Source organism: Pholis gunnellus (genome assembly GCF_910591455.1).
Source record: "Pholis gunnellus genome assembly, chromosome: 2".
Lineage (NCBI taxonomy): Eukaryota > Metazoa > Chordata > Actinopteri > Perciformes > Pholidae > Pholis > Pholis gunnellus.
This window is the reverse complement of record NC_136536.1, coordinates 15,888,668-15,960,756: the sequence shown is the minus strand read 5'-3', so window position 1 is coordinate 15,960,756 and position 72,089 is coordinate 15,888,668. Positions and strand designations below refer to the sequence as shown.

The 72,089-nt window shown below is 41.3% G+C and overlaps 1 protein-coding gene across 4 annotated transcripts; it reads right to left on the bottom strand.

The window, feature by feature from the left end:
- Positions 1-18,858: 18,858 nt before the first annotated feature.
- Positions 18,859-68,240, bottom strand: chl1a (cell adhesion molecule L1-like a). 4 transcript variants are annotated; one of them, XM_079179249.1, is made up of 26 exons: positions 67,934-68,240; positions 49,500-49,670; positions 48,841-48,949; positions 48,561-48,739; positions 48,295-48,417; positions 46,752-46,922; positions 46,504-46,542; positions 46,218-46,329; positions 45,934-46,115; positions 45,693-45,827; positions 44,720-44,860; positions 43,663-43,774; positions 42,951-43,114; positions 42,492-42,657; positions 41,788-41,912; positions 41,474-41,578; positions 39,253-39,450; positions 38,762-38,832; positions 38,440-38,662; positions 37,421-37,536; positions 36,043-36,247; positions 34,977-35,099; positions 33,030-33,215; positions 25,840-26,019; positions 24,546-24,612; positions 18,859-20,975 (listed from the first exon to the last, which is right to left on the bottom strand). In XM_079179249.1, exons 2-26 carry the CDS (start codon positions 49,579-49,581, stop codon positions 20,762-20,764), a joined length of 3,528 nt encoding a protein of 1,175 aa, XP_079035375.1. In that variant the 5' UTR covers positions 49,582-49,670; positions 67,934-68,240; the 3' UTR covers positions 18,859-20,761. The 4 variants fall into 4 exon arrangements, with proteins under 4 accessions (XP_079035375.1, XP_079035377.1, XP_079035376.1 ...); XM_079179251.1 differs by having other exon boundaries at positions 25,888-26,019; XM_079179250.1 differs by lacking the exon at positions 67,934-68,240 and adding an exon at positions 51,901-52,021.
- Between the last annotated feature and the right edge of the window lie 3,849 nt (positions 68,241-72,089).

Below are 72,089 nucleotides of genomic sequence, written 5' to 3'. Positions count from 1 at the left end.
TACTCTCTGACAAAAAAGAAACACCCCACCTGGTGTGACATTTGCACAAGAACATAAAACAACAACATATAAGGCATGAATTAAGAGCATAAATTCTGGGGTGAACACAGCTTTCTTTCCCATCATGCAACTTAGGGTCAGACATGAGGACACAAAACAACTCTAAGCCTTAATTGTCTGACGTCCCTAATTTGAAAATGTCACAACTTTATTGCGCACAAAACATTTCTGTCAGCCAAAGGGGACATGGCATAATTAGAAAATATGTTCAAGCTCAGGAAAACATGATTGAGCTAAGATGCCTCTCGAGGTTTTCAGCTTCACTTGTTTTCCAAGACACAGTCGGGGAATAATGTCTTTTAAGCAGAAGTTAAGTTTGGGGGTAGCTCATCTGGTTTATTTAGTTTTTTTTTCGCCTTTTAAAAACATAACAAAGTTTAACACCATAGAGGATTCATCTTAGCTTAAAGTGAGACAAGTTGTGGTTTTCTTGGTAACAGACATTGACATGCCAATTAGGTCAGCTTCGCTGCATGGTCAACCAAATGGGCCCCAACTGTTCCTATTACAACAGATTGATTTCTGTTTTGGCTGAAAAGAAAGACCAATTGAGTTTAATAGTTTGTTGTTGTTGTTGTTGTTTTTCAGACACCAAAGGCAGTAATCCATGTCATATATTAGCCACTGGCCATCAATTCTCTCATTTCTATATGCGATATAGAGTAAAAGATAATATTTAGTCTAATTGCATTCAAATAGCCTAATGCAGATGTCAAGTGATGCCAATATGTTTGGGAAAAAAGTCTCTTTTTATGAATATAATGTGAACTATATATTCATCACGTTTAAAGTGTCTATAGTGTCTATATCTTGAACGCCTGCCAGTTAATGATGCATTATCAACAAAGAAATATTCAAATTAAGTGTCACAATTTTAACAATTTAGTTTGGTCACTGTGCAACTTGGTGAATCTCCATGATCTCCTAACTTTCAAATACAAGTTGAACGCTTGAATAGCCGCGTTGCAGTGGAAGGGATTATTAAAAGGCTCGCTGTCTTTCAGGTAGAAATGCCTGCCTCTGCACTGAGACAAGCCAGCGGGGGTTTTGACAGTTTGGATTACAACGGGTTGGTGTAGTCCATGCAGAGAGGTGGTATTATTACAACAACCAATGTTAGAGCCACATCCGCCTACTGACTGTCAAGTCAGGGTGACAAACTCCAGACAGCAGAATTCTGAGTTTTAACTTTGTGTAAACAAGTAGTTTGCTGAAGGAAAGCAGCTACACAACTTTCTATATATATATAAGTAACTTCAATTTTCCCAGAGCTTTTTAAATCAAGTGACGAGTTTGAGACTCAATTATGTCTTTACTTAATTAATTCAAAAGTAAATAATATGAGAAGTTTGCAATACATTTTTGTAATTGTTAGCCATTATTTCTGTACAGAACCATCTAATTTATGTTTGTGTATAAATGCTGCTTCTAATTTGGTCAGAAAATCTTTTAACTACTGTCCCACAAACCTGAATGTCGTGGGTCTATTCTCACCCCATGCTGTGACCCGACGTAGAGCTACAGTATGTAGATCTCCGTTGCCTCCACATCGTGTCATCGCCATCTGTTTTTACATCTGGAACCACATTTCCCCATAGAAAAGCTGTCGAACATTAACCCGCCTATAGTTAGCAGGGCTAATATCAACTGGTGTTGACATTCCCTTCTCTCATTACACCGTTATCACAACCTCGCAACCTTTGAATTAATTAATTGCTGCAAGTCAATTAGCTTCCTCCGCAAACGCACCCTGCCTGTCAAAACACCCTTCAAAACCTCCGAGCTCCAAAGAGTTTAAAATAATTACTCAGGGGGTTGATCTTGGAAACTTGAATTTGTTGCGCATTGTTAGTTTTGCTCACCGTGTGTGGGGCTCGCAGCAAATGAGGGGGGGGGGGGGGAGCATTTACTCTTCGCTACGCCTTTATCTTTTTTAATGAAATACTTTTTTCATGATTTCAACAGAATTTAGAAATCACTATGTTCACAGTTGATTTTTTTTGCATCACCATGCAGGATGCATATAAAATGCAGTCTCTTGTTTTTGATAGGAGCACATGGGTTTGAAGAAAGGCCCTGCTGTGAACTCAAAGCTTCACCTGCAGTAAAGTTTCACTCAGGTGTCCAGCTGTGTCCTCGGGCGCTCGTATTAAAGAAGGTGCACAGCAATTACCCAATTTCTCTGCCGCTAATAAAAGATTCAGGAGGTTGTATTTCAAGCAGACCGTGCTTCGTGCTGCCTGTATTCAATAGCTTCAAAAGCACTCGTTGAAAAGGTTTCTAGTGAGAAACGGCATCATTTATAAATATAACTGTGTCAAGGACATGTTTCCTTTGTGGTCGACTTTTTTTCACACTGTTTTTCATCCCATATGTGAACATAATCACACGCCCCAACTGGGCCACTTGTGAAAGTCAGCATTATGAGGTGACTTCTGCGCTTTGCATTTATACCCATTGGATTTGGAGAGTCGTGTATCGACCTTGTAAGTAATTAGCGACGAGTTGAAAAAAAATCTCTTTGCTGCTTCAAAATACAACAGCCGAGAAGCCTGCAGTGACAGGGGTGAGAAAAAAAAAAAGGCAGGAGCACAACTGTGAAAAATAAACCCACACAGAGAGGTGAAACTCAAATAATAAAGTCCCAAACCGAATATAGTTTCTCCAGGATCTTTCAGGGACACTGAATGACTGCTTTGGGTTTCAGGTCATGCTTGCAATGGATTTTTCTGGCTGTTACAGTCACTGAGAACATGCCTCAACTGCCAAGAGCTGGATGAGAAATGGAGCTGTTTCAGCTACAACAGCATAAAACAACTATTTATTATATCACCACTGGTTTCACAGCTGGATTTATGATTCTTTTAACCTGTCTCACCAAAAGGCAGCGCTGTCTGAAACCCAGACATTGTAAAAACACATTATACTCTGTCGGATTCTCTGAAGTTGGGGACGGGCAGAGATAAAGAAGTATATACATTGTAACAATCTTTAGCAGTCTGCCATGGTACCTATATTACTGAATAATCTATTGGTAGTGTAACTTGAATGTGTTCATTATCCATTTTATACACAGCAAAATATGCATATTAGTTTATCTTAATGTCAGTAATCATTTTTGAGCTGCATGGCTATATTATGACTATATTATGACTTTCTCTAACAACTCTTGTGCTTTTTCTCTTTCAGTGGCAGAATGTAACCAAGTACATGTACTCAAGTACTGTACCTAAATACAAAATGTATTTACACTACATGTTCATATTTACTTGCTTTAGCTGCTGGTTACTTTATAAAATTAAGATAAAGTCATATGAAGAGGTTATAAAATATGATGCTTTATAAACTACCCAACCGAAACTCAAACAATTAGTTAATTAATCTATTAGTCGCTTGACAGAAAATGAATTTTTCATGTAAAAATGCCAAATATTGAACTGTTCCACCTTCTCAAATGTGAGGGTTTGTGAATGAGCATTTCTCACTATTTACAAGTTTTACAAACCAAATAATATGACAATAGATTAATAAAGAAATAGTATGCAGATGCAGATTATTTGTTTATAACAGTTACCGTTTTTCTGCATTGAGTACTTTTAATACGTGCATTTTCCTAATTATCTTTACAGACTCCTTTCAGAGCAGGACATGCATTTGTAAAGTACTATGTTGACATTATGGTAGTAGTACTTTTATTTAAGTAAAGGATGTGAAAACGTCCTCCACTGGTCACTTTTTTATCAGGTTTTGCAAATCATGATATAAATATGATATAAGATATATACTATGTACATATCACATTTGTCTGTGTAGAATTATGAAGCAACATCCTATACTTTTGATACTTAGGTGCTCCTAATTTATTTATTTCTCTACTGCACTGTTATTCCCCTTAATTGACTCTGAGGCAACTTATTACTGCAGTGTAACTGCATTATAACTGCATATCTAGTCTATCATTTTTGTCATTTTGTGCTTCATTTGAATTGGTTTTATTTTCAGGTTGGAATGTTGTTCTGATGCATTTCTTCTCTACATGTAAAGCACTTTGAATTGCCTCTAAAGGTGCTCTACAAATAAACTTGCCTTCCCACTGCCTTAGTAGTTTATCACTTATGCTCACCTGGCATCTAGGGTGATCCGATCACAAGTGGACAGCTCTGAGTACAGGTGCGAATGTATCCAAGACGCGTTGGACGCATTGAGATCCGGAACATATGAGAGTGACAGACAGTTAAAGGTATTGATACGCCTTCCAGCGAGAGCTACAATAAATCTTGACCTGCTGTACTTGTCAAAACAGAAGTGCTTATTTTTCTACTGACATGGGCTTTTGCAGAGAATCATAGCCATGAAAGACTTGAAATTCAATTGAAACAAAACTAGATTTTTGTGTGAGCTTTTAGGCCATTTAGACGTGCCATCGCAGGGTGAACACAGGCGTAATTGATCAAATGTATTATGGTCCCATTCTATTTAGTGTGTCACCAGCCCTGGCCCACCCAAATGGAAAAGGGCTATTATTAATGTTATTAATTACACATGTGTTTACCCTGCAATGACATGTCAAAATGGCCGCTGTGAAAAGGGCCTGTTCAATATTTGTATGGTTTAGTGCTTGTCAGAAGTAAGCTTCCTAACTACAGCAGACTCGCCCTTGTGAGTGCATTTCTCGCGCCCCATGCCGCTTTTAATCGAAGACATTGTCATTTGAGATTCATATCCATTCCCTTCCCACACTACCAGGTGCTATCTATATGGCTCCTTTGTATAAACAGCAAATCTTTATCCTGGAATATAGATCAAGACGGGGAGAATGCAAACGCACACTGATGAAAAAAATGGCACAGGAAAAGAGATGGATTTAGACATGAATTTGAATAAGCGTGGAGGGAAACGGCACAGGCTAATAACAGGGATAAATCATATCCTTCTCACAGCTTGGGGCTGCGGCTTGTCGATCCTTCTGTGTCGTTAGTCATCCACTCTCAAAGACCTGACAAAAATACAAACGCATAAATAGAGGAGACGGAACGCTTTGGAATTCTGACCTTGCTTCTCACAAGATCAAATGAACAAAGTGGCTCAGATTTGAAAGTAGACAGAGCAAAGGCGTTTTGCTCATATCTTCATACCAGTTTTGTCTGTTTTCAGTTCTGTTTCTGTTTTCTGTTGTCAGTTTTCATGTTTTGGTTATTTCTGCAGAGCAAAATGGGGTACTCCTAATGAATACAATGTATTCAAGAAAAATATGTTTTTGTCTTATTCATGAGAACTGCTATTTTTGTGAGAGAAAAACAACAAAAGGAGCTTTACCCCCCCCCCCCCCCCCCCCCACACACACACACACACACAAATCCAAAGCAACATTGAAAATAAGAATGTCAGAAAAAAAAAAGTGTGAAGAAAAACCCTTGAGGTTCAGCGATCTAATTACATCATACTGTAGGCTGTCTTCATGCTCCAAAGTCAGATGCTACCTAGGTCAATACTATCCCCTTATTAATTTTGCATGGCCAAGGATTCACAGGTAGCAAATTTCACAGCTTATCATCGCAAAGATTGTGTTTCAAGCAGCAGTTAGCAGGAAACACAATAGCTCTGAAGAGATGCGATCTCCTCTGGGGTAAACAGAGGTTAATAATGATGAAATGCTGTGGCTTTCTTGTGTCTTGGGGTCAGACTTTGTGTTCTCAACGCGGCGAGGATCCGCTAAACAGATTCATAAGCCACATGAAAGCTGAGTGATGTATGCGGGCGTATGGCCAATACTGAGGACTGTGTGCTGATACAGAAAATAAAAATAAAATAGATTTGCTGCAACATCCCGGGATGTTGTTATCTATCAGACCTCTGTGTGATTTGTCACTCTGAAGCTCATGGTGCAGCTATAGCTTGATTCACTGTCAAACACATCTCAGAGTCAAGGCTTCCTTGCTGAGGAGAGCAGAAAACTTCCCAGCGCTGTATATGTCACCGAGATGATATACACACGGCTGGTAATATCAGAGCTAATTAACTTCGGGGCATCCTGCACCATATCAAGATGACATGCTGTAACATTACTGCGATCCTCTTAGATGCCGCTAATAGTCACAACCTAATGAAAGCGCGTGCAGCGGCATCACTTGAGCAGCGGCTATGTATCAGATTTATAGAATATATTTATAAATATCACGCTCTTTTGTGAACAGTACGTGCAACAGTAAAATGAGTAAATGTTCTCTGTGTCTAAAGGCTAAGCAGAACAAATAGTGTTGCATCCTCAATCAGCAAAAAAAAAAAAAGGAAGTAAGACCGTGCTGTCTATGCAACAGCAGGAATTGCAGACACATATGAGCGCGACCTGGAGAGAGTGTTAATTGACACATTTTTTCCCCCGCAGACCTTTAACAATCGTATGTGTCTATGCGTTCCACGCTGGCCAAAAATAAATGTCAAAGCACATTGATTGGAAGTGAGGAGAAGAATGGAGATCAGGCACAAAAGTGGCACAAACTTTTAACAAGCGAGTTTGATAAGATGTAGCTCCAGAATGATGTTTGAGCCATCATGCCTGCAAAACCGCGCAAGACAGACTTTCAGTCACACACACACACTGACATTCACAGTTTCCACAGCAACACATCGTTGATTTTTGTGGCGAAAATATGACTTTTCGGGCGGGGAAGTTACTTTCTACCAGTTAATTTATCATATGTTCTCCTGTGCTCCTGGCTTGGTAACATATTTTCCAATTGTCCAGCCATTTACTGTGTGCATGGATCGAAATCATCATTAAGATTCATATTCAGTGTGACTTGAACTTTCAAACTCCAAAGAAAGTGATGTGATACCACAATTCTGTCGTAACAAAAAGAGAATCACTGAGCATTTAATGCACCACATATCATGAGCATGACTTCTACCTGCTTTATGAGAGCACGCTGCGTTTCCTTTGTGCATCGGCCCAAAGTTGTTATCTCTAAGACGTGTGAATTGCGAGTCATGCACAAACCTAACACGCCAACTAACAAACACAGATCCGGGCTCGCCATATGTTCCTCCTCAGCAACCACTCTTTTGTTTCCACTGCACAAATATATGTATTGTGTGACGATTGCCAGGAAACTGTCAACGTCAGGATTCGACTAAGAATGGATGCTAGATGGTTTGATGCCTTTGGACAGAGCCAAGCAAACTGCCCCCCCCCCCCCCCATTTCCAGTCGTTGTGCTCAGCTAACAAGCCTTTTGCTGTATCGCCTCATGTTAAAAATCACACAGATATGACAAAATGTCAAACTATTTCCCGGAGTTGACAGTCTTCATGTGGTGAAAGCATGTGAAGAATTAAAGTCAACAGGTGCAGTCTGAATTGTCTAGTGTGAGGAAGCCGATATGAGGCGGGGAGAAGAAGAATGACAAAGTGTGATAAATTCTATGCAGTGGTGTTTGATTAAACAAATGAGACGAATAAGACCGCAAACAGACCGCCTGCTCTTTTTCCGAGTCCGCCGTCTCCTCATGAATATCAATGAGGAGGTGGTAGGAGGTTATTTTATAGTTGAAGATTGAATGCGGGGTCTGTCCCTCTGCCTGATAACGCTGCCCTGTTTGTCTTCATGTGGAGATGGAGAGATGTTTACGCTCACAGCTACGGAGCTGGAGCATCACACCCAGCGCCCCGACACAGACGGGAGGCAGAAAGGATGAAGAGAGCGAGAGGAGGACTGAGAAAAGAAGGACAGAAGGCTCGAGTTATATTTGTAAGCAATGCCTGTAGCAGGGGGGGCACATTGACACAAATAAACACGGGCACAAACACACAGCAGACAGCCGAGTGCGCGTTAATGCGAGCCACGGTGCGTGGGGCCATGCCCTCTTGTGACGCCGGCTCAGTGGACACACAGCATGCAGGAGTCATCGTTGGCTGCCATGGATAATTACCATAATGAATGTAAAGGCCTGGACACACAGGCCACTGCAAAAAATAGAACACGATCGTCCACAAGGCAACCATACTGACTGCTGTCCTCTCGAAATAAACACGAGACAAGTCAGGTTTGTGGATATGTGGCAAACAAAGATTCCTTCTCAATGATATATATATATATATATTGTGGATGCTCAAATTTCCAAAACTTGTACCTCCTCTCAAATGCTGAGATATTACCTCTGGGCTCCACAGGACATACCTCCAATTGCGCTGCCAATGCTTTTCAAAGATAAATAATCTCGAAGCTTCACAGATCTTACAGCGTTGTTGAATAATGCATGCCTGAAATTACAGTTGCTCTGATAGCCGCCTCTGTTGTATCAGGGCATCCTCTCTCTTTCGCTCTCTCTCTCTCTCTCTCTCTGCGATTGATCACAACCCATAATTCCCTCTGTCTAAAAAGTGGGATGTCACAGAGAGGACGCCGATAAGAGATTTCTGCTCTGTCACCCTTTGAGTAAAGGTCCCCTCCCGTCTGCGGTCGCACTTGCAAGCGGAAATTGCACACTCCACCAATCCAAGAGTGCAAGGTTTAGAAATAATGCCTTTGGAAAAGCCTGCAAAAACAACTCAGAATAAATACATACTGTTGCTGCGGGGCATTTCCTCTCTATTTAACCAACCTGTTTGCTTTGTTTACTATAGATTGATCAACCGGAGACTTTTCTCCAGGTAATTCCACAACGTCCCGCAGGATATAGTGCACAAACAAACCTATAACTTACCACTGAGGGCAGATTATGAGCAATTCAGAAGAGTGGGAGATTTGGCAGCCAACTTTAGTTGTAGTCTATAATTTAGTGTAAGCAGAACAACTGAAAAAGATTACATTATAGCTTGTAGTATTGATTACTTTATTTTCTCTTTCATCTTTTATTTACACTTCAAAAGTGAAACGTACTTAGTTTGGCTGAATGATAATATTTTACTTTAATCTTTAATAAGATTTCTCCTAATATTATATTTATAATTCATTGCTTCTCTTCCCTTTGATATTAGCAAACAAATATTTCTAACAAATGTTATTTGCAGGAAGTAGTCTTCCACCTAAAAAGCTTTTTACTGTTTAGTACAATCCGATTCAGAAAGCCTTTGTAGTTCTAGTTTCATGAAATCAAATTATTTTCTTTTTTTTAATTATTTGCAGTCTGTCGTTTTGTTTCAATCAGTACATTTGTCACATGAGTTCAGCACTGACAGCTAAACTCTGCTGATATGCATCTACGAAACAAAGCAATGGTCATATTTGGCAAATTCTTTGACCGGTGAGCAGTTAAAATATTGCAGGGAGAAATGTAACAAGATGGAAAGAAAGAGCGACCTCTGACTCCTGAATAATGTGTCAATTACTCAGTGTATAATTGAGAAATTACTGCACTAACAAAATTATTTGTTGTCACTCTATGTGCAGGACTTCCTGGATGCCCCTGTGACGAAAGTAGTGATGAAATTGTAATTGTGTTGAAGGCTCTGGAAAGTTTGCTCTCCGCTCTGTAGAACAGAAACGACAGCACCGCGGTACAGTCAACACATTTCTCTGTGATAGCGTTGGGGTTTTATGACCTGCTGTGTTCATTTCTGATTATACTCCACTCAGTAGCGTGGACGCGTTCCAAAAAACTGTATATGCCGCTGAGCTACCTGCTGTCTGGGGAGAGAGAAACACATGGTCCTTCAATAAAAGATAATAGAAATGACAATAAGATTTACCATCTTCATTCATCTTCTTCATTACCATCCTCAAGATACTGGGAATAAGCAAACCCGCAAGCCTCACCAGCCCACCAGGTCTAGTGGAATACTGGTTATGTAAGGCAGCTGGTAATTCATTACATTTAATAGGATGCTACACTGCAGCTACAACTTATTCAGTCTTTGATAAGAGTTATAAAATCTAGTCCTGATGAGCTCCTCTGTGAGTCTTATACAGCGAAATCTCTGAAGAACTCCCCTGAAAAAGAAGCTCCTGTATAACAAACATTCCTGTTGTACATTAAATCAAATATACGGCATGCTTACACAATAAAACAAAATAGGTACTTCAATATATTTCGCAAACTGGGCTTATTTCTCTGTCTCAGTGTGCGGTGCCGGAGAGAACAATGCCGCCACAGTGGCCCTTTCTCGTTTCCTACAGCACTCAGCAGCAGACGGGAGAAAATTGGTCTCGGAGGGCAAAAGCAGCATTAATGTACTGTAACAAAAAAAAAAAAAGTACAGTGAAGTTTCCTTTCAAAGACACGACCCTGTGGACGTGCTAGTATAGCAACTGACACATAAATGCCAAGCGAGTGCCTTCCTGCTCCTAAAGCTTTTCAGATTAGACAAAGATTACACCAACGAGGTCTGAGAGTTGAGTTCTTTACTGGATCAAGAAGAGACTTAAGGGGGGGTCAATGAGACTGTACCTTATAATTCTTCCTCCATGTAATGGAAAGGTTTGTTTGCCAAGCCTGAGTCATCCAATGCCGAGCCACAAGAACATCATGTTCATTAAGTGTACTGAACTATACACACTCATCAGTCTTCTTTAGGGACGATTTTTGTATGCGTCAATAAACGAAGACAGAGGAGGAAATGATTGACTGACTGCAAATTGCTGTCTCGGGCGTGCAAATATGTCCATCTAGGTACAGCAAATGACATATAGAAAAGAGCGAATTTCACACTCCGCCTTCTATAGAGCAGAATTAGGCTCCATCACAGCTGAATAAGTATGATGGGAAAGGACAGGGAGAGGCTTTCTAGTAATCGTGCATGTCAGGAGAGATTTCTCTCAGGCAGAAAATGTGTAGCGTTAAGAAGAAGGGTGATGTGCGAATAAACGAGGTGGGCAGGGCTTGATGGATTCCACAGGAGGATGACTGACCGCTAATTGAGGAAGAGGCGCCACTGTTGTGTCTCACTACATGTCGCCAAGACAATGGAGGGCAAATTAGGTTTCCTGAAGTCATGCGGGAGATATAAGGTGTGATGGAGTATAATGGAGGCAAATGAAATGAGGTGATTTAGGCTGAAAGATGCGGAGGGCATGGATCCTTAGCGAAGCTTGCAGTCACTGGAGTGTGAAAAGTTATAAGAACTTAGGTATTATGATCCCCGGCAAGTCAAACTCTGTGTCCCTAACTTCTTATCGTGGATTGTAGAGATGTGGAATCTAACATTATAGGCCAAGTTTGACACGGAAGCCAGTTCCATCAAGTTCACGCAATGTCAACAGTGTTGGGTGAGCCGTGAATATGTCATTGAATGTGTGTGTGTGTGTGTGTGTGCTTTGCGTGTGTGCGCGGTGCATATTAAAGTCGAGTCAAGTTTAGTTCTAAAACCCCAAAATGTCTCAGTGGGCGTTATAGGTTCAAACAACAACAGATCCTCACCCACAAAAGGAAAACTCAACAAAAACACACGAGGGAGGAAACATTAGGAAAACTTGGGAAAATAAATGCAAAGACAGAAAGTGTTTTTTGTAAGTTCTACAAATCAGGAGAAATACAACGTTCAATAATCCAACAATAGGATGATAATAGTCCAAAATCATTGTTTGTGCCTTCCAAACCTCTGCAAATATAAACATTGTCTCATCATACATGATAATGTTTGGTTAAACAAAACAGACAATTAAACAGAAATGACAGACAATAAATAAAAAGAGCTGTGGACACACCGAAAGTGAATAGGCTGGCAGTCCACATGTGTTTAGAATTGACAGCAGAACAAAACATCAACAAAGCAGACAACACAGACTGATGGACAGAACAATAAAGACTTCAACTGTGTTTTTACACACCGTGTAGCGCACAGTACATGGTTGACTGTACAGAGGAGTACATTGAGCCAGAATAGTCAGTTTGTTGTTGTACTCACCTGTCTGAACGAGCCGTGTGCACTGCGTAGTCCACCTCCATCTGCTCCAGGTTTAACGTCTCTGCACCTCATACTGCCATTACTGGCATTCTACTGCCATACTGCCACTTAGAGTGCTGGCCAGGTCGCTCATTAAATTCTTTGTTAGTAATTGGAATTTTTTGTTTTATTAAACTTCAACAAGGTACGAAAATGCTAATACTATGACCGCGATAACCACCGTTCTCCAGAGTTTTGATAGCGGATAGTCTTCAATACACACACGTCTACTTCTTAATTGCGCTGCGGGAAGGTAAGAGTACAAGCAGCAAAAAATAACTTTTATTGTGAAAAAGAACAGGAAACGAAATTCGTGGCCAAGCCACATGCATTACTTTTTACTGTCCCCTGGAAACTGTATTTGTGTTTTTGTACTTGCAGCTATGAGTTGTCAAATTCGTAAAGGTGTTAATTTGCTCGTGTTTGTCTATTTGCATGTTTGTTTTTTTATTTGCCACAGGGCCACAATAAAAATGTCTATGAAAACAGGTGAATGGAAACACTTACAGTAGCCCATATAAAGCAAAGAGAGAGACGAGCAGCAGAGAATCACAGGAGTAGAGAAGACACGTTTGCTCTGCAGTAAAAGTTTTTGCTAATTGGTTAATTACAACATACCGATTTGAATGATATACATGATCTATAACTGTAACAGAACATTTTGGCACGGCTCTTGTATCCCCCAGATCCCAAGGGGCTTTGCTGAACAATAAATGATCTCTGAATCTAAACCCAATTACTATAACTGTTGCCAGTCGCTGCCATTTAGTTGAGAGTGCATTTAGTGAGACCATCTTGCAATGGACTCATGCTAGCTGCGACGCCGAATCGGACCAGGGGCTTAAACTGGTGGTGGTGTTGAGAGAAGGGGAGGGGGGCAATGGCCCCTTTCCTACGTCCTACCCCCTTGGACTCGCACCCTTGCTCGGACCATGCCCATCTTCAAACTCAACCTTCGTTTTGATCTCATCTACACACCTGTACATCTTCGTTACTGGTATCTTGCACGTTTGTGACGCTGTCACAGAATCTGTCTGGCAAAGTACTCAAAACTGCTTCAGTTGTTGTGTCCCAAGGACCGTATCTAGCCATGATGAGACACAAACACACGCATGGACTCAGAAGATGAAAACAATAGCAGCCACACACTGTCGCAGCTGGTAATTATCGTCCACATGTCGCAGCAGTGCATCAGCATTTTACAGAGAAATCAACCAAAGACACACGTTTGTCCACGCAATAAAATCCATGCTGTTGTACTGCAGCACAACATTGTTCAGGCTACTGCTACCACTATCAGCTTGAGCTATTAACAGATAAAAGTATTTGAACTGTGCCTTCAGGGGAAATCATGATTATAATAAAGATAGTGATAAAGAAAGACAGTGAGAGATAGAAACCCCCACTAAACGCATAATACCCATCTGCGCTTATTGCTCTAGTGTGTGCGTGTGCTCGTGTGTGTGTGTGTGTGTGTGTGTGTGTTTGAATGCTCAACAGTAATGGCACACAGCATGTGAAAGGATCAAGTATTTTCATGGTGTGGAGCAGGACAAAGCCATTACAGTAATCAGTCTGTGTTGAGTGGAATTGAAAGAACCAGATATGCAGGCTTTCATGTTAGTGTTCCACCAGGATTTAAGAGTTGATTGTGTGATTACGTCTGGCCAAATTATGCCTTTTGCACCAGTTCTACTTGCCATTTTCATCCATTACTCCCTCTCACCCTTTCACAACAAATTGGGATGTAAAAAGGAGAACAAAATTCAGAGAAAACATTAAAACCTCACAAAAGCACATTTGGTATCGCCCATGGCTGTAAAATGTCTGCTTTGCAAACAGTCAGAGAAGGACCGCTCGGGGAGGAAGTAAACAAATCCGATGACAGATAATGACAAAGAAACATTAGGATATGGTCACACTGCAGCTGAAAGTGGTCCAAATCTGACGCTGTTTTTCTCATAATTCAGGCCTCAGAGAGTGACGAGTCTGACGAATGTGGCCAACTTTGCCCGCTCTCGTAGCAATGCAATCTCTCCACTGTCACAGAGTTCAGCACAAGGACAGCGAGGTGTTGGACCACATCATTTATATAGTGTTAACCAGCAGAACTCAAAAACACATCATCGGTGTGTGTTCGAAAGAAGAAATAATTCAGGCCAACGAGAATCCAGCTGTGATTGCAACTTTTTCATTGCCGAATACTAACGTTTACTTTTACTTGTTGTAGTTGAATCAGTTATTTTGACGCTGGGCCGTTGCCAACCATCCCCAATTCTATTGCTTGACAGTTTGTGATGCATTTACTTGTAGCCATGCTAGAGACTTGCTTTAGGGGTGGTAACGTTGGTCGTTCAGAGTTGTCTTATTACTATTGAATTGATTTCCATAAAATTTGGTCCAGATATCCATGGTGCCCAGAGGATGATGGAACCTACTGGCTTTGGTGAGCCCCTGAAAGTTGCTCTTCAGCTTATCAAGGTCAGCACACACAATATGAGATCGAGTAATTTTAGCCCCGTCGGCTTGTTTTTCAAGTTCACTATTTCACTAGACTACATATGACCGACTTAACACTCTAAAATGTGTTGCATCAACATGTTATGCTTCTTAGCATTTCAATGAGTCACAATGTAAAACGTGTTCATACATATGTTTGTGCGGCGTGCGAAGCATATCTGTTGTAAACAGGCATGAAGTTTCACAGCTTGCAGCAGGATTTAGCTGCTAAGAAGGCCCCCGTTAAACACTAAACCTACTCTTAATAGAAACATGTGGAATCAGTGTCGCATACTATGCAGACACACACAGGCGAACATGGCTCTTGCTCAGAAGCTGGCTCTTTGTGTGTGTGTGTGTGTGTGTGTGTAGGTGTGTGTGTGTGTGTAGCAGATGGCAACTGAATTTACACTTGACATGTCCCCAGTTGGAGCTACCAGTATTAATGAAGTTCAGCTGTAACTGTTTTGGACAAAGAGGTGGGTGGTTACACCTGTCTTTCCAATGCGGCTTTTATCAATCAATCTGTGCTCATTAGCCTGATTGCTGCAATTGCGGAGGAAAGCATTTAAAAGATGATGGATGTTCAGGTGAGCGTGTCTGGAGTTAGATCAGTGTTGCAAACTGGTGTGACTGAAATTAAAATGTAACAAAAAATTGTTTTATAGATTCATCTGGAAACCAGCATTTGACAAACACCTGTCATTGGCTCCATCAAAAATAATGATTGTAATAAATCACGACGCTGTAGCTTCTCCAGAGAGACACTAATGTCCTCCAGAATCATACTTTATCATACTTTTATTTACTTCTTCAAGTGGGTTATTGTACTGAAGGGGTCCACTCTGACCCACTTACATCTCTGCATGATCATTTTTCGAAAGCCGAGTAAGGCTTATTAGTTTATTTGGAGACATTTGAAGGCTTCCATGTTGCTGGGCTTTCTGGTGGTCCGGTTCTGTGTTCAAATATTTGACATGTACACTCGGATCAAAAGCCTTAATGCATCTTATGCGGCCCTGTGTGTTATGCAAATGGAGGTGTTTTAATGAAGGCGCAATGAATAATTCAGGAGTTGTGGTCCACGAGAAACGCAACGCAGGAACAAATTCATAGAAAAAGAATTGCTTTGGAAAAATAAAAATTGACATTATGGTGTCTCTCCCCTCTGTTTGATATCCAAGGCTGCTTATCACTTGCTCATTAACAAACATCCGCAAACTGAAATAACCCATTTCATTAGTTTGTGAAGCACAGGAGATGCACTGAGCTTGTGTCCACTTCTCTCTTGCCGCCACCGCCGCCAGCCTTTTGTACTTTAATAAGACTAAAACTGAATATCGGCGTAAGGTTTCAAACTCACTTTGTCTTTTTTGAGGGATTGGTTGTCTGCACAATACCGGAGTCTGATTAATGAGTACAAAGAAAAAGAACAAAAGGAACACAGTCTGCAGCACTTTGTCTTCTGACAATTTTTAAAATAGACCAATTGAAATGCTATTAACAAGGATTTTGATTTACTAAAAATAACATTAAAAACATCGCTGCGGTTGAGCAGGTGCGATGTTCAAACGAAAACAAACAGGAAAGTCATTTTTGATTATGTTCCCCTAGCTGTGTGCAAGTTAAGGGTGCCAATTTCCACACGGCGCTGTCGCAATGACTTCGAGCTGACTTGCGTATTGTGTGTGGATTGTGGTTTGTGCCAAGTTGTTGCTTTGTCAGCCCCGAGCTAAGAAAGGAAGGTGAGAAATATTCACCACCCACACAACACTTACGAGTCTCTTATCTAATCCTCCAGCAATATGAAATCCTTTGCTGGATCAAACTAAGGACATGTTGACCTAAAAGGGCCCAGACTGCGTTCCTTAATGATACGCACACCTGAGTCGTTTCAAATCAGCATTCATCAAACTCCATTTTGTTGATGTGAGCGTCGTCATCGTCTGAATGACAGCAGAACTGTGTGAGCATCATTCTCACCATCTGCGGCCGCTGCCACTCACCTACAGGTAGAGTAATGTAATGCAGACGCAGTGCAACGGAACAGCCCAGTGTCCACTTTGTCCTGTGCAGATGTCTCTAAAGCATCGCCCTGATCTCTGACACAGTCAGGCTGACTTTGTAATCATATTACCGATGCATGTCTCATTAGTTTCTGACATGGCTGAGTGTCCCTGCCTCCTCCTGCTTGCCTCATACCCTCCTCTCTCTCACACAGACACACACATGCACAAACATCCACTCAATTGCTGGCTGGCATTCGAGAGTGTCTGGGCTTGCATCTAAAGCAGTTTACCAGGGAAATAATAGCCCTCTAAAAGGATTCTCTGTATGCAGAATCATCCCATTCCATTTGCATCCTAGTGAGACAAATTCAATTTTAGCAGAAGGTGAATGTAACACCATGTTGAGATGACAAAAGAATGAGCAGGAGCCAGAGGACGACCTGAAATTAGAAGGGAGTTCTTCTGGGTGTTTCTGTGAGGGGGGGGAACTGTTATTTCAGATACTGATGCATTTAGATGTATTCTAGATTAGTTTGAAGTGAATCCAATAGAAAGTTACAGGTTAGGAAGATTTAGTGACAGAGGCTAAAAACGCATTTTATTCTTTTCTAATAGCGGCCTCTTGAATGCGTGTCTCACTCAATGGCTGTCGATTTCTTGTTTGTCCGCCTTGGCTTTCAATAAAAAGGTAAGCCCGGCCATTCATCCCACATCCCCCTTAACAGATGCAGACAAAGAGTGAAGGTCTTTGATGGAATATGCATTATAAAATACCGACACTCCGATTGTGAGTCAAGGTCATAAGCCGTCTTTCTGAGCTGCTTTTCTTCATCTGAAATGTTGCTGAAGCAGGTTTCAATAAGGAGCCCGCAGTCAACTCCACCCACCCTTAACCCCTTTCTCAGGTAAAGTGCTCAAAGCTCATCCTTGAGAGAGGTTGCTTGCGTTGCTCTGAATAGGCCTGACTGACTGTTTGTCCCTTTTAAGAAAGTGGGAGCCATGACACTGGTTTAACGCCTGATGCGGATTTGTCTGTAAATTGCTTTAACGGCATTCCTTCAAAAACCACCAAAGAGAAGTAGGTCTTCCGTAGAAGCATCTCCGGAAACACTTGTCACAGTTCCCCTTTCTGTGAACCCAACGGTGTTCATTATTAATGAGATCTTCATGGCCATCGCGCTACCTTCCCCTCTACTGGGTAGATACAGCGTTAACTCAATATCTAGCTCCCTGACAAAATGCAAATCCTCCCCGTGTGCTACAGTTTTTGTCCTGTCCTTGGGGCGGCGTCATTTGGTTTGAGGTTGATGCCACGCTGAGTGGCTACAGCCTGTTGTTACTGGGCTGAGCTCACAGCTTGTGTCAGTATTCTATTGATTTCCTCCCACCAGGCAATTTCCAGGGTACTTAGCCTAAATATCAGCTCAGATCAAACTGCCTGAAAGCGAGTGATCCGCTTCGAGCTCGATTCTGAGTTTGAGTGTGAGTGTGCAGCAATAACATGAGCAAAACACCACGCAGCAAACATCGAACATGAATCCAAGAAGATGTAAACATCCCGACCTTTGCTTGCTCTAAAACAGGGCTATAATGGTTTTTATGAAAGGGTCACCTGCATGTCCTCCAAATAGATTTAGCAGAGAGAGAAAAAAAGAAGCTGCTTCTGTGACACTCAGGGGAGTTCTGACTGGAGTAATCTTTTGTTGTTGTTTAGAGGTTTTAGCGTTCCATGGAGAAAGCAATTTTAAAACGGATGAGGGCATAATCCCCGACAATACAGGGATTATCTCTTTAAATGACCTTTATCTTGCCATGAGGCATGGAGTGCTTTTCAACTCCACTATCCCAAGTCTGGTTTGATTACGGCTACAATGCCTATTTATAATCACCAGGCTATAGACACACTGTACAGCTGCAAGGAGGCTGTGTATTCAAAATGAAAGATAAGGGCCTCCAAGGTATTTTAGAGATATGCAAGAAGTCAAGTGACCGAAGTGAGAGGATTTGAACAATGGAAAGCTGAAAAAAAAAGCTGTCTTTAATGGTATGTTCGCAGACTGAGGATATTCTGCAACTACGTGCATCTTCCTGCCTTTGAATATGCATGATAAATTAAAATGTTTTCTTTCAGTCAAAGTCGTTCACTTATGGTCTGTTTTGCAATTTTGGGGACAAACAAATACGTTTAATAAGGAAAAAAAAACTCTGAACCTCCTGAGCTTGTTTTTTATTGAAAGGCTCAAAAGTAATGGATCAATCAGAGAGGAAGTTGGGCTGTTTGGCTCCCACCAAATGATGGATGAGACGACTATCTCCCATCTTTGTTAGTTGGGATTTCTGCCTCATCAAAGGTGCTATATTTTACCCTCAGAAATGGAAGGGGAGAGCAAACACTGCATTTGTTTCAGATAATTGGAGCCATGGGACCTGGCACCAATTATCTGAACCAACTAATGGGAAAGAGATTGACTAAAATGTTGACTATATTTCATAGCAGAACTTTCTTCCATGTGACCTTTTTTGTACTCTCTTTATTGTCAACTATTGTTTTCTCATGTTGTTTACTGTGTGGGAGGATCTTCAAAGGAACTCATACAAAATGCAGTTCGGTTAAGTTTCTCGTTTTTTGCATTTCTATCGACCAAATGTCCTCTTTCTAACTATGAAATACAGTCCGCTGTGATTTGACAAAGTTAAATCTAACTGCATCTCTTTGGTTTTCAAGAATCTTCTTTGTTTCTGAAGAGGTCTTTTTGTCTTAAAAGAGCTCAGTGGAGAATCTTAAACATAAAAAATAAGCCTCTAGCCAATGAAACATTTAGGACTTTGTAGCCGGCTCCGCTGCTGTATCTTGTTTTATTACATCTGTTTCAGTAAGATTGTTGAAATCTAAACTTTACTGACATCCTTGATGAATATTTCAGCCGCATGCATTATGCATGTGAGGATTCACTGAATGCATTGCGGAGATACGGGAAAATTGTTTGGGAATTCAGAATGTGTTTGACCTTTGAGAATATTGAGTTTAATTCAGCCATGTTTGTATCATTTCAATATTGCTTTGTGCTTAGTTTGTAAACAAATTTTGCTGAATCATTTTGCAAATAGCTGAGTCCCAAGGAAGGAATTTGTTTTCTTAAAATGTATTCACATTTTATGTTCAGTGGAAGGACATCTCAACTTGAAAGTTAACTTACCATATAAGAGGGCGCTTTTTAAATGACAGAAAAAAAGCAGCAAATAGAAACTGATGGATCAATGCGTGCACGTTTAAAATAAAAACTCGGAAGGAAGTACCAAACCATAATAATTTCCAGATAATAAATAGCAGCTGCCTGATCATTTTAAAGGAATGTGGAGTGAATCATACTTTGCCATCCAGCAGAATAAAGTCACATGATTAAAAAACCCTAACACTCCAAAACAAATAGGAGCATGATGAATTGCTTTCGTTTCAAAACTTCAATGTGGCCTTAAGGTGAAAGCTCACCAGTTGGAGTTTTGAAAAGTCCCTTAGATAAATGTTTTCATGATTCCACTCCAGATATAAATGCAGCACTACACTTGTCAGTTTAACCTCTTGCTCGACAACTTATATATCTTTGCTGAAATTCCCCCAAACCAACCAGGGGCGTAGTTTGGTACTTGAATCTTTTTTTCTCTCTCCCGTTTGATGTAAAAAGCAATACAAAATGTCCAAAATATGTTTGATATAATTATATAAAAGGTATTGACAGCATTTTGAATATAAACAACTTTCACACATTTACATACTAACAAAAGTCAGAAACATATACATAAAGTAGACAGTAATGGACAGTAAAGCACGTATGACTATATGTTGATTCAACTGTGATTGAACACAGGCTAGATACATATGTATTTCTACTCTATGTATAATTTTCGTTCACTGTGTAAAGAAAATACATGTATCGTGACATTTTCAGTGTTTTTTGTATTGTGGGAAATAATTGTTGATCTTCAGCCTTTTGTGAAAGAAGGCAATCAACATACACAGCTGAAGATTGTGGCCTATAAAAGGTACAAAAACACCTTTATTATAATTAATAAAATCTTGAAAAACTCAAATGATACAGGTCATTCTCTTACAGTATGTACAAAGACTTACATGGTTTTCACACCGATGTGTCTGGTGGCAGTGTTCTTTCCTTTCCAGTGCCTGGGCAAAACGTCTGCACATTTGAGTCATTCCCCATATTTGGCTATTCCTGCTATATTTAATCCCAGGGAAGCTGAATTTTAAAAAGTATCTTGAAAATATTTGAAGTCGACCGTTAAGACCGGAGCCTGGCTTTATGCAGTGACTGGTCTGGGTCCACTGGGCTCGCTAACAGAGCCTCCGTGTGTGCGTCCAGAATATTCTCCGATAAATGAACCGTCCTCGTTGAATTCTCCTCCACCGTCGGCGTAGTCAACCATGCTGTCTCTGCTGACGCTGTCCCCCAACGTGTCATCTCCAGTCAGGGAACACAAGCTGCTGCCCTTTAGCGGCTTCTCTTCGCTGTCACTGCCACCAACAACAACAGAGAAGGATGTTCAGGGTCAGTGGTACTGTGCATACGTTCAACACTCATGGCACTAAGAGGCTGACACACACACACAGGCACACAGCATCACGAATAACCGCACATACAGTACACTGTACATCACATACAGATTATTCAATTCTTGGCTGCACTAACACACAAACATACTTCTTGTGGTTATTATACATCACTACGGGAGGTAGACAGGGGAGGATGCAGCGGCTGCACAGCAGGAGAGGGAGCACAAGGGAGGCGGGGAGGGCTTGCTACAATCACTTCACTAATTGCTAATTGCCAAGGCTTCAAGACCAAAGGCAATTTCAAATCTCTTTAGAACCAGCGATGGAAATTGCCAGAGTGCAGTGAGAAAGAAGACGAGTGGGAGTTGTGTGAGAGTGTATGTGTGTGTGTGTGTGTGTGTGTGTGTGTGTGTCGGGGGGAGGTGGGGTGCTGAGATTGAGAAGGGGGAAAAGGGGGTAGAGGTGGGGCATATGCAATCCCAGACAAACAGCCTGTCATTCCTGGTATTCCCAAGGGCCCACACGCAGGCCGAGAAGATTAGATGCCAATTTAAGGCTGGGCGACTGGCCAGCTCGCAGGTGTCTCACGGCGAGACGCAGGGTCACCTCAAAACATTGAGGATATTTTTCCTCCCTGTCCTCTTTTCTAATTCCCTAAACCATCCATGTTTGGTAACACCTCTCTCTCTGTCCTCCGGTTTGGTATTCATAACGCAGAGCGTCTGCGTTCAGAGACGACGCTCTGGTGGCCGGTATATGGTAGTGCCATTTGAGGCATACTGTAGTTGACACCTTTGTCAGATACAACCTCGACATTTTGAGCAGCCTTTTAGAGCAGAGGCATGGCTCGAGCTAAGATTACAAATCGTGTCTCCTTCACAGGGACTTTTAATAACCAATCTTATCTACACTATTTCATGAGGCCGTTTACCATGCAAGCCACATACGGTCCGCATTTCAACCCTTATCAAACCCTCTTTCTCTTGACGACTCTGGAGCGCTGGAGATAAGTGGCTGTTATCTAAGAGCAGTGGAATGCCATGGCCGCCGCAGCCCGCCCACAGTGACTTTGAATAACGTGATAAAATGGGGGCTGAGTGCTTTTGAGCCCCGGCTCTCATTCAGGTAGTTGATCTGGATCCTGCTCAGCCTCAGTCTCAGCTGTGGCTATGAAAAGGCTTTCCTTCAGCCTCACAAACAGGTGAGGGACGGGGGCACATCACCTGGCAGAAGGTAATCAAATTTGTCTTGCCACTGACCCATGCTGACTTCGTTTGAGGGCAGCGGTGAAACATCAGGTGGAAGGAGGATTTTTTTTTCCTCTTTGCACCGGCAGCTGTATTCATTTTAGTTTAAAAGTGTCTGAAGGAAAAGTTCTTCACATCTGCTGCTTTCTCACTAATTGCACATGAAAATGAAGGTGAGAAATAAAAGGTGCAGGGGGTTAAAAACCAAAAAAAAAACTGATAAACTAGCCGTGGAAAGAATTGCATCACACTGCTGGCTCACAGCCAGCTCAAGCTATGACACCTGCTGTTCTTGCAGTGGACAGAGGGGCAAGACAGCAGAGGGCTGTCTCTAAAGAGAAATTGTCTGAAGCATAATTACCACTTGTCAGCTCCCCAGACACGTGGCATACCAGTGGGTGGTCTATTGCCGTCAGAGATTCAATGGGCACAAGAGAGCCCTGAATCCAGCCCCAAAGCCAGGTAAACAACACCACAGTAAGGCTAAGGGCACTCTGGGGGGACAGTAGTCAGAACAGCCTCATGAAACCAACCATGAGAGGCATTCGAAGCTGCAGCCAAACATTTGCATCAACTCACAACTCTTCTGCCTCATGAGACACAACTTGGCATCAGAGCTAAAATCAACAGCACAATATTTATTAATTCTGGACAACGGAATTTCGTAACACAGCAACACAAAATAATCACATCATTATGAACCAACTTCACTGAGAGTTGATGTGTGATCGTGTTGAATCCTCGCCCAGCACCACTTGGCGCTTCCCTGGGTCTTCCATCAGTGTTAAACCTCACAGAAAACAATACTTAAAGTGTGTTTGAAAGCCATCCCAGCATCTGCACAGCAATCATTGGGTCAATGGTATCGACAACCCTCCCCATTCACACAAATAAAGTCATTTGAAGCTATGGGAAAGTAAAAACGTAGTTATTACATCTTTAAGCAATGATAATCTATAAACAGGGCTGTGTAGACGATGCATTGTGTCTTGTTCAACAGAATTATAGTCTTGGCAGGAATCACAAAAATGCAATTGGCAGCATCCACACAGTTGTGAGTAATCATGTTTTGAATAATATGATGACGAGCATAATCAAAGCGGACAGAAGAGGCTATTTTAGGGGATTTCTGTTGGGTGTGCACAAACAAACACGCTATTGTCACGCAGTTGCTGCAGTGCTGTCAAGCAAAATAGGATTCAGTCGATTTCCCTAAACTGTCACCGGAGCAGCTAAACAATGCAAACAATGGAAATTCAACAGCTATTATAAAGTACAACAGCTGACTGCTTTGGGCTTAAAGGCTCTGTTTTTCCACCCATTTGCCATGCTTAGTTTATGCCGGTTTCAATAAGTGCAAGATATTTTGCATCAGGAATGACTGTGCATCTAGAATCAATCTGCGCGTCTGCAGTGAAAGCTTCTGAGAAGTGTGGCCTGCATTGGAGATCTTCCACAGAATCCACACCATACATCCACCTTAAGGTCACAAGGTGAATCAGGGTGAACACCTGGTAAGCAGAGGCACTCTGCCTAATGTGTGTAATATGTTTGACACATGTATACAGCTCAATGTGTTGACTTGCTGTATATATACACACATATATCCATATACATACACATACATATATAAACACATATATTTATAATGTATATATACAAACACATATATACAAATTTTTTTTATTTTATTATACTATATTCATCCCGGAAGGGGAAATTGGTCTCTGCATTTGACCCGTCCCTGTATATAGGGAGCAGTGGGCTGCCCATGACAGGAGCCCGGGGATACGTATATACGTATGTATATATATATACATACACCTATATACATATATACATTTACATATATACATACATCTTACACCTATATATACACCTACTGCCTACTGGACCAAGCTGAATTACACACTCAGATCATAATCTGACAACAAAATAAAAGCACATGATTCGAACTAAAGGGGGGCAAAGCTCAAGTTTTTGTTACCCACTACTTTTAACTACACCGTGTGATTACCTAGCCCATCAAATGATGAGAACAATGGCTTCTTGGCTGATCCTGGTAAAGCTCATGAATGCATGGTTTTCTTTTGGGATGGGAGAGAAAACATTACTGTGACACATGACAAATGAGTTTCTCAGCCAGAAAGTACTTAAGATATGGTTGTTAGATTAATATTGCTCCAACACAATGCATTTCAAGGAGATAAAAAGGAGATACAAAAGATTCCTCAGCACACTTTGGCGCTGCAGCTCTCCCATGCAGAGCAGGAGTACAGCTCACCTGTATTCACAGAAGGTGTCATCATTCTCTAGTTGTGACTCCGCATCAGGGTCCTCCTTCGCTTTCACTGCAGGAGGAGGGACGGGACAGACATTTCAGCAGCATTGTTAAAAAAAACAGCACTTTCATCCATAGATGTGATTACATATTACTTATACTGTTGGGACATAGTATAATTTGTAATGCTTCTAATTCAAATAACTGTAAAGGATTGTGTCTTTAACATTTTCCAAAAGGGAAATAACTCAAACAGTAGCATCCGCCTTTTGTTAGTTTTAATCAAACACAGTGATGTTCTGTCAAACTATTCTTGGAAAGTAGATGTCCAAGAATAAACGATCTGAACTTTTTCACCACTTGAGTATATATGGGAGTGGAATTTAAAAGTCAGAACCAAAAAGCTTTTGAGAACAACTAAATATGACTGTGTAAACATTATATCAAGTCTGCACACTGAAAGCCTTTCTTCTGTTTTTCCGCCCCAAAGTGCTACACAGCAGCTCTTTGTGTAAATATGCTTTAAAAAAAAAACACTAGTTGTTTTCAAGAGAGACAAAAGAGGGGTTTCATGAACAGAGCTGGATGGGGAATCCAAAGGAGCTGATGAAATATTCAGTGCTTCATGTCAAAATCTACTGCAGGCAAAGAGGTGGAGCGGTGGGGAGAAGACGGCAAAGCAGGTTGAGAGGGGAGAAAGTGAGGAGACACTTTGCAGGTACTGTATGTACCATAGTGAGATTGAATTTGGCTCCGATACGCGACAGCACAGAGGTGCAGGGGAAGAGCCAGGAGGTTCTGCACAGGTGAGGGGCGGGGAGGTGTGAAACAAAGCCAGCTGGGTCCCACTCAACTGGCTTGACAAGGGATGTAATCAGAGGAAGCGGGCAGAATTAACAGGGCCACACCAAATATTTCACAATGCAGCAAGCATCTCGTGGACAGTTCATTCGAGATTAATGATATTTGGCAAGGCCGGAGTAGCATGAGTAGTCCAAAATGCATGCATGACGCGCTTCCAAACGGGGTGGGGTGGGGTGGGGGTTGGTGTGGGGGGGATCAGGGTTGAGCACATTATCATTCTTTCAGGAGGTCAACCAAAATGAAATTAAAGTCAAATCAAAGGGTCACCCTGTAAATCTGGTGATATCTAAAGATTTAAGAGAGAAGTTTAGTTGCTTATAATCAAGTCAGACTGATATCTCCTACATGTGCTGTACATTTTGTGAGTTAAATTTTGGTTCACTTCCTGAAGCGAGGCGACCAGGGGGGGACCAGGGGTCAAAGGCTAACTGACCTTTTTCCATGAAGAACATGTCTTGTCGCTGGGTCGGCGGCGGCGTACCTGCATACTTGCCACCTCTGTTTCGCCGCACAAAGCAGGCCATGAGTACGACAAGGGTGAGGAGCGCCACAGCACACATGGTCCCAATGAACCAGCCCTGGGTCGAAAAGTTGCTCCGTTGACCTTCCGCAGCTGCAGACAAAAACAGCAGAGTGACACAGAGCTCAAGAATCTACTTGACTCGGTGGTCTTTTCGAAGACGGTCCCCTCAAGCGCTCCTCACACAAACTTTTATCTTTGACTGAAAACAGAAAAGAAAACACGAGAGGATGTTCTCACGTTTTGACATATTTGACTCACATTCCCTTCAGCTATAACACTCAATCTCTTATGAAAGAATATTAGATAGGAAAAAAAACAAATGCACAGAGAGATGCAAGAAAAATAAATAAGCTCACACATTCACCACATTCAATATCAATTTGTCAATGCTATGCTTGTTTTGTTATGGCAGGCTAGAGCTCGCATCACTAAACTCTATCGACAGCGACGTCGTTTCCTCCTTTCTCACCTTTGACTCGGGTCTGGATAACATCTTCGAAAATGCTAGCATTATCGAGCAGCCGTTTGGCCATGAGGCGCACGGTGTACACCGTCCCAGGTTTGAGCCCATCAATAACGTGGAAACTTCGAGAAGCGTTTACAGCCTCTGATACCAGCCAGTTACCATCACCTACACAGCCAAGCACAAGAAGTGCACAAGCAGCAAGTCTGTATTAGCATTCATGCTACAGAAGATGAAGATAGGAAGCGCTAAGTAATAAATAGCTCTTATGCTATGAAACGTATTTGTTGTACTAAATATAACTTTAAATACAGTGTAACACATTTTGAGGAAATCAATTGAAATGATGGAAGTAGCCATGCAGACGCAAAGGTTTAAAATGTATTTTCAGGTGTTTATATAAAACCTTCCCAGTTGCACCTACACATGATGCCGGCTAACATTCCCATCAATGTTGAGCAAGGCGGGGACAGGAAAAGTAGCTTACGGTTATTCATATAAGCCACATAAAGCTCCGAGTCCTGCTGCTCTTCCCTGGCAGTCCAGCTGATTTTGGCAAAGGTGTCACTCACATAAGAGCTTATGTTCAACAGCGCCGGCACTGATAAAGAGAGAAGAAATAGGAGGAGGAAAATAGGGAGGAAAGGAATACACAGACAAGCACAGAGAAAGGGAGAGAGAAGGCATGAAAAGAGGATTAGCAGAGGCAAATAGGTTCCCCTGCAGCTTGAGAACACTGCAGCTAGCAGAAACCCTTCAAGAAGACAGTTCAAAAGGCAATGCTGGGCCCCAGACCTAATTGAGTGGAGCTCGATTTTGACTCATAAAAGGGTAGATATAGAGATCGTGGGCGGGAGTGACATCCAGTCTTCACTCCATGTGAAGCGAAACTGGCATTTCCTGACGCCTCCCCGCCATGAGCGAAGATCGGAATAAATTGAAACGACTCCATGTCTCGAACCCCATTGTTAGTTGAAAGTTGAAGGTACATCAAGATGAGATCACAGGGGTATCATTGGCTCAACATGTGCGAGTGTGAGCTATATACCTAGAGTAGGATGAGTGGAATTGCTTGGGATAGAGCTGGGAGAAGAGAGAGAGCAGTTGTGGCCTGGAATGAGAGAGAAGCCTCAGAAGTTAGATTTCTGCTGCAATGCTGTCAGGTCTAATACTCTATATTGTGCAACAAGCAGGCTCTATAGACTACACGAAGGCAGGGTTGTTGAAGCAACTGGAAAAACTAGATTAATGGGAGTAACGGCGCAACTTCAGTGCGACTGATAGTAAACGCACCGTTACGGCAGTATAGGGTTTGGGTCTACATAGCAAAGCTGAATTGCAAATTCAAACTACGATTGTCACATTATGACATTTTTCCAAAAGTGTTCGTTAGGAATTAACCAAACTATATCTCTACAACTATAAAGGACAAACCGTTACACCAGCACACCTACAACCTTGTCTATCGCTACCTCTACGTCTATGTTAGCGAGCTGCAGCGGCTGCAGGCAGTGATACATACTGCTCTGAACTGGGGCCACAGCTGGAGTCGGGGACAAATCTTCAGAGGGATAAAAAGAAAATGAAATACAGCAGAAGATTATAGACATATATGGAAAGCCAGCTTTAAGGTTTATAGACCAGGCACAAACACACACAGAGATTCATGTACATACACCCACTCAAATACATGGGCGGTACATCTTCACAAATACAACCACACAGGTGGATGCCTGTCATCTGTGATCTGCTTTTTTTTTGGTGGTGTTTTGGATTTGGTGACTTGTTGAGATCACCAGAGAGCATTGTGGAGGAAAAAGACCATCTTTGTCCTTCCAATTACTTACGACTATTTTGACTATTGCCTAATAATTCTAAACAACAACCATTTAGCTTTTAGTTTTCACATTTGTGATTGTCAGATTCAAAAATCACAGTCTAATCTATTACTTCTATTTTTTAAAACTGCATCGACTGATTTGTTTTTTTCACCACTTGGGTCCAACTAATGTGTCTGTTTGTAGTATACAGTGGGTTTAACTGGAAACAGCTGCCTAGAAAACAGCCTAGGAGTAGAACGGACGTTCCCATACAACGTATCAGGATGGTCAGAGCAGCGGCCATTTTTATGTACACGTTGCCATTGCAGCCCGGCAGGCTAACTTTTATATAAACCTCAGCGTCGTGTGTGTGTGTGTGTGTGTGTGTGTGTGTGTGTGTGTAGTCCCCTCCATACCAAACATCTGAGTGGAGCTCCAGATTCAGGTGATAATTCTCTTATAGTTTCATCACTACGAGCAACACATTGTCAGTTGATACATTATTATAAAATGATTGATTATAGTATATTATTTGAACCCTTTTAGATCACATCTCCGGTCATAGTGTCCCCCTATTTAAAAAGTGAAGTGTTCAGAATTAGGTATCATCTAGCGGTGAGGTCGCAGATTGCAACCAGTTGAAACTTATTTTATTTCTTGCATACTGACTGGCAAACAGTACAATCCGATTCATACATGAGTGGACTATAGTTTAACGTGACAAGAAGAAAAAACTCTTTGGATCTGATACTGAATTACTATTATTATATAATTGTTCCGATGAACTGTGTTGGTCATTACACACTGCTGTGGACTGACAAGGACTATTCTGCTCTGATAGCTGAATCCTGAAGTGACTGCGGTGAAGATGAATCAGCTTTGGATCATTATGTTTCTGAACCTTTTCAAACATGAAGTTCTAACTATTAGCAAATGCATCGGCGATAACAACATGGGTGTTCAAATTCTGTGCCAGGGAGCCAATAATCTTATCTCTGGAGGAGCTAGTTATTTTTGTCTGTCTTAAGAGGTACATTCTTCTCTGTGCTTTTGTCATGTTTGCAGTCCGCTTTAGCTCTGCTGCTTTGTTATCTCATGAGACCTGATGGAGAAAAATAGATTTTTTTTTTCCTCTGTCTGCCACACTCTTCTGCTATGGCTATTAGCTGTTCTCTCTCAGTCTTCCCTGCTCCTCTTTCTCGCTGATGCCTCACCCTATCCTTCTGTGGGATTTTTGTCTGTCACTCACCTCAGCCACTCTCTTTTCATGACAAGCCTTTCAAAACAATGACACATGAACACACATCTGCTGATACCTCTGTGGCTGTTTCCTGTTCTGGTATGGCAGTCTGTTTGTCCAGAACATTTTTTAAGCTACTGTTTATATCAACTAAATGGGGATAAGCATTAGAAAGCTCACTAAAAAGGAGCACTTCATAGCCTAGGCTCACTAACTCAACATGCATTCACCTTTTTTGACTGTCATTCCATTACTCCCCATCAACAACTCTAAATTCCTGGTGCCCCTGCTCCGTGCTATTGGCATCCATAAATCTGCACTGCTGCATTGTGACTAACATGCCCCGAGGACAGCGCTCCGAAGCAGAACCATTTTATCTCCCCACCGAGCCTCTACTCAGCCATATTTACAAACAATGCATCTAATGGTTCTCAGGCTGGACATCCACCTACACGATGGAAAGCCTCTCAGAGGAAATATCAAAGCCAGAGAGGAATTAATAACCTTTATTAAAACAGTCAGAGATAGTGGAAACATATTTTCTCATCCGTTCTTATTTTTTTTTGGGCTTGCCAAGTAATGGAGGGAGGAGTTTGGAAATTCTAGCACTCACTTTCACTGATCATTGTGTAATATGAAGGCTGACGCTGACGCTAACATGTGCCAAATGCAGCTAATAATGTCAATCTATTAGCGAGATTGGCTGAATTAAGTGTTTAATGAAGTGTTAACAAAGAGCTTAACTACAACAGGCAGAATCTGCATATCTTTGTTTTATGTAAGATCCAAATTAAAGCCACCGCGTGTGTAGAATCTGAACATTTTGGACTTTGGCACCCCCTAGTGGCGAAATGCATACGCTGAAAGAAACACAGACGGCAAACTGCACCAATTTACATTGAGAAGGATTGTCATATTTTTCTGAAAACGTTGCAAATAAAAGAAGAATTATATAAATATTCGCTTTACCCAATTAAAGTTATAACAAAGAAAGATTTGCATGTAGTGGCTCAAAACTGACAGCGTAGCTGACTAGAACTTTTTAACGTTCAGAATATGATCAGAGATGCCAAAGCAGAGGTTTCTTTCCTCTGAACTTATCAGCTCATTAATTCACTCAGTGAGACCGCGCCTGTGGGTGAAATGGATGACACCCCGAACAACAACCTGATGAACACTCAAGGTCATTAAAGGATTGTGTGACAGAACATCACCATGATTTATCAACTCTATTAGAGTGCATAAGAGATCATGTAGAGCCACCGACAGGAAATGCAGAGGAGCTGAACTGGAGGTCCATGTTTAATTTATAACAAGCCCATAACTACTTACAATAAAGCTGTATGCATAATCAAAGAAAACAGTGGAGGCTCCACCATATTGTTTACTATGATGGATCCGCTGTTAAAACCCGTCCCAACCTCTGACATTCACTTTCCAGAGTGCACTGCAGACAGTGAGGAATTTACAAAATAGTTAAAAACAATCAAAGCTGGTGTTGTAGCGAAAGATGACAATCCCTGCATTCACTTCTTCAAAAGGCGAACTTTTTGTCCATTTCTGCCAAAAAGCTATTTAAAAGGAATTTCACCCACAAAATGATTTGCATAGTAATTACTCAACGAGTGTTACCTTGAATTCTTAAAGAAGATTTCGTTTTTCTTGCATGCCTCAACGGTCAACGGGGAACCAAACAATGGAGTAAATCCTTGATGATTTGAAGTGATTATGGTCCAGGTTTAACAACCGCTGCAAGTCCGGACAAATAGTAATATACAAAATGGTCAGTTTGTGGGTGAAGTGTTCCTTGAAGTTGGATAATAAATCTTCTATGTGTTGTCTTAATTCAGCTACAATAGTGCTTTGAAGGTTTCTTTAACGGTGTCTAAGATCATGTCATACAATAAGGTTCTCATTAATTACAGGCTTAAACATCCCTCCCAAACGCTATTTGACAACGTTATCTTTAAATCAACAGCTTTCTGAAATCAATCAATATTCTGGAGAAGTTCCAGTTAGACTTTAGGACAAACCAAATGCACCAAATGTCAAATTTGACACAACAAACACTGGCATCATCGTCTTTCTGGTGGCATTTTAAATGTGTTTTGTGCGTCTTTACATCTTGACAGCTTTTCAAGTTGTTCAGGAAGTAATCTTTTTTTTCAATTTTCACAGCTATGCAGATGGCACATGATTATAGATTTCAGAAGAGCCTAATTAACAAACTGCTTTAATCTCACTCGCATGCTGTCTTTCTGCAATCAAAAACTAGATAATGTATATCTACTGCTCAAAAAGAAAGCTCTGCATGGCTAAAGATATGCTCTATCCAAGATTCTTGGATCTCTGGTTCCGTAGATCACATCAGACGTCATACTTTAAGCCTGTGTCTTTGAATCTAACTAACCTTTAAATCGCAGCAACCAGCAGAGTGGCCAAAATAGCATTCTTTCATCTAGTTAGGTTTATGTATAAGCCAACATCTCAGACATTGTGAGAAATACTGCCAGGGTACAGGCACTCCTAAGCTAACAAGATGCCACGAAGCTGATTCATGCTTTCATCTCAAGCAGACCACTGCAACTTTTCCATTGTCTTTTTTAAAAGGGTATTTAGAGGATAGAAGTTTTTCACAATTCTGCTGCTAAACTTCAAAACAAAACTATAAAGAGGAAGCACAGCACTCCAGTTTTAGATGGGCTACACTGGCTCCTGGTATCTTTTAAAAAACGGCCTAAAAGAAAGTCCTTTAGCTTTCATAGAAAGCTCTAAATGGCCCAGGACCAGCCTAAACTGCAGACTCCCTGTTGTTTTATGTGACTTCAGGTTCACTTGAATCCTCCGCCGTGGGTTTGTTAGATCTTCCTAACCGCTGTCATATGAAAACTGGAGATGCACCTTTTTATATGCAAAGCGTGGAAAAGCATTCACAGGGGAATTAGGGACGCAATCACACTGAGCATTTTAAAGCAACAGCTTGAAACATAATTTACCTATTTCACTTAGGTCCCTTAGTGTCTTATATAATAATAATCAAGCCGGATGTTATGCTGTGCTTATTCCATTGTTACATTGTTATCTTACTTTGTGCTTGTTTTTGCTCAGCCATTTTTTTGTTGCTTTGAAAAGCACATTAAGCTTTATTTGTGTGAAGGGCGCAATTTGAATTGCCTATTATTATTATCATTTCAGCTTTGACCAGCTTTTGAAGTGAAAATCCAAAGAGGTAAGAATGTGTAACAACGAACTGATGCAAAAGACCAACATCTTTTTCTACATATGATAAAATATCCTGACTTTTACTCAGTGTGGGCGTAGCTCCAAAAGCACAGGTCCTACTATTCCAACAGAAAGAGTCTCTTCACTGGACCTTCCATGCCATCGTACTGATGCCATGACGTCATCAGCACAAAGATTCCAAATATCCCCACTTCGTGTGAATTATTACAGTGTACAGACAACAACCATGTCTGTAGTATGATTCAAAAAACACTGGTGGGGGGCTTTTATTCCCAAACCAAATGGAAATGCGACCTTATTAACCAAGACAGGTGCACAGATTTGATCCACTCACATGCTGTAGTAACTGGAGTGCTGCTCTCCTGGGCCAGCGAAGGTCCACAACCTGCTCGAGTGCAGGCTCTGAGATGGATGCGGTAGAGGCTGCCCTCCTCTAGACCCTGAAGCTGCCACTGGGTGGTGTCAGCGCCAGTGATGTTCGTCTCCTGGGAATCAACCACCTCCAGTGTGGTCTCATTAACTATAGAGGAAGGAGAAAGATGTCAGGTCAGTTCGCGAGGCATGAGTGAGCGTACGACGGATACGCGCAGAAAGAGTCGCCACCGTTGGCTCGTGTTGTGTGTTAATGGAGCACAACTATAATGAGGGTCAATGGTTGAGGGAGGGGGAGACGAAGAGATGTCATGCTAGCTCAGGCAGAAAGTGAGTATAGCAGATACATGTCGTGACAGGTGAGCTGAGGAGGAATACATTATGAAGAAAGGGGAGAGGAGATGAAAGGAGGCGATAGAGAGCTCAAGAGGAGCTTGGGGGGGGGGGCAAGTGGCAATCAGTGAAAAGAGGAGGAGGAGAGAGGAGAAAGAAATACAGGAGGAGGAAGAACTGGAGTGTATATGATAGAAGAAAAGATAAAAGAACATTTTATGTAAAGGGAAGAAAAAAATGTTAGGGGCAGGTGGACAAAAACGGAAGCAAGACAGAGAGACTGAAGAAAAAAATAAACATAAGGCAGACACAGTATGAGGACATCAGAGGAGCAGCAATCACAAGCAGCATAATGTATCACCAAAACTTGCATTATAGATGAAAATACAGTATGTGTGCAGACTGTAGAAAGCTACACCCTTCTCCTGAACGTTGATGTCATTACTGTGCCAATGTTGAGACGCAGACGAGAACCGAATATGCGCCGAGCCTGTGATGCCGCTTCGGAAAATTGATGTTTGTTTACAGCACAGAAAGCTGGACATCCCATATGTTTGTGAACACCGTCAGAAATATCAATTGACTAATTACACAGCGGTTGCATGACTCAACTGGATGTGCTGTAGTGTATAACATATAACATTTAACAGGGTTGACATAAAACCAAATTTGAGATCTGCCTGAATTACGAGGTGAATCAATCCAACCCAACAAAAAATGAATTCCTCCAGCACCCACGGACTGCATTGTGTGGGAATCTCTGTGTAAAGTCTGACATCTGATATGGGAAAGAAAGCAGAAAGGAGAGGGGGACCAAGTGCATTGAAGAGCTGGCCAGACTCCGTGGGTTGCTGGTGGAGGCGGCAAAGGGCTGTCTCTGCTTTCACGCTTTACACAAAAGATTTCAGAAATGTCAACCAACGAGAGTGTAGGCTTTGAAAACAGAGAGAGAGCGTAATGAAAACCCCTCACTCACTTCTTCACCCTCACTGTGTTTTTTTCTTTTTTTTCTTTTGCAAGGTGAAATACTTCTTAGTGATAAATGACAAAGACATTCATTTAAGAGGCACAAACAGCACTGACTTAAATGCTCCTTTTGGAAGCGAACCTGCGCTCCAGGAGGATACCAGATAAGAAAGACAGAGGAAGGGATCTGAAGCGGCCTGCACAGTTGGACTGTTGCAGACCATGGTGGTGGCGTTCAGTGTTAAACAGTGCAACCTAGTGTCTGGTATGATAACACAAGAGAGGAGAGGAAGAAGTGTAGATGATTGTGTAGTATGCTTTCATCTTTTCCATGCTTTTCACCAAATGAACATTAAACCTGTAGACTCAACAATAAACTGTCGTATCTCAGATCCACCCACTCCCACACTTCCTCCCCCCTTACAACCTGATCTATTCTCACCTACTCACACTGCAGCTACACTCCTGCGTACACATCGCCCACACTTTCTCTCGCACGACGGACAAAGCACTGCGCTCCAGCAAGGAGACCTCTATTAATGAAAAAGCTCACATAGAGCCAGAGGTCTGCAATGAGTAATTAGGCAAACAACATTGTGTGTGTACATACTGAGGTGGTGCTGCAGGAGATAACCAGTGAGGACGCCGTTTGTCTCCCGCGGTGGGCCCCATACCAGCAAAAGGGAGTCTTTCTTCGCGTTGGAGGCCGTCAGAATGGGCACTTGCTCGGGAACTATAAAAAAAATGACGGTAATGTTAATGTTTCTACTGTATAGACATGTTTCTCTAGCAACTTGTTCTTCATGTGGAGGTGGTAAAACATCGCATCAAAGTTTGTTTTAGTTTTTTCCAGTCGTGTCCAAATAAGTTAAGATTTCTTTCTGTCCCACGTGCCTTTTTATGCTTGGTATGTATTCCGTGCTTTAAGCTTTCTTTTCACTTTTATTTTTCAAACAGATGAAAAACACACTGATCGCATGAGCATATGACAGTTTGCCTGTTTTAAGCAGCTTTGTCATTTCACAAAGCTGTAACATTAAGCAGCCTTTGATAAGTATTTTCATGATAAACCACCTTTGATGACTTCTTCTTTCTCTTCTGCCCTTAAAGCTAAACATTGAATTTGATCAATTTTATTTAAGATATGCTTCGAAACATATAAACAAATACTTTAAAAGTTAGTTACACTTTTAAAATTACATCAACTCCATCTCCCTCTTTGAAAATCCAAAATCCAAGAATATGTGTTACGCCACTGAAGATTACATTCTCAGTGTCTGTTCATCGGAGGTTTCTGCATCACATTTGTTTAAGTTGCACACTGGACCATGATTGATTTCCACACTAGTTGTGTTCATGCTTGTAGGTACATTCAGATTCAAGGTGAGCACATGGACATTTTTCTTCCTGTGAAAAACTGTGTTCTAGTGTCAAACTGCACATTTATTATGCTGCAACGTGAGCTCAAACGTTGAGACTTTAATGTAAATGAAATAAGTGCTTTTGTTTAAATTCCTTGTCTCGTTGCCTGAGTCACTTTCAATGTCCACCGTGTTATTACTGTATGTTTCTGCAAGCTTGAGTGTTTTTTCAGTTGTTGTATACTTAGTGCCAGTACTTATAAGTGTGTGAGGAGCACACCATGTGTTGTGTGTTGTACGTTTGCGTCAGCTCACCTCCCTCTGGAGTGTTGAAGGTGACCGGGTCACTGTTGGGCCCATTGCCCTTCTTGTTGAAAACATTGACAGTGAGTCTGTACTCGGAGAAAGGCTGAAGGCCCGGCACGATGGCATGAGTCCTCTTCCCAGGAAAAGACAGCGACCGGCGGTCATCTAAAATCTTGTCGGGCTCCAGCAAACTTCGTTTCCTCAACCAGTGAACCTGTGAGAGGGAAGTAATGGAAAATGGGGATCAGGGACAAGTTTGAACAGCGTCCACAGAGAGGAGGGAGCGAAGAGACGGATAGAAAATGTTGAGGTCAATTATTGCCTGGTTTCCCCTTTAATGAGGCAGATATGTGAAATCAGACATCACATATGAACTGTGAATCTGAGATGTGGCTTTTGTTGCCAATCACCTAAAGTAAAGGTGTGTGACAGAGTAGCTACTTCACACTATCACGTTGTCATCGTCACTCTGTTAACCACTGTAACACCTACACACATCATTTTTACAGAATTTGAATCATATCACCACATTTAAAAATGCCTTTTAATTGAATTATTCTCATAACATTTGTTTCATTAAATTATACATTAATGAAACTACTACTTCTCTCAAAACTGAGATGCCTCTGTGAGCACATGCAGAAATCTCATCGTTGAGTTCATCAGGTGGATGTTTCTTAATGACAAAATCAGTGGACCAGAGAAGCTGCGCCGTTCAGAAAAGGGCCATTAGGAGAGTTTGAAATACAGAGAGTGAAAACAAATCCAGTTGGGTGAACTTCACAAAATATCCCATTTTCAGAGAATAATCTTTCTCTATTTGCTCATCACAACAATGACCAAGTCACTCTCAGATCAGATACAGTTTATACATATACATTTATTTTTAGAAAACTGTGCGTCTTGTCCATTTTTTCACAATAAATGTCAATGTTTTGCTTGTAATGTCCTGTTTAACTATATCATCAGTCTGAGACTACTAGGACACAGTACCTAAACATATTCACAGCTTTAAAATCACATAATAAACATTTGCTTGCACTCACAATATTGGCACTTATTCAAGACAAAACAGTGTAAATGAGAGGTGTGACTTTCCTGCGGAGCTGTATTTGGTTGTGAAACACTGAAGACAGACGAGTGAAAAGAGGTAAAGTCCGCAAATATCTATTATAATGAGATCATCTAGAATAAAGATCAAATTGCACCAGGTAAAGGACTTTAACTCGAATTAACCCTTTGTACCCCTCTCATGTAAACACCAAGTAATTACTGTATTGTAAGATACTGTAAAGTGCTATAAAATGTGCTGTTTTGCCATTGAAAGTCTTCAGTTATAGAACGTAGTCTGGAAGAAATCAGGTTTCAGGACCATCAGAAAACTTACATCGTAGCCTCCTAGATGACCTCTCACTGTTGCAGGTGGAGCAGGGGTCCAGCTAACTCTCAGGACAGTGGTGTTGATCACCTCCACCGCTATGTCCCGTGGTGCTGCAGTCGGGACTAAACCACACATAGAGCATGGTCAGGAATACAGACATACTGCAAACAACAGGCTACCACTGCCGAAACTTTTTAACACTACCTTAAAACTTATATAAAGAAAGGAAAGAAACTGAAAACAATAGTTTGCATACACAGTGAGGGAAACAACACAATTATCCTGTTGGACAAAAAACAGCCTCATTTGATGGTCTGAGCTGTTCTCTTGTTTAAGGCTGTGCAGAGATGAGCTGTTGCTGGCAGTAAATAAAAACAGTGATGCTGGTATATCAGCATAAATATGCACAAATACAAACTCAGCTGGACACCAAATGAAGCAGTTTCTATTTTTTCTTTTCAGTGGGGACAAATACAACACCAAACATGGAATGAAAATGCTCTCAATATTTTCTGCTCTACATGCTACTGAAGTAGAAGTAGGAAAAAGCACAGCAGACACTAAAGAGAGAAGCAGCCATTGTGCTTCAGTAGGTCTACAGCAGGAAGTGTGTCGTGATCTGTCGAATCTCTCACAGCTTCGGAGACAGAAGTGGAAATTTGACATCCCTCTGCTCTACAAAAGGTTATCTGCCACCTGCTGGATTTAGTCAAAGATGTTTTCTTTTGTTTTTCAGAGGGGACTACTGCACAGCCAACACAGGGTTAAAAACCACGAGCGAAAGGAAAAAAGGAAAGAACTTAACCTGACACATTTTCCCGCAGACAATGCCAAAAGACGACTGAAGACAGGGTGGGATACGATAGCACAGTAAGTCACAAGCAAAACAAGAGCTGCATGTGTTACTTCAGCCTTCGGCATTTAAATGAAACAGCAGGACTGAAGTGAATATACATATATTGAAAATCAAATATATTAATGACATGAATACATGCAGTAGAGCAAGTATTAAGTCTGTAACTCACCGTCTTCTCCAGAGTAACCAGTAACGATTTTAGGTTCTGGTCCCCAGCCGTGGCTGTTCCTGCTCTGAATTTTGATCTCATAGGGGACAAAAGTGGACGTGTTCCTCACGGCAAAGGAGTGCCTTTTGACCAGATGTTCCCCCCAGACATCCTCCACGTCCAGTTTCCTGTAGCTCACCTTGTACTCGAGGCCTGGGCCATTGTGTTCAATAGGCAACAGTGGCTACAACAGGAAAGTGTACTGATGACTTAAAAATCTTGCTTTCACAATGTAATGGTTTTCACAGTACAATCTTATTGATCGATATGCGCTGTCTCTTACCTCCCAGCTAATGTCCATTTGATGAGGGAGATGGCCTTGAATTTTGATGTTTTCTGGGTTTTTATCAGGAGCTTTGAAGAGAAGTTGTATAATCATATATTTATAAATTGGAGAAGAAAAAGCACAAAGGAGTACATCTTACTATGTTTTGACTGTAGTCATTTTCTGCTAAAATGCAAATATGTATCCACGCCGATAAGCTAAAACTAAGAGCTAAGACTCTTTGACAAGTATCCTCATTTCAAGTATATTCATATGAGAGCCAAGATCAAGCAGCAACATGTGCTGGAGCTAATGCTCCTCAGAACCAAAAATATCTACACCCCAAACGGACCCAACAATATCTACACCCCTAACTGCTACGAAATCCTGTGGCCAAAGGCTGGCCCCTCCACACAGCAACTCTCTGCACACTTCAAAAGAAATGTTAAAACTTTCACAATCAACAAATACAGCAGAAAGAAATGTTAATTAAAGGGAGCGAGTCTCACCAGCAGGAGGTGTTTTGTATCCCTCAATGGGCTCACTGGGGGGTCCAGGTCCAACAACATTAACGGCATACACTCTGAACTGGTAGTTAAGGTGTCCTTGTAGTGCAAGCTCGGCTGTTGCCTGGTTACCGGGGACTTTCTGTAGCTCCTTCCACCTGCCGGGCTCCCATTGGCTCTCCTCATACTCCACTATAAATTCTGTGCTCGTGGAGGAGACAAGACAGACACATTCAGTCATCACTGCTGAGAAAGCCTGCATTAGACTCCTATTTGTTTCACTTACTGCACAGTCCACTCAACATTGCTAATAGATGATCTGCAGCACACGTGAACGCGTTCACGACACCAATAAAGGAATAATTCAACATTCTAAAAATGTTTTTGGTGTTTTCGCTTCCTTTCTGAGAGTGAGAAGAGGGGACTTTCTTAAATGTGTAGTAAGTACAAAGCTAGAGTCAGGGGCAATTAGGTTGGCTTAGCATTAAGCTGAAGGTGTGTTGGTGTGTTACTTTGGAGAGGCTGGCTGTTTGCTTCCAGCCTTTCTGTTAAGCGCGGCTAATTGCCTCAACAGGCAGCGATTTTCAGCAAAAAAAGCTTAAAAAAAACCCACTGAACACTACATGTTCAGCACCAAACAGCGGACAGACGCAGTAAACGAGTAAACGTAGCGGAGCATTGAGCCGTTAAAGAGCCATGCGTGGAGTGGAGTGAATATTGGACAAGTAGCCAGAAACATGACTAAAATACATGATACTGTTACTCTCTCACTTCTGGATGTGTAAATGAGCAGCTGTTTGCCAATCAATTTGCCACATCAACTTCAAAGGTAACGCTATGTCATTGCTCACAACTTGCTTCCATTGCCCCAAGTAGCCCCAAGTAAAACAATCACTATAGTAGGTTTAAATAAACTATTCTACTTTTCTGCAATTGTTCCTGAAACGACAAATGTCTAAATTCATTAAGCCACACTACACCTGCAACTGTGATGAAAATGATGATGATTCTTGTCCGAAATCTAATTTAACTACTACCTAACTGAATATTTATCATGTAGAAAATAATACATAAGTTAAAAAAAGGGAGCAATTTCAGGTACAGCCATAGTTTTTTGCAATTTTAATTGCAAATGAATCACATTAAATGAATATAAATACACATATTCATCTGGTGCTGAGCCAAACTGATCTACAGATATCGCTTAGGAAAGAGCTGGCCTTACAACTGAGGTCTGTTGCACCAAGATGTTTGATTAAACAAATAAAATGTCTGCACATTTCAGCACAACAAAGGATCTTCTTCAGGCATGTCTATTCTAATTTCTGATATCAGATAACACACATCCAAGCTAATAAACACTACAAGGATACATTTATCAATTGATCTTAATTCTTAACATCCCTAACTTCCAAAAATAAATGAGTCTCCTTTTGAAGCACAAATGAGACACAAGCTTCCGTGCCAGGATCCTCAGGACTTCACAGCTATTTGCAGACAGCGCTTGTTAAGGAACTTTAGTTAGCGCAGCAGCAGAGTCTGTTAACTCTCAGAGGGGGACATGACAGCGTTTTGTGATGTACAGTAACTGATTTTTTAGCGTTTTCGCCTTTATTTGATAGAGGACAGTGTAGTAATGGGGGAGAGAGAGAGAGAGAGAGCGGTGTATGACATGCATCAAAGTCCAAAGGCCAGAATCGAACCCATGACTTTGCAGTTATATAACCACTCAGCTACCTAGGAGCTCCCTAAAGAACAATTCTAAACCAGTTTTAAATGGTAGTCTGCAGACTTTAGGCGATGCAGTAAAGTGCCAAGTTCCTGGGCAGAGTGTGTGCTAATATACTCTTGTGTTGTTTATTGTCTGAAAACTTCCAGCTGAACTATAAAGTTGGAATCTCGTCTATTCTACGATACTCTATTACATTCGTTCAGCCCAGTCGTGTCTTATGGAAGGCCAGAGTTGGAAAGGGCCGACATGCCAAATTTCCTCACTCTAGTTATTTTTAAACTACAACACAATTACATAGTAATTACATCATCACGTATGCAGTAAATTTAAGTGAGGACAGTCACAACGGTACACAGTATGCAAGCGGCTGTTGATGATCTTCTCGAAAATGTTGTTTATTCGTTGCATTATCTAGCACCGCTACCACCTCTTTCAGACCTCAGATGTTCTTCTTCTTCTTCTACTACTACTTCTTCTAAATTAACTTCCTACCTGTTACAGAGCTGTTGTGATCACTCCCAGGTATCCAAGACAGGCGAACATTTCTCGGACTCTTCAGTTCAGAAACCTCAACATTTTTTGGAGCATCGGGAACATCTGCGACACAAAACACAAACAACATTAGGTGCTCAGTAGAAACTGTCAATTTAACACCCAAAACATCTGGGTGGCGAAAACATAACAATGACATCCAAAACACAACAAAACCACCTGTTTTAATAATTCATACAATTGTTCTTTCAAAGAACTCATAATGAATAATGAATTACTCTCTCTCTACCATATTATTCACTAAACCATCTTACCCAGCACAGTCAGTAGTGCAGTGGCATTGTCCTCATCTAGGCTGGTCCTAGCAATGCATGTGTATATTCCCTGATCGCTCAGATTCACACTCATGATCTGCAGCATGCCATCGTCCACAAAGTATCTGAACATGTAAGCACATTCGTTAGTACACAGCTGTAATGTCAATGCAATCAACCAAGTACTCAGTGAGCATCGACAGTACCTCTGCCAAAGCTGCACAATCCTCTATGTAGTTATTGATTTTGATAATAGGAAAAGTTTCTATTTTTTTGTCTGTCTGCATCTAAATCGGGATCTGCATCAAAATGCACATAGTAATAGCCAATCATAGCTTATACGTGCCAGATTTCTTTCCCATTCAAGTAAGTGCAGTAGCTTCTGTGACGGCCTAACTTTCTGACAACTGTTACTAAAACGGTTGCATTCTTTTCTTCTTAGATAGCGAACCAATAACCAGGCGAAGAAATATGTAACATCCTTGGCAGAGGTAATCAGTAAATTCATTAAGCAGACAAAAGGATGGCAAAATCCCCTGCCGTTGACCCTCTACTGAGCAGAACAAGGCACAAAGCTTTTGGGACTTTTCATGCATTTTGTCTTCCTGAGCATTAGCATAGCGATAAAGACACTGGACAAAGCCATCTAAAGCAAAACCACACATGGAAACTAATGGAAACACTATCAAGTCACAGCCACCTACCTGGAATTTTGCTCAGAGGAAAGTGGGATCTCCTCACTATCCTTCCTCCAAAACACCTCAAAGGTACCCCGCAGGCTTTTATCAAACTCTGCCTGGCACATCAACTGGGCTGTGGTCCCACTGATGATCTGCACGTCCTGAGGTGGGTGTACTATTTTTGTAGGGTCTAAAGACAATAAAAGCAAGGGTCAAAATCCCCTTTTGAAAACAGATAAGATAATGGTTGTTTTGTTAGGCTGCAGCCAGAGAAGAATATCTATTCATAACTCCTGCATGCTTTGAATCTCTTTGAGTCTACCTTCCAGAACTTAAACTGTTTTTGTTATGTGGTTTTGCATACAAGCCAAAGCCTTCTACTGAACGGGGGAAAAAATGATGTTACTCCATCCAGCAAAGCAGATCGAAACTGGGCGAACTGGCACTTGCTTTAAGAAAGCACTAATCATGTTGCTGAGATACCTTTCACATCCAGCACAGCGGTGACAGATGACTTTCCCTCCTTGTTAGAGGCAACACACACATATTCCCCGCTGTCGTTTTTTTCGGCACTGATGATTTGCAAAGATCCGCTCACAGCAAAAAATCGTTCCCCTTCGATGGGCTCTAGAGTCTCATCTTTGACCCTAGGAGAGAATGATTTCTCCAATTAGTTGTTAGTTCATCAGTTAATCATGCCTATTTCATTTCATTTGAATTGAATGTAATTTACTTTTTTTGCCAACAAATTGTGAAAAAATGTGGAATATCATTTTAAAGAAGTATCCTAATATTCTGAGGGGTAAAGCTAAGAGATCCTATTTTCCTTTAGTAGAACTGTAGCAGAGCTGCAGTGATGGTTCATAGAATTAATTTGCCCAATTTCAAGGAACAGGAGAGGATTATCCAATTAAATAGACACAAGTGTCAACATCTATGTCCTGCAGACACCTGAAGCAGTGTGGACTAAGAGCAGGAATCACTGCTGTGATACCGTACTGGATGTGTTCACATCTGTAAACTGCACAGAACTGACTGATACAGTGACGCAAGCTGTTACCCGTAGAAAACATATTACACTGAATGAAGGCGTGAAGTTCTTTTGCCTTAAACACACGTGTTAAAATGTCGTGAAACGTCTCACTGACAGATGTAACCAACATTAATATAGCTGTTGTTCCTGATAACCACTTACCAGGAGATGGTGGGTGGTGGAGAGCTGAAAACACTGCAGTTCATGACGATGTCCCCTCCTAGTACCACAGCATACTCTTGGAAGTCCATTGTCAGTATTCGCGGGGCCACATCTAAGAGAAAGGGGAGATTTCAGCTGCTTAAATGTCAAGTTATTACCTATCAGAATTTATTTCTGGCAAGAAATAGGGACAGGAGAGCAGATGACTGAAAACACAGATATAACTCAGACGCGGGCATCACAGATCTTGTAACACTTCAAGAGATGTAAGATTTCTTAAAGAAAGCCGAAGCGCTGAAGTGAGAAAACCTCATTCAAAATCCCATTGACATTTTGAGTGTTGAGTGGCCCTGGCTATGTCAGACATGGCTGTAGAGCTGAAACGACCAAACAATAAATCAATTCAAGTCAAACAATTTCAATAGTTGGATATAAAAGTTTTTTTGTTGTTGCAAGAATCCACTAGTTCCATCTTGTAAAATGAGAACATTTGCCAGATTTCTTAGTCTTCTATGATAGTAAATGCACTAAACAAGCAATCCAAGTATGAAACCTTGGACTCTGGGAAATTGTGATGGGCCTTTTCTTTTTACCACTTTCTCACACTTTCTGAAATAATAAATGAATTGGCTGTAATAACAGCAGGACAGAGATGGGTTGAACACGATATGTGTTTAACACAGCAGGGATTACAACTAAAAGATGAGGAAAATGACTGCTGCTGGATATCATGGATATGGAAGGAACCATGTTAAGATCACCTAAGAATGTGCGCTCACCTCTGAGCTCACTCTCTATGCTGCATATAGGCCTATTTATCTGGCAAACCTCCATTTAACTTAACATCTACTCCTCCAGACGGTGACTCACACACACTGTGCTACGAAATTTCAAAAATGTGAATGGCTGGATGAGAGGCACATTTCAAAGCTCACCTGTGAAATGCTATTGAGCCAACAACACGACATTTCCCACAGCCAGGTGAACCTGATAAAGTGGCCATTGTGTTTATGTCCTGGCTGGCTGTGCAAGGTGTAAGTCTTGCTCTAATACTCACTCATGACCATGATGTTAATGTTGGCCAGGACACTGCCATGAATGTTGGAGGCTTCACACTGGTAGACGGCACTGTCCTCTGCTCTGGCGTTATGGAGCACCACAGTGTCATCAAACACTCGCCTGCTGCTCCCTGGGTGATCTGACAGCAACACACACACACACACACACACACACATAAAAACATGTCAGCAGAGTTGTCAACGTATAAAAGTTTTTTAAAAATCGGATACAAATAAGAGACAAAATGATTCGTTGCTTCCTCGAAAGAGAATTGGAAAGGATTTTAATAATAAATAATTTTTTAAGCACAAATAAACATTCCCTGGTGCCAGTTTCTTTTAAATAACATGAGTTTGCACATTTTCTCTGATAGAAAATTATATATATATATATACTATATTTACCAATTTGAAAGACACACAGATGTGTACGGAGGCAAGAAATTTGACAGTTAAATAAAAACCTAACCAGCACATACGACGTAACAGTAAATATAAGAGGATACATCTTGGACATCCAACTTTAGTAGAAATATATTCTTTTAAACATTTTTTATGCACCTAAACAAATCATACGAATACATAAAAAGCCTCTAAAACATTTACAATATGAATCTCAAGACTACACCACTCCTGGAAGATCGAGTTGCATTCCCTGCTAAGAAATGACCTGCTCATAATTAGAATGAATAATTCATTCATCAACATCTTTTTCCACATTCCTTACATGAGCTTATAATCAGTAAAGAAAAGACTATTACTTTTCAGGTTAAATTGGGAAAATGTGCATAACATTCCCTGTCAAGGAATCGAGTCTGTCCCTTGAGCTTTGAAGGACACTTGGCAGAACAGCTGCTTGTCAGCGTTCAGTTGTGTGGTTGAAGTTGTGGAGCGGTGTCGCTGCTTGCTGCACTGTCCTCCTGCCCTTTGTCAAAGATGCATGAAACCACAGCTAGAATTGTTCCCACTCACCTCTGAACAATTCTCCATTCCTCCTCCAATTTATGTCTGGCGGTGGTTTTCCACTGACCGAACACTTGATGTGAACATCAGTCCCAATCACATTCAGCTGGCTTTGAGGAGGCTCCGTCTCCCACTTTGGCAGATCTGAGGCATGTTAAGAAGAACCTTGTTGGTTTGGAAAAAACTGCCATTCCTTTGTCAACAGCTTTCTCTTTGAAGCAAAAACAAACGCAGCCATGTTAGCTCCTACCTTCTACTATTACATCAAAGTAGTGGACAGTCTCTCCAGCAGAGTTTTGGGCTTTACACATGTATTTCCCACCATCCGACTCATCTACAGACGATATGGACAACAGCTTTCTAAAGTTGTTCAATTGTGTCCGAACAGGCAGCTTGTCTCCCATTTTCATCCAAGTTATCGTTGGAGTGGGACTACGACAGGAAACGACATGTTATGAAGCGCAACAGCAGGTAAATATGACAACATATTATTTAGATATAGAGATAATGTGATGATACGGCATGTATACATACAATCCCTGTGGTATACACTCAAGCTCCAGATTCTCTCCCTTCAACAGCACTTTCTCTGTCTGAACACCAGAGGGCAGCAGCAGGCTGGGAACTCTCACTGGGGGGGCTTGAGCTGTGTTGAACACAAGACAGATACTTTTAATCAATGGTTAGATAATCAACACACACGTTTATCGCCAATCTGCTACCTGCAGCTTCTTGCAACATGAAAACCAACTATGCTTCCTGTTCACATGAGATGCACTTTGATTCATACAGTGAAGGCTTTGATGTGTGAATCACTCACTGGTGTTGCTGCTGTCAGCAGACTCATTGCCAGGTTTGACTGGAAGAAAAAAACAAAATACTCTGAGAATGATAATGGTGGTAGCGTTTCCTTGAGCCTAAGCGTGATAAGGCACGCCCCGCTTCTTGGTATGCAGTATTGAGGAACATCTTGATAATAACAATTTTTGTTTTCACTTCTCAGAGAAATGTACTTAATATCATGATTTACAAGTGGTTAAGAACACACAGACTATTTTGTAGACCTACAGCGCTTGACCCAGACAGACATGGCTGTTTTCTGGACGATGGTGCGTATTGTGGAGAAGGCAGCAAAGCAACAGTAGTCCAGACGACTGTCTTTCTGTAAGGCATTAGAGAAGTACAGGTTGCCATCAGTGCCCATGGTAACCCTCTCATCCTGCTCAATGTGCTGGAGACCTGGAAAAGAGCATATTTACATCAATGATAGGTCGTCAATGTAGACAGTGTCTGTTTTCTGAGATTCATTTTGGCTGGTAAGAAAGCACAAATTGGACAGAACTTCTTAAATATATTTATCAGGTGCACCAGAGGGTCGAGAGTGAAATAACCTCATAATGAGACTCATGGTCTCATGATAGCAGATTGGAGTACAGCCTCATGTACACTAGACGTTAATGGAAATGCCCTGAAGGGTTTCCTTGTATGGAGCCGGTGAACTCGGTGAAGTGCGCTATGACAGCGTATTTGGTTTACATAGAGCCATCATTAAAGTCACGGGTCAGTGGCGCTCCGTGTCACTCCTTGGTCAGCCCCATTCACAGTACCTAACAGTTTCCTTTAAAACACCGCCTTAAGTCATTGGTTGTTTAGTCAATGTTCAAGGCAAAAAAATTACATTCCATGGCACTAATACGAGGTGAACGATATTTTTCCAACTAATGCACGTGGACTGCACGCAGAGAACACAAGGTTCTGCAGCAAGCGAAGACGCACATCATTGAGATGTTTTTTGTTTTATAGACATCAAAGTATCTTTTATCAAGTGCAATTTTTTGGATTGTTGTGACAATCCCTGGAAATATGAATGTGTGAAACTAAGACAAAGATTCTAAACATCATTTACATCACAAGACAAGAATTGTGAGGAAAAAGTGTTTTCATTCACTCTGCTCCATGCCTCTAGGCCCCATCCACCTAAACACCTAAAAGACTGTTTTTCTCTCTGACATCAGTCAGGTTTGTTGGAGGCGGATGAGGAGCTCTCAAGGGGTTGGACAGAAAACTCAGCCCCTATTGACAAAGCACTTCACACAGAACTGAGGTGACTTTTTTACACAGCAAATGACTTTTCTTTGGCAGCGGTGGGAAGAAACTTGTGGGCCTCAAGTGTATACCTTTGCTTGCCTGTCCTTCTTATTGTCACTGCTAAATTCCCTGGCGGCCAGTGGAGGGGGAGGACAGCCACGCGCCTCTTCCAAAGCACATGGTGGTCACCCACTACTCCTTTTCATCTGGGAGAAACTTCAGGAAGGTGTGATGCAAACAGACCATTCACACTATCCATCCAGCGAGAACCCTGCACGGCGCGCCTTTCGCAATGACACAAACGTGATCTCGTACCGGTGAAGACTGCAGTGGTGGGCAAATGTTTCCCCCCCCTCCACCCCTGCACCATCAACGTACAACTGAAAGTGACGAAGTGGCTTGAAGTGTCTTTATGTATTCATAAAGACTTACATACGAAGAGTATTGACTGTTTTCTGGGGGAAGTCAATCAGCCAACTAGCTAATCCACCGTTTAAATTCCAAGCACAAACAGTTGGCTTACCAATAGACATCCAGTAGATCTGACGTGGTCCCGCGCCTTCTGGAGGGTTACACTCCAGGGTGATTGGCTCTCCCTCCATAACTACAATGGGGAAATTCAACTCCTTTGGAAACTTGGGGACACCTAATTAAAAAAAAACAACATCAAACAAAAGGAGAACCTTGTCAAGAAAACTTGAAAAGGAAATTCACTTACATGGTGACTTTGAAAAGCAATGATCAGCAATTGCATGTAATAGATGAATTTCTTATGTAAAGGTCACTCACTGGGAACTCTCAGTTCGATCTCCTCCGTCATGGCAGTTCCCAGCTTGTTAGAAGCGTAGCATCGGTATTTACCCCGAAACGGGATGAGATGCTCTTTGTGAAGCATAAAGGTGCCATCTGTGTGTTCTTTCGGGATGTAGGGAGGGACAAAGTCTTCGCCATCTTTTGTCCATCTGTATCTGTTGGAGCAAAAGCCGGTTTCCATCAATCAATTAAATATTCAGAACGTTATGTGTTCTGCCACGGTTCATCTTCAGTTCATAATGTTTGTTTCACTTACTCTGGTGGTGGGTTGCCCCTGGCTTTACACCTGATAGTAATGGTGTTGTCAAAAGGAAGAGCAATAATGGGACCAGAGGTGTGAGTTATTATGGTTGGAGGCTGCTCCACTGTAATATGAAGACACATAAAAGTGTTAAATGTTAACATTGGTGACAACGTTTCTGCTACAAGATTACACCGCAAAAGAAATAATGCCCCTGCTGTTTCCTATTTTTTCCTACTGCCCTATATGAAGCTGAGAAGGCAAAGTTGTATGCCAACAGCACTATAATCTGGACAAATAAGGAGTCTGAACTGAAGCAGCACACTAGCACTTGATTGCAAAGCCTTCAAAGCCCTAAACAAAGACACCTCTGCTGCAACACTTGCGACATAAACAATTTAGTCTAAGTTGTTATTGGTTTGTCACAATTTCTAAAAGCTGCTAACATTCATACTCAAGCAGGGTGGACAGCTATAAATATGAATACACACCTTCGACAAATGTCAAAACAGAGAGAGGGATGAAATGAAATATTACACATTGAGCAACCAGTTCAATTTACAAGTATAAGATAAAAAAATGTCAATCAAACCTTGTAAATCGAGTTCATATTTACTGGAGATTAGGTACTGATTAAGTAAGCATGACCTTGATTGTTATCATGACACTCTTACCTTCTATAGGAACATTGAGGCCTGTGGCTGTGGAGGTCAAGGCCAAAAGCAGAACAAGCTGCAGGCTCCCCTCCAACCTCATCTCCCCTCCTTTATGGAGAAGGTGGAGATCAGAGAACGTGTTGATGTAGATCAACTGGCGTCACTTGGGATGTGTAAGGCACAGAGGACCTGGCAGAGTCAGATAAATATTTAAACATGGTCATGAGTTGATTTAACTTGGGGGGGGGGGGGGGGGGGGGGAGAAAAAACGGCAATGGCAAATGAAGAGCCTTACAAGCGTCTGTTCCAATCAGAGATGCAGCACTGAATTAACATAGCAGAGGGAGAGTTGTTTTGTCCTAAATGAGCTGCGAATAATCACACTTAAAACAGGCCACTTCATATTGTGGCTGACATCCAAGTGAAAGTAAAGAAAACCAGAATGGAAGTGTTTGAACAAAATGTGACAGCATAAAAACCTGTCAAACCCATGCACTTTGCAGTGTCTCTCTTGGATAATCGCAATTAAAATGCATTATAGATTCCTTCTGTTCTGTTTGGATGATTTCCTTGTCCGATGCTGTGCCTCAGGGTAAGAATAATGTTCCTCATGATGTTTTGCAAGTACATGTAGATTACCTAATGGGCATTTATTGAATGGATATAAAAGGCTTAGCACACAGAGGCCGAATGGTCACAGAGAAGTAGGAGCAGAGAGCAATGGATACAAAAGAAAATCTAATGAAATATCAACTTTGACTCTAATTACAATTAGATTGCAGCAGTTTGCACATTCAATATCTTTCATTTTTCTTGTATAGAGAAGAAGAGAGGTAAAGTTCTGTGTCAAGGCTAATTTAAAGAACCTTTTGCCTTATGTATGTCCTCACTGGGACAAAAATGTCCCAGTGAGGACACTTGCTATTTAGCTTTAGTTGTCCCTCATTGTTTTGATGTCAGCGCTGAACACAGCACAACACTTGTTTGGAGATTACCCTTTGAACTGTAAAGCCTGACGGGTGGCATCGCATGGCATGCTTACAGTAAACCCGACTGGCACAAAGCTGCTGTCTGCTACAATCGCTAGATCCAAGATGGCAGCCTCTAAATTGGTCTAAGCCCGTCAGTATTTCACGGCTTAGTTCTCACAGTGCTGAGACTGTGGTGGCAGCACTGGCAATGCCAAATGGGTTCACCCTCTAACTAATCCTGCTATCAGGAGAATGAAGGCGGGGAGCTCCGGCAGTCATACAGTACGCTGCTTAACAATGACTGAGTGCTACTCAGGGTTCTTCGAAGGACGCAGAGCTGCATGCGTTGTCCCTTCTTAGTGAGAGAGGTTAATATGGTAATTGTTCTAGACTAGATGCAGGATTAAGCTGCTTGAATTTAGAATCAATTAAACAAATTGAGAGATTGTATTATTTGCAATGAGGACTTTTTGTGATTATCTTCCACTGGATTGAATGGTTAACAAAGCCGGTTAGATGTTTGTTCCAGTGGAGTAAACATGCATTCTCATGTCATAATAAAGCTGTAAGCCTCTCTCATTCCCGGTGCTGGTGCTATTGTATACTACAAGTCACACACAGAGGCACACACACATGCCCGCATGTGCACGGCTGCACATGCACATACAGCCTTGCATTAGAGGCCACCTACACTACAAGCATGAGTAAAAGGGACGGTGTTCTGATTTAAATCACAGACAAGAAACCACATCAGCCCCAGCAGAGTGTGTAGAGTCCTTGTTGGGTAGGAGGCCCACAGTCCACCAGTGACATGAGAAGTAGGACCTTTTAGATTTGTGTTGATCCTGGCAACAACCAAACTGGCAACCTTCATTCACGCGCAGCAAAACCACTGCCTGCGTGCACGCCCAAGGAACCTTGTAGGTGAGGCACATTACTACGTTTTATAAGCACGTGGAGATCTGCAAACCTGCCACTTTAATGATAACTCCACAAAGCTGACAGAGTCCGTTAAAAAGGCAAAGTCTTTAGAGCGTGAAATGGGGTGGATTCCCTATGTAAACAGACAACAAAGCGTTTGTTTTGGGAGCCGAGGGATCTATTACCTGAACACATGGCCGATCATAGCCACAAATCCGCAGGGATTTTGTTTCCTAAGCCAACAGTTGGCCGTGGCACTAAGAGTGTGACTACTACATGACTAGGCCTAATCCTTGCCAACACACGTCGTACACAATAACCCCCTCCCTTTCTTGAAACTCAAGCTAAGTTCAAAGCCCCTCAGACAAACCAGCACCCCTACAGACTGAATCAAAGTGTAGCTGCAAAGTAAAGACTGCAAAGTAATGCAGAAATGATCTGCACACACCTTATTCTACTCACATACATATACAGTAAATACAGATAGGGACTAATGACAACATACTTCTCAAGTAACCAATACTTACTGGCTTTTGAGTCATTCTACATCTTAAATCCACCTCTAGCAGAGACCCAAGGCTGCTGCACTACAAGTCCATAAAAAAAGTACAGGACAGGACCATCAAGGGATCATTCCGACAACTCTCTCTGAACCAAACATCTCTGACATGTCCTTCCTCCTCAACCTCACTTTGTTCCTCTCGTGGTGCACAGGCACGCCTCCCTGCCCGCCCCTCCACTCATGCAGCTAAAGGAGCGACAGGAGACTCACTCAAGTGACATATGTCACACCAAAGCCTCTCACTTTGCAAAGAGACTCTCTAAGCCGGTGACAATGACTGGGGCAAAGCCTGCACTGCAGGGCTACTCAGTGTGCATTAAAGAATGGGCGGAGAGGAAGTCCATGCATGTCTCTCCCTCTCTTTCTCCCTCTCCCCTTTTCCCTGGATCCCTCCATCCTGCCTTCCACAAACTATGCACGCCCATTTACACCCAGCTCCGTCCCGATGATTTTAATACAATGTGTCTCCATTGAAAAGAGATGGGAGTCATCTTCTCTCAGAGGACCAGAGCTTTTGTGTACTTTCATTTCCATGCAGTGCTCCGGGGTATTGATAGATGGAGGCATGGGAGAACATGCCTGAAATAGACAAAGTTGTTGATAGCAGGCTACTAGGATTTTTAGGATTTTGTTCTTCCTTCTCATTTTCTTCTTTTGTGCAGATTTGCATGGTGCAAGCACAGTTTGTTATCTGGAGATATGTACAGAAATGATTCAGTTTAATCTGTGTTTCCCCCGAAGCTACTACAACATAAACATTCCTTGTATGCAGAGGTCTCCGGATGTTATCTGTCTGTAATTAGCTCAATAGACACAATTTATATTCCAAGGAGTACAGCAGGGAATTGCAATAAAGGTGGCTCAACAAACACCGTTCTGAGGCTTAAATTGTTTTCAGATAGATGCATTATATTTGGAAATAACGGAGATTGTATCTTACAACATCATTTTCTAAGCCTAATGGAGACACAATGGCGGCGTCAAAAGGGTAAGCAATGCTCACGCTGCCCTGCAGGAAAAAGAGTTTACATTCAAAGCCCAGTATATTAGAGTCTGAAATTAGGCAAGATCTCTGCTCGATAAACTATTCATGAAGAATGGCATCTATCTAATGACAGCTTTGGTGAGCAGTAAACAAAGTAAACAATCTTAATTGGGTTTATTCTGCCTAATAAAGAAATTAGAGGTGTCTTCCAAAATTCAATCTTCCTTTCAGTCTTTTTCTATTTGTGGATTTAAAAAAAAAATGACATTAACCAGGAAGCTATACTTTTTATACTGCTCTACTTTGTTTACTTTTAAACCAGTGACTGTTTCAGACTTGCCTGCAACTTATTAAAGTCATTGTCAGCGCAGAACAGCTGGAGATAATTGCGCAGTCAATCTAAGACAGTTGTCACCACGTCAAACGGACCTCTTCCATGTTTAAGAGAGCATAGCTTGTTTAAACATAGAGAAACAAACCGAAGGGGCAAAGCCTTATAGACTTGCATTTCCACTCAAAGCTTGAGCTGCTGTGTAGACATGGGAGCATGTGCACAAAAGATTAATGTAAATCAAAAGACAATAGCTGTAGCATGGTCAAACATACATTGTCTGGTCTAAGTAAATATACACAGAGTCACCTGGCTGTATGTAATGTGGGAAAATACAAAATAACAGATCGATGCATAAGATATATTTTATGACAACATATACGAGTTTCTAGAGCTGATTAATGCATTGGTTCAAAATGAATCTATTTTGATAACTAATTCATCTTTTCAGTCTGTTTCATCCTGTTTATTATGATTTTAAAACTCAATATTTTATGGTTTGGTCGGATAAAATGAAACATTTGAAATTATTTTTGCTATTTTCTGCAATATCTGACTGACGATGACAATTTCTCCTTTCTCTGTGTGTCAATGTGGTGGACTTCTGTACTTTGATATGTTCTGTGCTGATAAAACATGTATTAAAATATACATATAAAATACATATATCAACATATTTCAGATTCAAAATCTCATCGTTCTAATCACGACTCGCAGCTGACGGATTACAACTAGGCACTCACACAAGGACCTAAACAAAAGAGAGTGAACAGGACTTTGCCAATTGTTTTCGGGGTCTCTACTCATGACCAGTTTCATTGTGCTTGTTAAATGACCATGAATGCTAAAACAAACCAGCGACAGCATCGTTTGTGAATGCCGACTTCACGTCTCCATCGACATCTCAATCCCCTGTGGCGACTAATCAAAAAGGTTGCCCTACCCCGAGCCTTTGTCATGACGCATTTCCTCCCCAAACAGATAATTGCTAGTCTTTTGCTTCTGTCTTCATGCGAAGCTCACAAATACATTGCAATTACAAAATACCTTCCAAACAAACGCAGGAAACGCTTGGCATATTGCAACGTAAACATATACAGTATGTGTGTGTGTTATGAGTATAATCAAAGAGAGGACGGAAGGTCACCAGGACACACCTAAGTATGTACTGCAAATCCATTACAACAGCAGCTAATTCAGAATTCTATTACATTCTCAAACATTGTCTGAAATCACAAAAGAAAAGATTTCCGTGAGTGTTAACACTATGTTAAGACACTTCACACAAGCAGACATACGACTGCAGATACAAAGGACGCATGTCATGAAAAGCTTTACTGTCAATGCAGACAATGGCAGCAATGATGGGTGGATGATGTTTGAGATGTCCATAAAAACCAGCCGGGACTGACAGAGAAGCAGCCAGCCTTCAGACAAATTCTATAGATGAACTACTACCACTAGCTTTGGCTAAAGGAAGGCGAAAAAACATCCCCGTTTACTTCGGTTTAGCAGAGTACACAACTTAAACTGAGTGGGTTGGGCTACATTAGTTCTCATTCTTAAAATTCAAGAACAAAAGTGATGCTGAAGAATGTGTAATCAAGCACATTTACTGGCTGCCTCAGGAAACCTCTCATGCATGCATTCACGCTGCGGAGCTATGCAGTGAAAACTATTACACTGATCTACGGCAGAGCAAAAACACATGCAAATGAATAGTGGTTTTGAGGAATGTGTTTGTGAATGTGTGCTTTGTGGCTACTTTCTGTGTGTATTACTGGTACTGGTACTTTGCTCGATGTTGCTATATGAGTGACACAAATCGTTAGTTCTCTGTAGATGTTGACTGATTACTCTTTGTGAGGCAAATACCATCTCTTCATCTCGGCTTATTATAGGCTTCTTTAACAATACACTATGCCCTGCTTATCTGTATGACAGATGTCTCACTTACTGTAATCATACTTACACACACAGATCAAAACCACAGATGCACTGAACTAATGCAAACATCAGGCACATTCCTGTATGATTGGATCAAATACATTTCTTTTGTTAGTAGCTTACTCATTCAGGACAGTAATCAATTCTTCAGTTTCTGTTTCCATCAACGAGGAGAGAAAATGTACGTCATTTAATTCTCAAAACAAGTTTAAATACATACAATATAAGCAGCCGATAGCAGCGTTATCCTCTCAACACATCAAGGTTTTAACCGCAGGGTTGGTAATCTGGCAAAACAAGAGTACGCTAGATCAAAAAAATTAACCAACCAAAAAAACACAGCCCAGTGTTGACAACTCTTCTCCAATGACAGCTCCAAAAGTTGCTAAATCTTACAAGAAAGTCGCCAAGTGGGCAACACTGACAGCCCGGTCCGTAAGGCCTCCCTCCAAAGCCACTCTCTCAAAATGATCATTATGAACGTAAACCAGATACATGGCTTTTGTTGTTATTCACAGCTGTAAAGCTATAGCAGCTTGTAAAAGACTCCGCCGATGAGCAATGGGTGAACAGGAAAATACCTGGGTAGGCCGGCAGGTAGCCGGCCCAATCATCTTATTTGGCGTGAAGGAATTGATTGTCAGGATGTAATAAAGCTTTCAACAAAAATGTTTTTGAAAAAGATTATCAACACTGCCTTTAAGCTTGTTTTGGTCTTAACATAAGTCTCCTTACCTCTGAGCCCAACGCGTCTTTGTCATTACTTAATGGTCCAGTATTGTGTCTCTGTGTCAGTCCACCAAGCAACCTAGTAATCATGCCTGGAATTCACACAAACAACTCTGTGACACGCATCATACACATCCACATCAAACCTGTGCTTCCAGTCGTATGTTAGGAGCAGGAGCACTACACTTTTACTCTGTATGCAAGCAAAACAGGTTTAAGGCAAAAGTGTGCAGCGGCTCATATTTCACTCCTTTTCTTTTGCCTTACATTTTGATGCTTTTAGTGGTTTTATGTGAAGCACTTTGAATTACCTTGTTGTTGAAATGTGATATACAAATAAACTTGCCTTGCCTTGCCTTAAAACCCTAAACAACAAAATCATTGCAAAGCATGTTGCACTCACTCTGCTATAACTTTCTATTTCATACTCCACTGGCATGTGATATATTTAAACCTCAACACACATTGGTTGAAACTATTTGCCTGTGATCAATCCCTGACACGGATTTGGTTTAAAAATGTTTACAACGTTAAATCTTTTAATTAAGGTAACTGTTACTTTTTGCAGTGTGGAAGTTTGTTGAGGTGTGCCACTCATGTGCCTACCACTAAGCTTTATTTTGTTTCCTGTGCTGGCACACACTGCATTGTGGAATGACATGTGAAGCGTCGCCTCTATAAACAGGAGCCAGCCTGGCACGCAAACAGTTGACACGCTATCACAATCTTAAATTCCTGAAACCAAAACATCAGATTAGGTATTACCTGAACAACAACTCTATACTCCTTTAGCTTTTTTGGAAAAATACTTCCCACTCACAGAGACCATGGAGATACAATTACGAATTATTTCTGTTGAGTGCCACAAGCTAGGAGACAACATGAATCACTATAGAAACACGTCCCTCGCAGGAGTGAAGAGTGACAAAGAGTGGCATTCAGGAGCTTAATCAGTTTTCCACAGCGAGCAGCGCAGGGAGAGACAGTGCGCAGACTAACAGTCACACCCAGCTTCCTCCCTTCAAACACTGAGACCTCGAGAAGACCGCTTCACACCTTCCTTCACCCCGACACAATGTTCATCACTGTTGCAGAGAGGCAGATAAGGGAGCAGTGCTGTGCTCCATGGCCTGAACTAAGCTGGTAATTAGTTTATGGGATAATCTTGGAGGCCTAAAGTGGTATTTAGCTGGGTTGGTGAAGTCGTTTTTTAAGAAGTCCCCCCCAAAAAAGAAGAGATTTAGCTTGAAACGCAGTGTTTGTGTTGGTCCAATCCTTCAGTATTTTGGCCAATATTACAGTTTGACTTCAAATGTAAAACATGTTATGGGATAACAGCCTGTGTTAACAAACATAATAGCTATCAATGCAAGTTATAATGAAATTAAAACTTTCTAATGACCTCAATATTTCATTTTATTGTGTAAGGCCATGTTATTGTCAATCAGCTGTCGTAATGGGCTCCAGTCCTTTGTTTTGAATTGTGGTGGTCGCGAGACTATTTTCTGTTAATTTACACGCAAAGGAATATGTCTTTAATTTACTTAACAATGATTTCTGTGTGTTTAGTCACTCAGGGCAGAGGACCTATTAATACAGTGCTGGCACATTGTGTGTGTCTATTTATGTGCTGGAATAATTCCAATGGCATGAGGCACTAGACGGGAGAATTCAGTTTTTAAAACACAATGCATTCCTCCTAGAGAACTTGAAATGTGGGGGAACTTGTGTACATGTTGTTTTAATTCTTAAGTTATTTATCTTTTTGTTTAACGGATCAAGTGGGTTGGGATGAGGCTACGTGTCTTATGTAGCTCCACTTGTGAGTGAGTACATACATGGGCGTAGCTATGACAGTCAATGGGAGGCACGACAGGATATTTTTAATTTAAATAACCCCTGAAAGTGCCATTTCCTGCAGGACAATTTAACCATGACCGATAATGCTGCTCTGTCACTATACATCTCAGTTTACATTACACTATATATGACAGTGTTTCCCACACTTTGAGAGAAGATTTAAGAGATATTTCAAGAACGTTGTGCTATTCTATACAGTTTATCATAAACACATTGGTTGTATAGATATGAATGGTGATGACAAGACAAAAACAGTCACACCCACAAAGCATAGTGAAGGAGACAGGGTTCGCGTTTCAAGACAGGTCAGGTGGTTTGCTGACATCGCCTCAGATCCCTGACACACTGAGGACAGTCTGCCCAGTTGACTGTCGCGGCGGCAACAGGGGGCCCCGTCCCCCCCGGAAGCCATTAGGTCTGGGCAATTGTGTCCAGAGTTCAAATGAGAAAATGGCTGAGGTGGAAAATGCCATTTTTAATCTATATACCAACAACCAGAACTTTTTGCTCCAAGCAAGTTAAAATGTTTAAAAATAGCAAAGTGGGGTTGCGAAAACATGTTTGCTACCCAAAGTCTAACAGTGGGGGAGCAGCCTGCTCCATTGCTCAAGCACCTTTGAGTATATAAAGACTTTCTTATGCATTTATTAATCAAACACGCTAACTGCTCTCCAGCTATGAGTTTAGCAATAACAATATATTCAACATTCAACTGCACGTATCATACAAATGACTATGTCCACACATACTGGCTGTACATTTGCTGTCTGTCTGAGACTAAGGACAGTGAATACACTTGTTGACGCACTTAACTCCTCTAGTCTCACTATTCCACTGGAAAGAAAGAACTGACAACAACAGCCCCCCAAGAAGCTTCAGAGATATCAATGAACTTAGTTGTGATAAATGCCATTTTTTTTTAGGTTTAGAAATAACAGCCGTTTTGCAATCCTGGGGATTAGCCTTCGTCTCCAGAGGGCTGAGACACAGAAAGTAATGAAGCCTCACTTCAAGGAAAGACCTGCCTGGTCTTGTAGCCCACAACCACCATCGTGAACGCCCTGACTCTCCCCCGTGTTCTCTCCCACCCTTCCTTTTAAACACCACAAAAACACCGTTTGCGGACGTCATTACTCAAGATTTAGCTAGACTGAAAGAAAAGGAAAAAAGAAAAAGGAAAAAAGAAAAGAGGGATTTTCTTGTCACTTTTCAAAAAAACACATTAGGGCCTTTCTTCAAAGGCCTTGCACCTGCAGCTTAGATTCTTCTCAAACAAGGCAGAAAAGGATGAGGAGTAATATTTCGACCGTCACATCTGTTTGTCTGGATGAAGAGAGTCTGAGCCAAGGCTCCAATCCCATAAGTGTGTGTGACATTAAGAGGTATCGTGCATAATCTGTGAAGATTAATGGGGCAATAATTCACATTCAAATAGGATTCTACAAATATTAAATAAAAATAAGTGTTGGCAGTTAATTGCTAAAATGCTCAACACACTAACCGTGTGCTTGTCGGAGGAAAAAATAAAGAGCAAAGGCAATTTATCTGGCACGGTATCCACTACATTTACAAAATCATCACACTTGTGAGAAATTCCTTGTGAGAAGTAAATTACTTATCTACTGACGCATGGCGCACTGGCAATCGATTAGTTACTAAGCATCTGCTGCAACATGTCAAAAGACTAGACTCATGAGGCACCTCACTAAGTGCAACCAAGCCCTTGCCCCAGGAAATAACTCAGGAATAGCTCCTCAACCATAAGTCTTATGCATACTTCTGGTCTCCTTTGATGGATAAGAGGCTAAGGAATATTAATTATACTGTAAGTAAACCTATTTCTTTTACCATTCCAAAGTAAATGAAGATTTTCATGCTCGCTTAGTATGTAATCTAATTTGCAAAGTCAATATCACCATTCTAACCCATGGATAATGGAACGTCTTCTACTACTCTTTGCTACAACTGTAACTGTAAATGTGATGAAAATAAACTTTGTACTTTTTACATGATGACTGTTCACTGGGAGTTTTACTTTACGACATCATCTATTTCAGTATAGCCACGTTACAAATAACATAAATCTAACCCCAAAAATTGTAAATAGTGATAAACACAAGGAATATTGATCAGTATTTATATTTGACCGTAGAGTATTTAAGGGCAAGCAGTGAACTGAGTTCCCACCATAGGTACACAGTCTAGCTGGACAAAGATGGCTGCTGACTCCTCCCTGAGAATTGCTGTGACTTCCTGTTGGCCCAAGCTCTACTATAGAAACAAAAGTAACTCAAATCTTTGGCAAAAATAACATAAGAAATAATGAAATATTTTGTCAAGAACATCCAGGATCTTTTGAACACATCAAGCTCTTATATTCATGAAGTTTGTATTTATATGACCTTATTGTTAAAATACTTCATAATGAGACATAGTTTGGATAAAATGCACTTGGTTTACAGATTCTAAAAGCTGAAGTCCCCATGCTTTCAAACATTTGTATCTTCTACAGATAGACCATCTTCCATAACGACGCCACAGGGGTGGACAAGGTACCGGGTCTGTGGGGTTTAACAGGTGAAAGCTATTGGTTCAACATCATTACATGTGAAGCAAACTCTCACAGGACAAGGCTCATAATACCTAACCAATCCTATAAGAATACAACCATTTCTGAAATTGAAATGTAATGAAGAAAAAAGACCACTGATCCTTTATTTAAGACTTAGATTATCTCAAATAAGTGAGTACGGTCAACTAAAAACACAATCAGGGTAATCATAATGTAAGAGTGCCTGATGGCGGATAAGATAAGCTACTATTACAGCAATAAAGGCAGCTGAGGCTTTTATGTGCCGATTCTGGAAACTGACATAAATTTTCTATTTCAGCCTGTTTAAATTAGTTTGCCCTTAATCTGTTACATCAATACTATGGCTCAGAGCCAATGGCATTTGAGGACACTCATCAGATTGGTAGGTCTAGAGACATAGTGTTGTACCTTGCATCAGCCTGTGTGAGTGATAGCCTCACTGCTGTGTAACACAGGCCCATGACAGGGGTACCCCCATGAAAGTGTTAGGGCCGTGCTTCATTAGCATTTTTGGAACACCATGAATGAAAGTGTTTGTTCTGGTCTGCGCGCCCAATTGAAAGGGTCCATTAAAGAGTGTTTTAGGGGTTCCACTGTGTGGAGTCGGAAGTTTGGGAGCTGGTGTACAGAGGGAAGTGCCAGAGCAGAGAAAAATACTCAGAAGGACACGGTGGCCCGGATCAATCTGTATGCAGATGATCCACCGTTTGACATCTTTCAGCGTGTGAACAGGTGGGCCACATAAGGGACCACATCAATCAGGTTAATAAATGTTTCAATATACACAGTGAATGTGTTGGCAGGTTGTGATTAAACTCACTCATGGAGGCTGGTCTCACATTCAGAGCCAAGTCTCAACTGAAGCCTATTTACTGTAAGTCAGAGATTGCAACATCCCCCCTGGCAACTCTGCTGACTAACAATTAAGAGATACCTCATACTCTCACACAAAAGGTACTGCTGGGAGTAAGGAGGACATTCAGAGGACACCTGGGGCACAAAGTCCCACTATTACCAAGTGTGCAAAACTGTCATACTTGATGACTATATTTATAAAAGCAGTAGCTCATTTGTGATATATTGTGATTATATCAGAAATCCACTTTGCGTCAGGCCAAACAATGCCCTCATGTTGTAATAAAAATCACAACATATCGCATCCTGTCGTGAGCCACTGCTTTAGTATATCATGGTTAATAAGTTTGTGAGGTTCAGTTAAGGACACAGAAGTCTGTTGCTATGGTTACCTGTGGTCTGCCATATTTTAAACACAGATTAATGACGGTGATTCAACTGTTTTACCAGAATTAAGTTCACAATGTTCTCGATAGAATTCAAACAGACCCCTGCAAACAATCACAAGGTATTTCTGGATTTCTGTAAACTATGTTGCACTTCGATCGGCGGATTCCTTCCACGAGAAAGTCAGAAATTCCAGCCACCTAAAAACAAATGTCTATCTGAGGGATTTTTTTATTGAGGGAGATTTGAGAAAAGCAAGGAGATGCATGCTGATTTGCCTGAACCTCTGCGAGGCCTGATGGCAGGATGATGCAGATTCATGTCAACACCTGCTTTCAAGGTAGAACTGCAAACAAAAGTCTTGTGTCAGATTACTGCGAGCAAGGTTATGACCCACCGAATGCATGAAAATCAGACAGCGCCAGAGAAACAATAACAGACGGAAAACGAGAGGGGGGGGGGGGGTCGAGTTTTGGGGGTGATATCTACGGCACAGGAGAGAGAAATCCATGGGAATTCATCTCATTAGCATATGAATCAAATTCCAGCAGCAGGAAAAGACAGACATTCAGTTCAGAGCCCGTTAGAAATACCAGCAGTGGATGAGCAAAATCATTGGGCTGAGTGCAAGGGTCAAAGGTAATTCTCCCATGGTGTGCTACATAAGTAGAATTTAGGATTTCAGGGGCCTGGGGAAAATATGATAAGATAGAACAACATTACAATGGCATTACAATGGCACACTGTTAGAATTCAAGCAAGCTAGTACAACACTTGCGCAACATGCTCACCATAGGGGTGAAACTCGAAGCATAAAAAAGGCTGCTGGTTCTAATGGTTATCAAAAAAGCTTCTGAGATCAAATGTTTCAACGTATGTGTTAATTAAATGCATCACTACGCTATTTGCTCTTAAGTTTGATACAAATTTGGAATGCAGGACGTTTACTTGTAATTCAGTATTTTTTTTATCACGATTGGACTTTCACTGAGGTAAGGATAAATACTCCTCCCAGAACTGTTCACTTTATAAGTTACTGAAAATCAAGGAATACACTGGAAATAGTACATGGGGGAAAAAAACAAAAAAAACATGTTATGCCGACTATTAGTTCCTCATCGGTGGTCGCTCATGTGGAACATCTCAGCCTTAGAGCAGCAGAACATGTAAGAACGTGAAAATTGTGCGTCATAGCCAAATTCCTTACTCCTGTCAAATACAGAAGACCTCTTATCATTATGTTTCCACACATGTGGGCCTCCTGTAAAGTCAGAACTAGGGTTGATTGTGAGACATGTCTTGATTTTGAACAAGCCTCTCTAAAGTTGCTCCCTCTCTACAGGTTCCAGGACCAAAACAAAACAAAGTTTGCAATGATCCACTCAGAAATCTGCAGGGGGTGACCACACGCAGGGAGGATGTTTACTTCATAGTCCTGGCAACTGGGACGCGCTGTCGCTGTCAACAAGACAATGTGCTGCATGTGTCACAACTTTTTTCTGTAGTTCTATCTCAAAGTGAGCGTTTGTCTTGAAAGCGGGATCTTAACAGTGAGGGCACTGTTCAAAAGCAAGAGTCCATATGAATGCTGTGAAGAGCATTTCAAGTGCCAGCAAACCATGTTCCTCACTTGCTAGGAGGAATGCAGCCTTTTGTCAATTGAACTTGTACAAAAGCTCCTGAAAAGTGCAGCACGGGGGGTAGAGGGAGGCTGAGGACAACATACGTGACCGCCCTCAAAGCCAGATCATCCTGCTCCTCTTGTGCTCGTTGGAGAAACTTCAGTTGCTCCAATTCAGACAGGGTGCAAAGTTATTTGTGCCCCCTGTGTGAGGCGTTGATTTCACCAAACAGTTGTCGGCTGGACGGGTCGTGACCTTTGCTCCGGGTTGTTAGAAACTGCAAGAGCTGTGAGGCAGAAAGCCAGACACCATGGAAACAGGACCGCTGGTATCTATGCTCGAAGTATTTACTGGGAATTTTAAAGACTTTTCCACAGGATACAAGCGTAATCCCTTGACGTGGGGAAAGTTTGATGCTAACACATCTGTCAACAAATGTGAAAAGGCAGACAGGATAGACAGGCTGAAGACACAATCAGTTTCTGACAGTGACCCCTCTATTTTAAACCACAGTGTTGATGGCGGTGAGTTCCTGTGTCAGTGACTCCTGTAAATATTTCACAAGCATTCCAAATGTGGACTGGCCGTCCTCGGAAGAGAGCAATAAATCCCCGCACCAAATACACACGTCGGTGCTCTCAGCCCGTTTAGTTTCTCTTTCATGGTCGTCTTCTGATCGAGCCAACACAGCATCATTAAATTATCCAGCGAGGAGTGCGAAAGGGATTCCAAGCCTGCATGTCCTTTTATGGCACAGAAGCAGGGAGTTACTCACAGCAGGAAAGACCATGGGAACGACACAGCACACGTAAAAATCTCCCTTTAGATATACTTTTGTACTGGAAGCTGGTTGATGATGAACGGCACTGTGGTGCTGAAGCCTGGACCTCAGACAAAAATACGAATTTAAGCAAATTTCAGTTTCGACATCAATTAAACATCCAAAGATCCATTATGACGGTGTGTTTCTGACAGCTGCTATCTTTCATTCTCGAGTACACACACAGGCTGCTAAATTTATTCATGTATGCAGTATTCTCAGATTATCTTCTTAAACACTCTTTAAACAGTTAATCCACTGGAATGCTTTCTCCGAGGCTATTGATATGTTAAATGTGTGATTATTGTGCTTCTCTAAAAAAGCAAACACAATCACTTTTTTTTCCCCGATTCATTCTTTGCTTCGGGAATACGAGATATTTTTCGGCCTTTTGACACCTACTTTAAAGCAGCCTTTGCATTTTGTTTCCCACAGACAATTTTGGTGAATTGATTATAGTAATGATGAATGATTTGACGGTGAGATTGTAAGTCTCATTTAGAATATGTTCATTTAGACATAGTTGTTGTTGCTATACTGCAATTAGAGAGCTTTGCACATTGAATAATTTCCCATCTTATGGCTGTTTAACGACTTTCACATTTTGCAGGGGTGAGAAGCTTTTAATTGCTTTATACTAAATGATAGTCGTGTGTGTTCACCTCCCTTCCGATAATTTCTAATTAAGGGAATCCCCAACTCTGTCTGCTTCGTCAATAAAGATCTAACATCGAGATCGATTCCTATAGTGCCTAGAATTTGATAACAACAACTGCACACATCTAACCATCTGAAATCCCTCTGGAAGTTAGTTGCAACCTAGACGGTTTATTTTACCACAAAATGAGATTATTTGGTTATGTCATATTCTTCCATGCAGCGGCTGCATGTTGATAGCACATTGTTGTTGACTATAAGTGACTGGCGTGGAGTTTTACTCTTCCCAGCGCGTCACTGATTAAGTGTCTGAGGAACTCGCCCCCTGCCTGGTAAGGCTCTTACACTGCACTAGCTGCTCCTAATGGATAACAATGAGCTGCTCACATGCTGACAGCAGCTAAATATACTCGGTTCTGTCACGAAACATTTGGCTGCATTTCAAATCCATTCAATGCATTACACAATAACAGAATGTTTTATAAATATGATACATATAAAATATAAAATAATAATACAGTAATAATTTAATATTAATTTCACCAAATTGAAGCTTTTGTAAGAGTTTACCCCTCCTGTAAAACCAGGGTTTTACCTGGTTTTACAGGAGGGGTAAACTGCAGCACTGAATGACTAACACTCCTCTGACGGGCTCAAATTATACAATTACAGATGTTCCTGAAAGGCAACTATCCCTATGCCTTCCTATTACCGGAAGGCAAAGTAGAGATGTGAAGACAGCATGCCTAGCATGTGGCAACACATGTTGGACATACCTGTCCCAGGGTGACTGTGTGTACAACCGCTGGAAAAGCAGTAGGAGGTGATTTACAGGGAGGGACACTTACACAATGATGTTCTCTCATTGTTGCCCCCAGTGAGCCATTTGCCTTGGGAAGTTTTGATTTCCATTTCACGGTGTCAAAGCATTATGACATTTCCAGCGTGAATCCCCAGTCAGTTTGCATTCAATCGCTTGCTCGTAAGAAGTGCACTCAGACAAACCACTCACCATCTGACATTTAGAATTTATCATCCTCTCTCTGCCTCTAAACCAGAAAATGCCGGTGAGCCATGGATTTGGAAGGTTCAATTCATATTTGAAGAGAGCCCTTTAGTCAAAACAACCGTGGTACAGTGTTTCTTAGAGAGAGAGGAAAACAAGCTTTAAATCTTCACACTGCAGATAGCAGAGTCAGATATGCGTGTTTAAGTGGACTGCTTGATTCAACTAGCTGCAATGATCAAAAGAAAATTTAAGATTTGTAGCTTTTTTGCCAAAATGCTAAATATTTGCTGGTTCCTGTTTATCACATCTGAGGATTTGATGCTTTTCTTTGTCATAAATGATTGTATAGCTTTGGAATGTTGGATATTTGAATACATGTATTTACGTTCAGAGAAACTGTAATGGGTATTTTACACAGTTGTCTGAAAGATTGTTTTCTTGATAAATCGGTCAATAGACATTTAGAAAATAGTGAAAAAATGCTTCAGTTGTCCCCCCCAGAATAAAAGTAGCTATCACTCAAACTGAAACGATAAATCATCTGATTACTTTTCCTTCAATCAACTAATCAACTAACCGTTTCATCACTAGTGCATAGCCTGCTTATTGATATATATTTTTAACCAGCTTAATATAAAGATTGTAGATTGCTATCATGCATACAGTTAGTATGTTAACATGCTAAAGTTTAAAGTTGATCTCAAGGTGCAGCTGAGGCTGATTTGAATGAAGTTATTAGTTTTAAAGGTATCCTCTCATGTAGTGTGAGACCTGTGGAAAATGTTTGTGTGTTTGTGGCACCTCATGACCGACATCCTCCCTGAGCCAGGGTCACCTAAGACTACATGACCCTGCACATGTGAAGGCGAGAGAATGTGAGCCAGATCACCCCACGCCTGAATTAACACATATCTGGATCATTTTCAAAGTAGTTTGAATTAAAAGCTGACCTGTTTCTCATGCTTAAACTTGTCGTACTGTAAATTAATTTATTGAAAGCTTGGCCCGAACATCACCACAGGGAGCAAGGATCCCAGGATTCCCTAATTATCACATTTCGGTCAAGTTGGGTCGCACAAAGAGAGAGAGACTTCACCCATTCCACTACGACAAAGCTGCTGAGGCTTGAATGGGCCGGCTTCACAGGGCTGAGTGTGGCCAATGCTCTGGGCGACTCACCCGCCACCACTCCTCTTCACTCTCTAAGTGGCCAGAGGAAGAGCCACAGAGAGATGGGATCTCACTATGAACCATCTGCATTCATAAGGGAGTCTTACTCTTGAAAGAGGTGGAAGGCAAGTGAGTTTAACATGACTGCAGAATCACCAATGTTTTGGTTTGCTAAAAAAAGGCTGTCAATGCACAGCTAACTAATTAACACTCTAATTACATCTGCTGCAGGAAATGAAGAGCCAACATCTCAACTGTAATCAGCGCAACCTGCTACCGGAGTGAAGAGTGGTACAAACTGTAATGTTCCAAATGTTTAGACCCCTTTACAGACCACAATGGGTCACAAAATCCAATAAGCATTGACTGAGGGGTGAAAATGGGAATGACTTTGTATAACTTTAAAGATCATTTTGATTGGGAAGCAGATAGAATAGCTACATTATGGTGAATGTAAAACACATGAACGAGAGTACGGATTACTATAAAGCAGTGTTGTGATGTGATATTAAATCTCAATGTGAGAATGCATTGCACAGTTACAACATGTACTAATGCCAGAATGAAATATAGTCATTAGAAAAACTTTGTCCATAAAAATGCCTCATCTCCAGAGGGAGGGAGAAGCACATAGTGAAAACACTGAATCTCCCGCACAGACAATGAATAGCAAAGTTTAAGAAATCATACATTGTTGTTTTTTTGTTGTTTTTTTCATTCACTGCAAGAACTTACACTTTGGCTCCAATAGCCTGCATCGGTACTGATTCGTTTTTGATTGTTTTGTCTCTGAGCTCCACAGGGAACAGACAGCTCACAGGTAAAGTCTTTACCTGACACTGCTCCTGATTTACGCTGACTTTCAAACCTGCAGCGCGATGGTCTGATGGAGAGCGGCGGCTTTTATTGTCCTGACTTTATTCTAACGTCCCAATTTACGCATCTGTGTCAACGACGAGTGCCTTTTTATGTCACAAAACCTGGATAAAACATCATTAAGTTGTCGGGAAGTTTATTTAGTTGTGCAGCTTACCCCAACTGCAGTGATGACATCAAGAATCTCCCAGGTGTCTCGTCTTCAGTTCCCTCGTGAGAAGCTCGTCCTGTCCAAAGTTTATAACCGATGACAACTTTTATCCCGCCACTTGACAAAACATCGCAACTCCTGCAGGAATACTTTGCGATAAGTGAAGCGATCCACGATAAGTTAAGCGCGTGAAACTCTTTTGAATAACGGCCAAAAAACTGCTCTGTCAACGTCTGCAGCTATGACTAAGTCTCCACAAGGTCGACTCTCTATTTTAGAAGTGACACAGGTCAAAGGACACGAAGTGACTCTGAAGACGGTGCGCGTGGAATGACTGCTGTCATATACTATAAACAACTGGCACCCACAGGCTTGGAGCAAAACATGTGCGTGAGCAAAACGTGGGGAATATTTCGTTGCGCGTGTGTAGTAATTCACAGAGTGCGTTACCTGAGCACAGTGCTATACTTCTGATAGGCTATGGAGGAAACACGTGGTGTGACTCCTCGTTAAAGTCATGTTATATATGTTATTAGTGATTTTAAAGGTCAGTTACTGCTTATTCATGCACGTTCGCTGCCATTTTTGAATAACAAAAGAGGATGAATGTCTGTTGAGGGGTCTTTCCTTCTTTCTCTGCTGTCTGCACAAATGAACAGGTGATACAGCTGGAGTACAACTTTTCCTTTCAATGGAAAAGTGACACTGTTATGATATCTCGCGTGCACTCTTTGAAAGAGTTGGTGCAAACACACACAACTATGCCAGTGTTTGTACAAAGCGACACACCCATCTGAGTTCACTTAAAGCTCCCATGTGCAGCAGAGTCATATCAGCTCCATGAGTGACCAAGCACAATCAACACCCAGCAAGAAGGGGAATGTGTTGTGCATTTCACAGTCCCAGAGTTGAACCGTTCTGACATCCGAAGTGCTTGTTTGCGTGCCTGAAGGAGTGTGAAGTGCAGGAATGTGGAGTGAGAGCATTCCCGGAGATAAGCACAGACTTACACAAATTGCCTGAACATGTGAAACAAGCAATATCAATTTGCACCCATGTTCAGATGCTCATAGCTGTCAATGTCAAACTCTCATGTTCCATTCAGAAAATATTCCATTCACATGTAATGGTGCAAATCCATTTGAGCTCAAAAGCAGCTTTAGTAAGCTAAGACCCATCCCATAATCTGAATATTAATATTAACTGCATTTTTTTCCTGTTCTATAGTACCCTGAATAGCTCTTGGACTGTTGGTATATTAATTTGGGTTATATTAAATGGTCCCCCACTATCTTCTAACATGTTATAGATGATTCATTTATTAATCAAGAAAATAACTGTCAGATCAATCACTAATGAAGATAATCATTTACAGTATTGCGGGCCTCTCTCTGGCATTTAATGAACTAAGATCAGAACGTTTTGACCCTCAGAAGGCACTCATTTCTAATCTTATTGATACAAGTTAACTTTACTGATGCTGAATAATACCTACAGTATATCCGTTTCTTTTGTATAACAGTAACATTATGAGTAATCAGTTCTGTTGTTAGACAAATTCAAGACTTCAAATAAGTATTTCAGTGACAATCCTACCTGTGTCACCCGTGATTCAGATTTAGCTTCACTTTATACACCAGACACAATACATTTACCTTATACTTTGTCATGGATACTGGAAACACACAGACTAAGTATTTATTTCTATGCGCAGTACGTCTTTGTTGATACTCACTGTGTAATCGGAGGATCAAATCACACAGTGAGGACGCTCTGTCTCCTGTAAACTCCTGTGTAAAAATAGACCTGTGTTGACAAGTACTCTTACTTGGACTCTGTTTTTGAGATTGTAATTTCCAGGCATATACTTCGGCAATCAAGGTTAATGTTAGGCCTTTAAAAATGTTCTCGTGGCCGGGCCCTTCAATATACTTCAAAAAGGGTTGGATTTCATAGAGGAGCAGTGTGTAAGAGTTAGCGGCATCTAGTCGTGAGGTTGCCGATTGCATCCAAACAATTTCAAATACTAGCAACAGTGAGTAAAGAGCAAACAGTGTTTACCTGAGGGGGATTGGGGATGCACTTTTATCAGCTGTAACCGGCGTCTGAGAGCAGTGCAGAGCGGAGGCCATGAGCTATCCAGTGGGTATACACATGCATGCTCATATGCACTAAAAGGCAGTGCGGCCAGCCCGGCTATCTCAACAAAGCACAGACAAGCTTAGATTACAACACACACAGAGGGTTAGCGACTTCATCTTCTGCTTATACTCTACCATAGCAAATAGTTGTTTGATGCTATAGAGCATTTGTACGCCTCTATGCCATTGGAACTTGTACTATAGAACTTTCAACCTAAATACTTCAAACCTGTTTTATAGTGATAAAGAGACACACATTTCGATTTGAAACACGTTAATATAAGATAAGATAGGGTGAGATAATCCTTTAGTCCCACAGCAGGGAAATTGGCATAGTCATTGAATGTTAACACCACTTATATCACCTTTAAACAGAGGGTGGTTTTGTTCAAATTGTATTTGGACTAAACTTACAGCATTTATAAACAGTAACAAGACATGCATCCTAATGAAGCCAGATAATTAAACATACGTATATAATTCTGACTTTCAGTAAGTGCTTTAACTTAAACATAATGAACTTGTTGCTGTGTGTGACAATCATATCAGAGTTTCTATTGGCCCAAAGCTAACGTGGTTGGGAGTAATGGGCACCATATGCTTGCTTTGTTGGCTCAAATGGTCCCTATCTGTAGATATTCACGTTTTAATGATAGAGCATTTTTGTTTTTTGATTTATAGCAAATTATTTATGGACCCCACTTTTCACTGGTATCACTGGTATAGAGAACCTTTACATGTTTTCAGTTCAATCTTGATGAGACTTTTAAGCTTTTTATGGATTGTAAGTACACTAGAAAACTAAACTTACTTCCATCGACATGTATTGACCATAAAGCTCTTCACTCTCAAGCTGTCCACGCCATGCTCCGTTCCCACAAGGTCCAAACTTAATTGTAAGGCTATAGAGAAGAAGCTTACATTCCAATTACCACTCGAACCAGCATTGAATACTGTGTGCTGAACCTTGACATTACCCTCCATAGAGAGACAGACATCGAAGCACAGCTTTGAGATCACACATTTTCACCCATTATAAGGCCATTGTGCTACACTGACCTGTCATCTTGACCTCAAGTTGCGTTTTCTCTCTGGCTCAAAGCACTTCACCGCTCATAAGTGACACCTACAGATTCCTCTCCATGTTTGAGTATGTCTTTTTTATACAAGTATTTCTATGGTGTATGGAAAAACAATGTGCCCAAACAAAAGGACGAATGACTCAAATATTTTAAGAGTCTTACACCACCACATTGCAATTGATTTTTATCAATATATACAGCCCCAATGGTAGTTCACGTTGACCTCCGCCCTGGGTCTTTTGAGCTCCAGGGAAAATGTGCAAAATATAGTGTGTGGAAAAATCTGTTGCCATAGTAATGGATGTATATTGTATTGGTGGCAGGTCGTCCCTCCTGTGGTATAACAATGCCCCCTAGTGACATCTCTGATGGCTCTGCACACCAGGGACGCAGCAACACCAGCAGGCTCAGAGAGTTTGAAATAATAAAAACCAGGCTTTAAATGTCATTTTAGGAAATAGTGTGCACATCCAAAAATACTCAGCACTTACCATCTTATCAACCTTGTGACATCCTTAGTGACCTTCAATTAACGGCCTTTCTTTCTGTGTTGTGTTCCGCCTGACCAGAAAACATCATGGTGCTTAATTTGAAATCCAAAGTGTGGCACTGACCTTCAGATAATAGAAGGAAGGTGAGTGAACGCAAAGAAGAGAAAGTGTAAAGTGCACAAAACACAGAAAAAAATACTTTTTTACTCTTAAATTGTAAGGGTTTGGGACACATTTAAGGTCAGTACTTAAACAATTAAAACCATTTGTATTTCAAAATCATTTTGATGTTGGCTTTCTATTATAAATGGCAGATTTAGACACCTAGTATCAAATGATCAGAATCAATATTGATGCAATAAATGTTGAAGTGAGTGTGAGATTTGATTTATGTGGGCCTCTCTAGATAAAATATATCTGGCTGAAATGCAAACTAAATGTGCTTCGT

What these genes read in the sequence shown, in the direction of transcription:
- chl1a (XM_079179249.1), bottom strand. Translation starts at nt 49,581, where the DNA reads ATGAGGTTGGAGGGGAGCCTGCAGCTTGTTCTGCTTTTGGCCTTGACC. An exon ending in GATCGAACTGAGAGTTCCCA is followed by an intron (nt 48,418 to 48,560) that starts GTGAGTGACCTT and finishes TTTTTTAATTAG; the next exon opens with GTGTCCCCAAGTTTCCAAAG. An exon ending in GTCATCTAGGAGGCTACGAT is followed by an intron (nt 36,248 to 37,420) that starts GTAAGTTTTCTG and finishes TCCCTCTCACAG; the next exon opens with GTTCACTGGTTGAGGAAACG.